We start from the raw sequence: 60,948 nt of genomic DNA, 5'->3' as shown, positions 1-60,948 counted from the left end.
TTTGGACCTAGACAAAAACTGTCCAAGCAAGGTGTCCTTCTTCAACTCAAGGAACAAAGGCACAGCCATCACAGCTATTCAGCACCTCGGGTTGCCTTAGCCCTTCATGTAAAAGGTGGATTTGGCAGCGTTACACAAAAAGTAGTTATGCATAGCCTCAAAAACACCAACTGCGGCCCCTTAGCCTAGAACTATGACAAAGCATTTTCCAGCGAACGCGCAGCCACCATCAAGGTCCTACCAATAACCTGCTCAACTCTAAACTGCCCACCCCAAGCGGCCGCTTCAAAGTTGGGTCATCTCCCCTCTGCTCTTTAATGTCGATCTAATATGTTTATGGGACAAACTAGCAAGGTGCCCGAACTCGGGCACGCATTATATGCACATGAGATAACTTTGGCTCATCTCTGGCTCCAGCAGCTAACAGGACGCTCTCAAAAAACGGCTTAAAGAATCCAGGAATCCATCTAATACCTTTGCCCCAGACGCCTTTCTTGTAAGCCAGCCAAATCCGTCCTACCAATACTCAAAGCATAATCTACGGAATGCAGTCCTCACCCACCTATGACTTACCAGCCACCATCTCATGCCAGAAAATATCCACTGTGCCTACACTTTGAATCCTTGAATTTTCCTTCTATCATGAGGCACCAAAACCCAGACTCTGTACAGAAAAAGTACAGGTTCTTCGTTACTCAGTGGCGACTGGGACTTGCCAGAGTTCAAACGCGCAGTCGCTGCAAAGTAAAATCAGCTATCACCCCAGGATATGCCGCCATTCTTGTACAGTCTTACATCACTACATCACACATGATCCCCCCTAAGTTATTGACCTGTAACCAAAAAGTCGTTGTACTTCTCATACGCCTCCCTACTGGCCGCAGAATTTATCTCGTCTCAGCCTCCTGCAAACCTACCGAGAGTAGCTCACGTCCCACAGTGTTTGCCGGAATCAGGGCTCTCATCACCTCTGAACCAAATACTGCAATAATTATTGGTGTTGACTTCAACGCCCCTCACCTCCAATGGGGTTACAACCGCACATGTCCTCGACGAAGCCCTCTCGTAGACACTACGGATCTCCACAATTTTATTCTTGTCAATGAACCTTTCAAAAGACAAGAATTGGACTTCGTAAAGCTCAGGAAGACACTCCGCCCGACCTCACTTGGGCAATGTCCGGTCTCATCAAGAGCTGCTCTCCCTACCCTAGAACTTGGGGTAGCGATTACTTCCCCCTCCTTATAAAGTTTCATGGCAAGACAACTCGTGCCAAGCAAACCCTATCACGATTTGACTGGGACATTTTCCGCAAACATACTGATCAAAAAAGACCCTTCCGCCTCTTTCGATTGTTTTGCCAATTTCATTTGAACTGGTACCCAAGCAGCCACCGAAGAAATCGAGTGATCTTCAGACACACCGGCTGTTTACGCTCACCTCACAAACCTCTGGAAAAAAGTACACTATGTCATGCTCATGCAACCGTACCGCACTACTGCCAAACGCCATTTAATCCTTGTCCGCATCCACCGCCAATATACACTCATCAAGTCATATCAATTGAAACTTTCCAATAACCACGGGAATAATCTCTGTGCAACACTCGGTGATGAAAAAGGTGTTTGGCGTCTATGAAAGATTCACCAAAATCTTGTCCCTGAGAAAAAACAACGACTTCCGCTCTTTTCTACTCTCCCTCTCACAAAAGACCCTGTCACTGTTGAACACGATACCATGGCTTTCTTCCCCCACGCCCAACTCAATCGTCCTCCTCCTCGTCTTCGATACATACCTATTTTCTCGCTGCAGGACAATCTCGACCTGCCCTTCACCTACAATGAACTACACACGGCCATTGATCAATGTGAACTCAAAGCTGCCCCTGGACATGACGGTGTAACGTGGAAACACCTCCGCAACTTACCGAAACGTTCCCTTGTTGTCTTACTTGACCATGCTAACCGCTCCTGGGAAACTGGTGAAGCGCCTGAGACTCTTAAGGTAACTCTCATCTTCCATATTCTCAAACCCAAGAAGCCTGATACCGGCCTATCTGACCTTACAAACCTCCGCCCAATATCTCTCATTCCTGTCTTCTGGAAACTCATAGAACGGCTCAATAATAACCGTATCCCCCATTACCTGGAATACGTACAACCATCCTTTCACCCTGTCAAGACTGGCTTCTGGCCAAACGTGAGCACTCACGATAGCCTCTGGCTATTACGCCGAGTGATCAATCCCACCCATCATAATCACTCTCCTACCGACCTTATCCTGGCAATGGTTTTACTCAACGGTTTTGATCGCGTCAGCCAATCTGCCATACCAGAGGAACTGGCGCACGCCTACCCAAGTGCCCGGGCTGAAATCTAGATCTGCAATTTTCTGAACCCTCAGCCAATATGTATTCAAGGATCTCACCCAGTAAAGCTGTAGACTGTGCTAGTTGGTAATTAATAGTGATCAAATGTAGAACAGCAGAAACACACGGCATGGAAAGAATACACACGGGCGAGCGCTCGTCCGTTCGTATTCTTTCCTTCCCGTGTGTTTCTGCTGCGCTACATTTGATCAGTATGATCTCACCCTGGCTACACTCCGCACAGACTACCTTGACCACGGGGTACTTCAGGAATCCATACTTTCTCCGATCCTATTTTACCTCGCCATGGTGAGGGTAGCTCGAAATCTCTACGTGACTACATGCTGCACGCTTCACAATATATGCAGATGGCGTAACGATATGGACTGAATCAGCCAACTTTTTATGCCCCGAAGACATGCAAACTCACTCCAAGCCATACAACAAAGCCTTGAATGCTCCTTGGCTACTCTTGGTTTCAAATTAGCCCCTGAAAAAAAAACGAATTCTTACCAGTATTTGGCCTCAAACGCCCTCCGCACTAAAATCTTCCAACTCTTATTCTCGCCGGTACCCCTATAACCGCTAGTTTGCAACCCATACAATTACTTGCAGTCCCAATCGGCCATAAAAATAGCACGTCAATATGGCTACAACTGAAACTTAAACGAAAAACGGTCCAATTTGTCATAAATCGCCTGTCGAACAAATTTAGTGAAGCATGCCAGACGGCGACCCAAACTTTAGCACACGCTGTCGCCATTGGCACCATAACATACGCAGCCAAATCGTACGAACTTAACAAAACGGACATGAGAACACTTTAAAATCGGCATAGAGCAACACTTCGCGCCATCAGTGGACTATCCAAACATATTCGTACGGCGAACCTGCAAGCTGCAGTTCATCTTCCCCCCTTGGAAATATCATTCAAGAACAAGTACATCAATCCCGTCGTAAACGCTCATTAACTCATCAAGGCGTCTCCATCGTCGCCTGGTGGTAACCTCAAGCCCCTACAACCAACCCCATGACATCGCCACCAGACAACATCCCACGACAACCCCAACCTTACGACATCTCACCGTGTTTGGCTCCCTGGAACAGCAATTCTGTCACGGACTCTACGCCCACCCATCGCGTACCGCGTAACACCCACCCCCTCCACGCTGCAAGCATCAATGCTCTCTTGAAAAGTAAACGGCCCCATCGGTATTTACACCGACGAGAGCATAGTTCATCCACTAGTTCGCACCGCATGAGCATCACCAAATATCCCCGCCATCCGAGGCAAACGAACCCTTAATATCCCATGTGACACCACCCCGGAAGCGGAACTCTATGCCTTAATTCAAGCCATAGACTTCCTCATGTACGACATTCACTCCTCCGTCCCTTCACAAATACGTATCCTGACGGGCTCATTCGAAGCCCTAAAAATTCTGCGAAATCCCACGTAAAGCAATACTATCGCCCAAACATTACTTCATCAGATCTCCATCCTAACATCTAGCGGCATTCATCTTCACATCGACTGGTCGCCTGGACACGAGGAGTCATCACGGGGGAACTAGGCAGCCCACTCGGCTGCATGGGAGTGTATAACCTCCAGTCCTCCGCTGCTACCCGAATTGGCATTTCCACCTCCTCAGTCATTACCGCCGGCCATACATATTCTACGGTACAAAGAAAAGAGACCGCCTCAAGGCCCTCACTCCAACCGGCTTTCTATGCCCTCCGCCCCGCTCCCAAGATCAGCCGAAATTTTTATAAACAAATATATTTCCAATGTTAGCGTACATTCCGTAAGCGATACACCCCATCCCTGCCGCCTCTATATCCTTTGTGCCCCTCCCTCACGCCCGCCAATCTCCAGCACCTAGTTTGGCACTGTCCGAATTCTACGCATTACAGAACCATCAACCCTCCTGTAATACTTCCCCCTCATACATCGACCCTCGTACACTGAAACCCTCCACACCGTCTCCACTCTCTAAAAGGCTAGGGCGCGCTGAAAAAACACGAAGGCTTTCATAGAAACAAAGTAATGCAATGTCGCCGACGCCGAGTTTGAAAGTCTTCGTGCCATACGCCGGCGAGCAGAAAGTACAGCACACAAAACTTTGGCACCTGGAGACATTCGAGAATCTAGACGCCTGCAGAATCGCATCCAGTGGCACATGTGTAAATTGGCTAAGCGTGAGTGCACATCCCTCTGCTCAAAGCTGGACCCTAGGAAGTCAATTACTAGAATATGGAGCCTAGTCAGAAGTCTTCGCAATCCACCGACGTGTCTAAACCATTTATTTTGATTTCATTCCGTAACACCATCCCCATCTTAGACGTCTCAGAGATGTTCTGCACAAAAATTGCGGCTGCTTCAACGTCGAATCCGTTACTTACCATACCGGACGTTGGACGCCCATCCGATAAAACGCCCCTTATTGATGGCCCTGTTAGAATGTCAAAACTCGCCATCGGTTACTAAGTCTTTTTCTCTTCTCCTGGCTACAATGGTCCAACCTACACTGCAATCATTCATCTAGGGGATGCGCGGACGAGATTTCTCCTGGACATTTTCAACCAATCCTGGATGACAGCCGTCTTCAGCCCACCTGGAACACTACTCGCATTGTGCCCATAATAAAACCAGGAAATTAAGTCATACCGACCTATTGCATTTTTCAGCTATGTAGTCTAGATCATAGAAAAATGGTGCTGCTTCGCTTAGATTGGGATCACACGACAAGAGATCTTTACCCGCCACATATTCTTTATTTCCGAAAGGTCAGGACCAGTATTGATAATGTTATCGCCTTTGGAAATTGTGGTAAGCGCGAAACAGCACTGTGTACCACCATCATGGCGGTGTTTTTGGATGTGAACGCTGCGCATGACTGTCACGCATGACGCTATTCGCTTTCAAATGAACTTTTAGGTATTGGTCGCCGTATGTACGACTGCCTGTCGAATTATCTCTGCGACAGAACCATCTTGATGACCACCTCTCACGGCGACACAAAGAAGCGCTGCATAACTCGTTCTCGTTCCACAAGGTGGAGTATTGCGTCCAGAACGTTTTATTATTTCCCTCATCACCATTGCAAAAAGTTTGCCACGACCTTTCGCGATTCCCCTATACGCTTATGATATTTGCATATGGTGCTCCGGACGCAATCGGCGGGTGCTCCGTGCGAGGCTTCAGCGCAGAGCAGATTCGATCTCAGCGTCTCTGGCGGTGTGTGGTCGCGAAATCTCCGCTACGAAATCAGCTGCAATCGCTTTCACGAAGCGAGACGGTAAACGGTACGAGCTCACGGTAACGGCGGCGCTGCGGACACCTTGGAAACCTATAAAGCCTGACAGCAGAAACCGACAAGGCATAGGGCATGGCAGCTCACCCGAAATGCGCACCCTGAACTCGTTTGTTTACTTCTTGCAGGTGAGCAAACGTTACGGCAAATGGATCCGATAAAACAACCTTTGTTTAGTTGTGCTGCCGTGTCCTCGGCTACTTTGTCAAATGTTGTGCGAACTGTGTACCTATTTCTAGGAATTACTTATACTAGATGAGGATGTTGAGACGAACCCGTGACCCGATCTCCACGATCTTTTTAAGCAGCTTCAGATAATCACAGTGGACCTAAACGAAATCTAAGAACAGCGATTAACAGCCATCGACAATAATGTGGAATGGTTAACCTCCCTACATTAACTAGTTTCTTCTTGCATGGCTCAGGTAGTCGAGCTACAAAAACCGTATCAGCCTTAGAAATGAAGCTGGACGACTTAGAAAATTTGTCAAGGAGGTCGAACCTGCTAGTGTATGGTGTGCCTGAGGAAGCAGAAGAACATGCTGACACATTAGAAAAAGTTGTAAATCAGAAAATTGTAAAAAAAATCTCAAAAGTTGAGCTGGTTGATGTCGAACGTATCCATAGAATTGGAACACCTGACGGAAAAACAGTGAGACCAGTTATCCTTAAGCTACTGGACTCCCGAGAGAAGAATCTGATCCTAAAGAACTGTCAGAAGCTAAAAGAAACAAATTTGTCGACAGGGGAGGATTTTTCCACTAGGATACGTGATATCCGGAAAAAGTTGTGGACAATTGGCAGACCAAGAAAAGAATGTGGAGATAAAGTATCCTTGCTTTACGATAAACTACAGGTAAATGACGACCTATACCGGTGGGATGAAGAAAGAAATGACGCTGTGCTAGTCAACACGAGCCCCGAGCATCTGAAGAGGAAAAAAACGAGGAAACAGCAACGCGATCGCAACGTCCACGTCGCGAACCACCACGAAAGAAATAACTTGTGTAATGTGAACACCCGTACCATCATCGTTAGAATTGTTGGTGCTAACCATCGAGCACGACATTTTAGCGCTGAGAGAAACTTGGCTTACAAAGGATATCAAAGATTGTGAGATGGCGCTTCCTAACTATGCAATAGTACGCAAAGATAGACCGTCGCGAGGTGGTGGTGCGGTCATTCTAATAAAACGCGATACCCCTTTGTAGCCTTGCCAGAAGTGTTCTGTAAGCTAGTTTATGATCCTCGCCCAGATTTTGTCGGCTCTGTTTATCGCAGCCCTTCATCCGACCGTGATACCCTGCAATCTCTTTATGCCTACATGCACAAGTACGTTCTAGGGGCGAAACGTGTGCTACTTGGTGATTTTATTCTAGCTGATATAAACTGGCAGACCATGCAGCACCACTCCACCTTTTCCGACCTAATTATCGACACGATGTTAACGTTTAATTTTTCCCATATTTTCACTCAACCTACCCGCGTACAAAAAAGCTGTTCAAGCATCCTTGATATGGTATTTTTAAGTGAAAATTTCCCATCTGACAAAGCTAAAGTTGACATTTTGAATGGGATGTCAGATCACAGTATTATTTTGTGCACTGTTCCTGCGTCAGACACCCATACCCAACACAAATCCTTTGTTACTTATCCTGATTTTCACAATGCTGAAGATACCAGTGTAATACACCACCTTTCTTTTCAGCTTGCTTCGTTTGAACACCTAGGCAATGACTTAAACACAGATATAGAAACACTGTGGAAAAAATATAAGCCTATCGTATCACATTTCATTGACAACTATGCGTCAACTAAAAAAAAACTAAAAAGCAGAATTCATGGATAACACGAGACATTATTCATGCGAAACGCAGTCAACAGGCTTAGAAAACAGTTTAAGGCTAAACGTGACCCTGAACTTAGAAACAATCTTAGCTTAGGGCTAACGAGTATTAAAACAAAAATAAAATCAGCCAAATCTATGTATTTTAGCCATACGCTCCCTATGTTTTTGAAAACATCTCAAACACTTTGGTATTACTTTAAACCTAACAAATGTGAATCTAACATTGCTTCCCTTGATGATAATAGCATCAAACCCAACTCGTTTAACGACTATTTTAAGTCAGTCCTTACTGAAGGTAACGGAATCTGTCCCGACATAAGGATTCCTTTAAACCGGCGACTTCACCCACTTAAAGTATGCGATGCCGGTGTTCTCAACCTTTTGTTATTGCTAGATACTAAAAAAGAGGCTGCACCTCACAATTTACCCAATGTATTTCTCAAAGGATACGCTGAATGGATGGCCAAGTATGTGTGCCTAAGTTTTACCAAACCTTTGTCAACTAGCTCGCTACCCGCCGAATGGAAAATGGCAAAAGTGATCCCTGTACACAAAAGCGGCAGCGAAGCAGATGCCTCCAACTATAGACCGATTTCCCTGACAAGCACAGTACACTACTTGAACATGTTATCCTGAAACACATAACTTTTCTTGTCCATAAGCGCGTGTTATCACCATGTAATTACGGTTTTAGTCAAGGTATGTCAACCGTCACCCAACTTCTTGAATTGATACATGACCTCTCCTTAGGCGTTGACCACCAGAAACAAATGGACCTGATAATGCTCAATTTTTCGAAAGCCTTAGACCGCGTACCTCTCACAAAACTATTAACTACACTAGAAGCAACCATAGGAAATGGCCGAGTCAGTTAGTGGATTAAAGACTACTTGTCTAACGGATCGCAATAGGTTCAAATTCATCAAGATCCTACATAGTCAAAGTCACATCGGGTGTTTCCCAAGGTAGTGTTTTGGCACCTCTTTTATTTTTGGTATTCATCAATGACATACCTAAAATATTCGAGTTAACAAAAAATATTTGTGGACGATTGTATTATGTACCAAGAAATCAATTCCCCTCAGGACCATCTATTGCTTAACAGTGCTTTACAATCAGTATCCGACTGGTGCTTAGATTGGGAAACAAAATCAGCTCTTCTAAAAATAACCGAAAAACATCGCATATCAAATTTTTGCTACACCGTTAATACCATTCCCTTGACAGTCGTGAATAAATAGAAATATCTGGTCGTAACTTTAACACATGACCTTAGATTGGACTCGCATGTCGCCAATGTAACATCAGCTGCCTTACGCCGATTCCTTTTTCCGAGAAGACGACTAAAACAGGCCCCACCAGAAACAAAAATACTCGACTATAACAGATTCGTAAAACCAACTTTGGAATATGCAAACGTCACCTGGATTCCTTACACTGACACAGTTATGCAAAGACTTGAAAGGGTGCAGAGGAAAGCTATTAGGTTTACTTATAACAAATACAGGACAACTGATTCACCCACAGAACGTTTAAAAAAATCTGGAATGTTAACTCTTAAACAACGAGCGAAAAATGCTCGGCAGAAAATGTTTTACCAATTGGTAAGCAAGCAGTTAAGCATAGATAGCTCCATGTATTTATCAAAAGCAAAAACCAGATCAGCACGACACACGCATTCACTAACACTTCCAGAATACCAAATCCACACTTACTGTTTAAGTTCTCCTTATTTCCACTCGTCATACATGAATGGAACAACTTGCCTCCCTCCGTAAGAAGCGGTGCTACTTATGAAACTTTTAAAGTGCGAATGCACTTTATAAGCGACCCTGAATTCCGTCGACCCCCGTCCGTCCGCAGCACAGGTGTTATCGCGCGCCTCCTCGCGCCTAGCAACGGCGCGGAGCGGAGGGGAGCGTGTGTAGCAACGGCGCAATGACGTAGTACGCCACGTGACGTCGTGCACTCTCGCCTCCTCTTCCCTTGACTCGCCTGATGTCGCGCGCTCTCGCCTCCTCTCCCCTTCGCTCGCCTTGACGTCGCTCGCATTGACGTCGCTCGCTTTCGCCTCCTCTCCCCTTCACTCGCCTTGACGTCGGGTGCATGCGCCTCCTCGCCCCTAGCAACGGCGCGGAGCGGAGGGGAGCGTGTGTACCAACGGCGCAATGACGTAGTACGCCACTTTACTTGCGTGTTTGTGTGTGTGTGTGTGTGTGTGTGTGTGTGTGTGTGTGTGTGTGCGTGTGTGTGTGTGTGTGTGTGTGTGTGTGTGTGTGTGTGTGTGTGTGTGTGTGTGTGTGTGTGTGTGTGATTTCATTCCCTCTCGAACATACACTTTAATTCACCAAGATTTCCAGAGAGGGACTAACGGGGTGTGTGAATCCCCACTTGATCACGCGGGGTGTTAAATGCAACTAACGGGCGAATGCCAACACAGTTCAACATAACTCCCTCTCATAGCATCACCCGTGCATTCGCACTTCCCCATGCTCCCCTTCGGGGAAATGCGGGTGAATTTTTCGTCTTTACTGGAAAATCACCAGCGCACATTGATGTGATTCAGTCCTAATAGCTGCTACTTATACCACATCACATGGTTCTTGTGTGCTTTTTGTGTTTTTTGTGTTTTCTTTTCTTTTTGGTATTTCAGACACTATTTGCCGCTGCATGATTGTTGTGATATACTAATACTGAACTGTCACACGCATAGGTGTACAAACAGATACGGTCTTTAAATTTTTTAATGTTGTGCGTGTCGCTGCCGTAGTGTTTGCATTATGTTAATTTTATTATTTTGCCCTTCCTCCAAAAATCCCTCATAGGATTGGCAGCAAGAATAAATATATATATATATTTTTTTTTTCGACGTGTGTCTTTCTTTTTTTGCTACGACTTGGCGGTGTCCAAGAAATATTTTCCTGCAATATATATATATATATATATATATAAATAAATAAATATATATATATATATATATATATATATATATATATATATATATATATATATATATATATATATATATATATATATATATATATATATATATATATATATATATATATATATATATATATATATTACAATCTTTTTGGATAATAATGCATGTGGAGGGGTATCATTTCGCCCTCCTATGTTTCTGGTCGCACCGAACTACCCGCAACAACACGCATATATCTCAGTTATATTGGAAAGCGTGGGCAAGGTGAACAGCGTTTTGTTTGTTAACCTATACGAATTTGTGCTGATGAAATTTAAAACCCGCGCTTTGTTATCACAGAGTTGCTTGCGTCGGTTCTTCCCTTGCCTATTTCAGCCTCATATTCTTTTGGTACGTCCCACACCGCCGATGGTTTTTGCTATTGTAATTATAACATACACCAGCTTTGCTCTAACTGCACTTGCTCTCTTCGTCTGGATAATTTACCATTGTTTTTGTTGTTTTGCGGAGAGGCTTAGGAAAGATCATTTTCTATGTTATTATCACTGCCCTTCAGCTTGCTGCAATTCTTAAATACACAAACGTTTCCGTAGAAGTAAAAAAATTACCTAATTACTGGTCGAGTGTTATCATCGCATTGCTTCTAGAATGGGTATTCGTTCAGTTGTTTTAGCCATGACATGTAAACAATTTTAATAATGCCAGCCAAAACTTCCTCACTGGAATCTTCATTCGGTTAACCGAGTTCCTCACAAATTTGAAAAGGATTTGCATTATCTCGACTGTTCTGATCTCCACAATCAACTGCTATCCAACTGCTCATTCAAATAGGCAATCTTCTCATTTTTTCTACATTTTCGAGGCCTGATTAGATGTGAGAAATTTTGATGATGGTTTAATTCAGTTGCTTCATAAAAATGACCAGTTTTACATTATATCTGATAGACATCATAAAATATCGTCTTGTGGACATTGACGAGTTCTTTTAAATTTTTTGCTGTTACCCCGTCCGGGGTTTAGAGCTGTGTCTCTGGGTAACAGCAACAAGACAAACCAACAACCAAACGGGCCCCGAACTCGCGCGGTTAGTTCGCCTCTTCACTTGCGCCTCTTCTAGGGAAAGGGCAAGCTAGGAAACACCCCACACCGAATGACAGTGCTATCTTAGATACATCATTACCTGATAACCGCGACGTAAAAACCGCGCAAGCTCCGATAACAAGCTCCGACATGCACGACGAAGGCCATGTAAGCAACGCTACGAGCGCCATGCTTAGCAGACCGGTGGGGCAAGCCGACCGAACGGGCGCCGTTAATTCGGCTGTTCACTGCTGGCCTCAATCAAATATGCCAAGCCAGGAGCCGCCAACCACCGGATGACAGCGCTATCCTGGTACATCTGCACCTGAGAACAGTGACATGGAAACTGCGCAATCTCCGATACGCACTCTCCGATGACCGGCTGATCAGGTGACTTGCGGGTGACTACCGGCACGGCGGAGACAACATAAGCAACGCTACGAGCGTCAGGCTTCTCAGGCCAGCGGGCAAGCCGACCGAACAGGCGCCGTTAATTCGGCTCTTCACTTTAGCCTCTCGTAGGTGGGTGGGTTGGTTAGCTGCTTCGTGGCCGCTCCAGTACCGTTACTTAGTTGTGCTTGCTTTTGCTGTGCTGCTTTGCGCCGCTGGTCTGCATTGCCTTAATTCCGCAGGTCTGATGATGAAAACGTGTTTTGCCTTGCGTGTCATAGGTGTGTTGCGGAAGAAACTAGTTCGATAAAATGTGGTGAATGTGGCAATGTTTACCAATGTGGGAAGTATTCTAGCGTTACGAAGAATACGCTAAAGGCTATGAGTGCTGAGGACTACCAAGCATGGAGATATATGCGTCTGAGGGGCGACAGTCGCTTCAAGTGAATGATGACAGCTCGACACCTCAGATGGATGCGAACGACACGCTGAACTTGCTCGTCCAATAGGAGCGGAATCTCTTGCGAGTACAACCCGGATGTTGGAGAGCATAGTAGTGATTGAAACGAAGCTCAGCGCTCAAAACACCAAGCAGGAAAATATCTTTCCAGCGAACTCAGGGAGTGCAAAAAAAAAACTCTTGGTGGCTTTGAAGCGTCGGTCAATTTTAGTCAAAAAAATTTTGATGTGGCCCCAATTACACTGGCTGTACAAGAGAAGGCAATCACAGAACTAAGTTCGCAACATGCAGTATTCAGACACTGATGAAAATAAAGACAAAGAGATCAAACCGTTTAGGACAGCTCCCGGTGACAATAAACAGTACTCCAGATGGAAAAACGTTAAGGTGCATAGAGTCGCTGTCACAGACAAGAAAAATCGTATGAGTGTTCTAGAAGAAATTTCTGAAAAACTAGAATGCCCAAACCCACTCTCGACAGCGTTGAAGCTGTGCACAGGTTCAGGTGTAGAGAGGGTAAGACACCGGCTATCCTTGCCAGATTTCGGAGACAGGAAAGTATGCGACACTTGGGCAGCGAAACGAACCAAACTCAGGGAAGAAGGCGTTTTTGTGAATGAAAATCTAACGCTCTGCGTTACACAGTTACTGTGGGCTACGAAAACAAAAGCACGTGAAATATCTTACAAGTTTAAATGGACAAGAAATGGCAAGGTCTTCCTAAAGGAAAAGGAAGGAAAGCCTGCCATTTGAACGAAATTGGATGAAGACCTAATGCAACTGTAATAGCTACACAAACCTTCAAAGTTTGCATAAATGGCGCTGCTTCATTGAAGATATGATGGTACAAGAAAATTGTCGCAAGCACCTTGAATTCCTTCGTGTAAACATTGAGAGGCTTAGAAAACACTGGATAAAATAATCGTTCATCCGGCCAAAAAAGAGCAAAAGCAGGTAGACATCCTTGTATTAACTGAGAGGAAAATTGAGGAAACGTCACGTAAAACATATAGAATACCTGGTTATTACTCATTACAGTTTTTCTGCGATGGTAGAAGGGGTGGAGCAATATTAGTATTTGTGAAAAGAACTAAATTCTGACCAACTGAGTATTCAACTAACAGGAGCAGAAATTGTAGCAATCAAAATATCGTCGACAGAAAGCCCGTTTGTCGTATGCGCGATACACCGACCACCTTTAGGTGAAGCTCGGAAATTTCTAAATGAGGTGGAAGCTATAATGAAAAAGGTGGATTATGCAACAAACCTTTTCATTACTCGAGACATCAACATTGACAACTTAAAGATATCCAAACCAGTTACAAGTAAGTATATCGATATCCTACCGCAGTTCCGATTAGATAACGTAATTTCGGTAGTTACTAGAGAAGATCATTTGAAAGATGCGCTAACACGGTCTCGTATTGATCATATAATATGTAGCACAAATATTCTAACGCTAGTATTTGGCATCACAGCAAAAAAACTGGCTGATCACTTCTATGTTACTCTAGCTTTGCTGGAGGACTGCGGCACAGAAGGCAATAAAAGTGACCCACAGTGCATACACATATTTGATAATAGTTGAAGAAACAAATATGTACAAGAATACGATTGGATAAAGCTGATAACTTCTGGTTATATTAAAACACATGATCTTGTAGTAAACAAGTTTAAAACAATTTATGCAAATTCGTCAAAGAGAGTAAAGAATAAGTGGAGGAAAGCCCAGAATAAATGGATCTATGATAAAATCTTGGGACTTTGTCACCTAAAGGATAATGTCTAAAAAAATGAGACAAAATCCCGACGATTCGCTCCTGAAAGCGGAGTTTTTTACTCTACGTAATCAGGTGCCAGCCAAAATCAAATTAGGGAGATGGAGACATGTTGAAGAACTCTTTGAGCAAGCGAAAGGAAACCCCACAACACTCTAGAATTACCTTAATGACCTGATGGGAAGCAATGTGGCTAAGAAAGCAGACACGATAATAAAACAATGATTTGGTAATATGCCCAACTCAACTCTCTGTGATACGTTCAATTCCTTATTTGTGGAAGCTCCGGCGAAGTTAAGGGCACAAATTACTATATAACAGCTCGGCACAACTAAGCATTCAAGTATTATAGATACCGCTATGTTACCAGAAATAACACCAAACGATCGATTAAGTATTGTGGCGACTACGTCTCCCCATAAGCCCCCAGCTTTTGATGCGTAAGGCCCCGCGATATTATGGGAAAATTTTGATGAATGAAATCTGTAATTACTTTCCTTCCCAATGGAATTTACTGATCAAGTCAAATTCCCGATCTCATGAAAATTGCTGCAGTACGTCCGATACATCATTAAGGTTCTAAAAGCGATCCAGGAATTTGCAGCCCACTTTAAAGTTTGTTCGCTCTATCCCATAAAGTTTGGTGACTTTTTGCACAAAATTCTCAAGTCACTTGAAGACTCAGTTGGGATTTACCTAGAACAAGAGTACATTTCCGTCCTTGAAGAATTTAAAGATGTAGTTACTGCAGCTTTGGACAGTAATAATATACCCTAACTTTTATTTCTAAATTATATTTCTAAGTGATTATACTAAGTGATATTTCAAAAGCATTTGACACAGTTGATCATACAATGCTTATTACCAACCTAAAACTGATACAGTTTAGGGGGGAAGTTTGCGGATGTGTTTTAAAATTGTTTCACTGACAGACAACAAGCGGTAAAAATTGGTAACACTATCGGTAACAAAATGACTGTAAGGTATGGATTTCCTCAAGTCTTAAGTATCGGTACTCTACTTTCCAACATTTAAATAAATGATTTAAATGCACTACCTATCTCGTCCGATTTGTATCAATATGCAGACGACACTGTATTATCTTACGTGCACTGGTCGTACGAACATGCCCTCGAAGTTATGCAAGATGATATAAGCAAGACGTTAACTTGGATGTCGACAAACTATATATTTGTAAACCAAAAAAAACGAAAATCCCGTGTATCAGAAGTCCTTCCAAAGCCCTCAGTCCGAACCTCGATGTTTCCCTACATAAAAAAGACTGCGAAGAGTGTCTGTGCTCACCGTTAACTAAGTTCAGCAAGTAACGTACCTAGGTGTTTACGTGGATTGCCATTTTAATTGGGACGACCAAATTACGCAGATTAGTAAACAACTAATATCTCTGTCAGCATGCATTTCTAAAATATCGGGCGGTTGCAACATGCAAACCCGATACCAAGTATATCAGTCTGTAGATAAAAGTGTCAATCGATATAGAATAAAATCAATGGGGGCTGTACTACAACCAGGCAAATGAAAACAAACATTATCCACTGAATATCCAACAACATAGTGCATTCTACAAGATTGCATGACCTTCAAACTGCCGAGGTAATGAATGAATTACAGATGTAAATTTCCAAGAGCTGTGCAGTGATATTCTTCTGACTACTCGATATTATGCAGCTGAATATAAATCACCCGTGAAAAAGGACAGGTTACTGCCACAAACACAGCGCTACCATAACTTACGTGTTTTTACTAACTATGGAAAAAGAAAATGTCTAAATTTATAGGCCGTCTTTATTGGATTCCCTTGCTTCGGAACTAACTCAAATATCCAGCCATAAATATTTAAGGAAGGATATAAAGAAATAGTGCCCTCTTTCATCATAACGTGCTAGGACACATTTCTCGTAGATTGCTATGAATTATGATTGTTATTGACTGTGATTGTGTGATTGACTGTGTGATTGTGTGATTGTGTGACTGTGTGATTGTGTGATTGACTGTGTGACTTTGATTGTTATTGACTGATTGTTGTATACTGTCTTCAAAATTACGCTTTGTCTTTCCTCTCCGTGTCATGTTTTACTGATTTTTTTCAATTTTTTTTTCAAGCTTACCAGTCCAGTACGATCGTTTATCTTCATGTTACCGCTTGTCCTTTTTTGTCAGATTCTTTTCCTTTTCTTATGTACTTTAATGGCTGCATGTCATCGCGATTCTTTTTTTTACACTTTTGCTTGTACTTTGTTCCCTAACCGCAAAATGACCCCTACTGCCCATCTGGTCGTGTGCTGCTGTTCTGCCTACCTTCCCACAAGCACTGCGTGCTTAGGAAGGCAAGGAAACCCCTGTACCACTATGATGTGCAATATTCTATCTATTTATAAATATCTATCTCGTGCGGTCAAGGTATTCCTAGAGGAGTTGCGAGGTGCCCCGGAAGCAGCATCGAGCAACTCCCAAAACGAACCGGAGAATTCCACAAGGGAATTCCACGCTGCTGGACCAGAGTCCTACTATACGTTCCTAAGGAGAGGTTACCTTACTCTTTCTTAGAATCACAGTATTCATTTGAAACAGCATTGCTGAACCCACTGTAAGAGTTCGGAAGCTGTGCCTTGCCTCCACTGGAAGTACTGCGTTACCCTTCACTAAATGGAACACGTCGGAGACCGCGATGTCTCCAGCGGATAGCGTTGCCGATGCATGCGCTAGGTGTACTATTTTATTAACCGTATAATTACAAACCCAGATAGCTGCTAAGAGCAAACAACGATTAACCGTATAATTGCAAACCGAGATAGCTGCTAAGAGTAAAAAAGACTTCCCCTTCCTTCACGAAAACATAAGCAGCGCTACAAACTTTACCCAGAATCAATGGGGCAATATCTGCATCTGATTTGCAATTGATAACTGCAATGATATATCATTGCACTCCGTCAGTAACCCTCAATTGGCTCGTAAAAGCAAATTTATTCTCCTGGATAAAAAAAATGTTTAATAAAAATGTATATGAAAGGGAGATTATCTCAATATATTCATAGAGCCTAAACACAAGTTGTGAAACATATTGCCGCGAACCATGTAGGGGTTTGTTTATGTATTGTTTGTTTACTGCCCGGCCACGCTCGCTTCTGTTATCTGTGTCCCAAGGGAAGCGGGTCTTCCATTCTTGATTTTTATGCCGCAGGAACTACCTCATTCAGATAAGCAGACTGTTTCGCCCAAACGTCACTATCCCAGAATAATCTTCTTTGATCTACAATGTTTTGGATGTAAATCGACGGTTCCAGAAACACTCGTGCCGAAAGATAAAAGCCTGCAGAGCAGACACCACAGCATTCAAATTGCCGAAGCTCGCCTGCACATGTCACTTTGTTGACTGTTGCTTCGCCGCCTGTGTATTCTTTGAGTTGTTAGGGGAGGACAAGTTCGCTCCAATAAACCTGTTTTCCTTGAACACAACTTCGTCGTCTTTGACTTCGGGACATCTGGTGGAGGTGCTGGGTAAATGTACTCTAAGTTCTCGTCAAGCCCACAAGCAATCCCCACTCGTGTTGATCCGACGACAGCAAGGTCTTCAGCCAGAGTTTGGACTGCTTCCGGATAAAGTCAAGAAAGAAGACGTCGTGACCATTACCATGATAAACGCAGGCACCATGACCAGCTATACCAATTCTGTCCGGGTACTTCAGCAACCCAGGGAGCCCCCATTATTCCATTAGTCACCGTCGGAGGATCCCGAAGACTGGTTGGAGCAAGTCGAATGGGTCAGGCTGTTTAACCGATGGGACGACGCGGAGACACTGATGCAAGTGTTCTTCTACATTGAATATTCAGCACGGATCTGGATCGAGAACAATAAGAGCTCAATAGAATGTTGGAACGAATTAAGAACGCAATTTTTAACGACGTTCACCACCATTGTCCGAAAAGAACGGGCCGAAGTGTTGCTGCAGACGCGGGCACAACACCCTAACGAATGCATGGTTGTGTTCGTCGAAGAGCTGAAGACACTTTTCAGGCCTGCTCACACTTGCATGGTGGAAGAAAAGAAGTTACGCTTCTTATTGCGTGGTGTGAAGGAAGAACTGTTTGCTGGACTTCTCCGCAAATCCGCCCAAAACCGTCGCCTAATTCATGACCGAAGCCAGCACAATTAAAAAGGCCCTCGAAATACGTGCTAAGCAGCACGACCGCAACTTTGTCGGCGCGGCCATTGCGAACTTCGTCGACAGCATGCGGATTCTGGCAGATGGCCTACGCAAGACTATCCGCGCAATAGTGAGGGAGGAGCTTCGGAAATTTCTCCGTACGCCGCCGCAACCACAAGTCAATTCTTTTAAAGACGTCATTAAAGACGAAGTCCAGCAAGCGCTGGGAACTTCAATGACGCCAGAAGCACCCCGCGAGCCGCAACCGAAGACCTACGCGGCTGCTGTCCGTCGCCCTCGCCCACCTGCGCCCTATCGCCACAAGGCTCCGTACCGTTGTTCCCTGTCGCCGGCCCGACCACCTGCGGTGCAACCCCCCGCCCCAAGGAAGACCTACGTGTGGTGATCGGCCGACAATCTTCCGCTGTGATACCACTGTGGAGAGGCCGACCACATCTACCGTCGCTGCCCCTACAAGAGGCTCGGTTTGCGAGGGTTCTCCGTCGACGCACCACGCCCCCGACGAGCCAGCGCCCCTCTGAAATCGAAGAATCCCTCTCCAACACCAGCCGTGGGCCACCCCTCTTCAACCGTTCCCCGTCACCCTACCGATACCAGTCGCCGAACCGCCGTAGCAATGCTCAGTTTGCACGTGGAAGGTCCCACCCCACGCGGGGGAAACTAAAAGCAGCAATTTCTGGCGGTGAAGTTGCACAACGGCGCAAAAATGAAAACCTCCAACGACGCAACGACTCGCCAAACACCATGATTCCCGACTTGCCATCAGCCCAACGACACGATATAACCCGGACGTGACTCCCGAACACGACAACGACACGGCGCGACGCGTACCCGACATGACCAAGCCTGCCGTTGAGAAAACGACGATAACAACGACGCATAGTGCCAAACCGTCAAGACGCACAATCCGAGATACGACGCCACGAGGCACCTGGAACTCGAGCAAGGCGGCGTCTGACGTCCAGTTGTGCATCGACGGCTTTGATGTAGTTGCCCTCATATACACGGGAACTGACTACTCTGTAACGAGCGGATCATTCGCGTCTACGCTGAAGAAAGTTATGACCAGATGGGACGGTCCAAACATACGCACAGCTGGAGGCCATGTTGTAAAGCCCAGTGGAACGCGCACATCACGCGTCACCATAGCTGGCACCACGTACCCTGCTGCGTTCGTCATTTTGCCCAACTGCTCCCGCGACGTATTTCTTGGAATGCACTTTTTGATGGACAATAGTGAAATAATCGTTCTGCAGACCAAGTCAATAACTTTTTCCCCGGATCACTCCATGACTGCGGAACCGAACCCTGAACATCGTGCTGCTGTAAGGGATTCCCGATTATCATGTCACTCTGCAACGCCACGCAAGCTTGATGATCACGATCTACTGTGAATATGCAGCTCCTGACGTCAACGCAATCGTAGAGCGATCAAAGATCGCTTCTCGACCACGCTGTCTATGTCGCAAGAGGCACTGCGCGCTTCAGGGAACACCAATCCTACGTTTTGGTCACTAATTTCACCGAGAAGTACCAGCATCTAAACGAGGGCGCGGCAATTGCATTCCTCGAATAAACGCAACAAGCAAGTGACGTGATCAGACGCTGAATTTCTACGCGCACCCGAAGATACCTTCAAGCTTCCGCATCCCTTCGACGTGAATCCGTCGCTGCCGCAAGAAGAAAGGAACAAGTTGTCGGCTTTGCTGCGTCTCTACAGCGAGTGCTTTTCACACACCTCTGTCGAAGCGCCGGATAATAACCGAAGATGGAGCCAGACCTACCCGACAGTCACCGTACCATGCCTCTTCACACGAGCGCGAAGCCAACCGGACTCAAGTCGACGAAAGCTCAGCGACGACATTGAAAAGCCATCGAAAAGCCCCTGGGCTGCTCCGGTCGTACTCGTAAAGAAAAGGATGGTACAATAAGGTTCTGCGTCGACTCCCGGCGACTGAACAAAATCACGAAGAAGGACGTTTACTTTTTGCAACGAATCGACGACACCCTCGACCACCTCTGCCATGCGAAGTACTTCTCATCGATTGATCTGAAGAGCGGCTACGGGCAAACTGAGGTGTACGAGAGAGACCGAGAGAAGACCGCATTTATAACTCCGGACGGCCTATACGAGTTCAAGGTGATGTTATTTGGGCTGTGCACGGCGCCAGCAACATTTCAGAGTCATGGACACTGTGCTAGCTGGCCTGAAGTGGCCCACTTGCCTCGTATACCTTGACGACGTTGTGGTATTCGCCCGAACTTTCGACGAACACCTCGCAATGTTGGAGTCTGTACTCGAGGCCATTCGTACGTCAGGGTGAACGGTGAAGCCTGAAAAGTGCCGTTTCGCGTACGAGGAACTCAAGTTCTTGGGCCACGTCGTCAACGCCGCGAGAGTCCTACCTAACCCGGCGAAAACTTCAGCCACTCAAACTTCCCAAGGCCGAAAGACAAGAAGGGCGTGCGAAGATTTCTCAGACTGTGCGCATACTACCGGCGCTTCGTCGCAAACTTCGCACGCATTGCAGACCCACTCACACGCTTGACGAAAGATAGCACCTCTTTCAGCTGGGAAGACGACCAAGAAAAGGCATTCTGCGAGCTGCTAAAACGCCTGCAAAGCCCGCCCGCGCTCGCTCATTTCGACGAAAACGACTAAACGTAAATGCACACGGACGCTTTGGGTGCTGTCCTCGTCCAAAAGTTCACCACGGTAGTAATTGCCCCAAAAACCTCGCTTTTGAGTTGAGCCCAGTCGGTCGAAGAGCCCTCATGGTTTACGAACCAAGTTTATGCTGCATCTTCTAAGTAAGAGAAGACATGCCGGAAGGTTTCTTCATCGTCCCACCTGTTGAAGATTCGGACACGCTCCAGCTTCTGCAACCATTCCTAGGGGTCTCTATCGGGGGCTCCCGGGACTGATGGCGGTTCCCGGAACTGCTGCAGGACGATTGGCGACGTTGCTTCTCGCACCATGGTGTTGGTTGGAGTGTTCATTCTCTTGGGTCGTTCTGGCAGAAGACCGAACTCGGGCAGTAAACATTGCAGTCGGCGGCTGGCTCTAGTGGGGCTGGCTTGGCGACTTTCAGAGGTCGTAGGGAGCATAAAGGGTGCGTACACCGCACCTCTACCAGATGCCACGAAGCCAGAGATGACGCAGTTGTCTTGAAGGAAAACACGCTTCTTGGAGAGAGCTTGTGCTCGCCTAACAACTCAAAAGGTAGACAGGCGGTGAAGCAGCAGTCAACAAAGTGACGTGCGTAAGCGAGCGTCGGCGATAACGAATGACGCGGCTCCCAGGCAGCACAGGACTCTTCAGCCTAAATCAGGCCGGTGTACTTTGACCGGTGATTTTCTGTCCGGCCTTTTTCTGGCAACCATGTTCGGCCCGTGTCCAAATGTGGGCCTTTTGGCCGTATACAGCCGTACTCCCATCGCTGTCCAACGGCCAGTGTCCTTCGGTCAGTCAACCGGAATACGCTCGTGTGGCAGATTCCAGTCGTAGGGCTCCGGCCATCCGAAAGCCACCCGTGTGCGGCCGAAGTACCGCCACCGGAGGACAGCCAAGACTCAGTCATCGAACTCCACCCGGTCTAACGCTGCCGGAAATTCACCCGTGATACGGGCATTGGAGTTCAGCCACAGTGCGTCAACTCTACTGAGGCCGGTGGAAGACCACTGCATGCAGCGCAAACAGATGAATCAGTCGCGCTGTACAGCAACACAAACCCAGCAAATTTGGTCCACTGCACTCACATCAAATTGAGCCCGCGCGCAACCACAAGCCGTCCAGCGTTCAGCGCAGCCTTGCTTAATTATCAGCGTCAGTTCACACCAAAATTAATTTATTAAACAGTGCTCACAAATGGTCGGTGCTTTAATTGCTGTGCCACTTTTACGGCCGGATGCAGAAAATGTTCACCGGATGCAGAAAATGCAGAGCTGGACTAGTTGAATTGTCCCAACGCTATATCTTCTGTGGGTCGGCTTATCTGTAATAAACGGGGAAGGAGGGGTGGGGGGCCAAAGGCGCATACTTTAGTGGGTTGAATTTCACAAAGATAAAAGTGCCGCTTTTAGCCATTTTCTTTTAAGACAATCTTCGTGAACACTTTCATGCACTGACTGAAGCAACTATTTTTACAACAGGTGCTTGACCAGTTTTGTTGTATATAAAACCGGCGCGAATACCTTTACGAAGCGTTTTGATACTCCACAAAACAATAAGGAGCATTCAATATAATTTCCTTCACACAAAAAGTATGTCCAATATTTGCTCCTTTTTTGCAGAAATTTTCTACTCTATTAACTTTTCCGATGATCTTTCACAGGGCTGATCCTATGAGAGATGGAAGAAGTACTTTTATTTTCAATCTATTTTCCATGTTGTTTTCATGAGTTACGTGCACACCACTTTATAGTCCAAAAAAACTTAATTTTCCTCTAAAGTGGTACTATGTTAAAAAAATTCTGGACGCATTGCGAATGACGCCCTAGTTCAGGTGGCTGCGGTGTTATCCCTCTGTGTTCACGCAAGGAAAGGCGTTAGAGTAGAGTTTAAAATTTTGTTTCAAACCAATAACATAGCAACGGTAATATTTATACAGCAAACCTTGCATACTGCAAAGAATGAAACAATAAATATTTCATTGGTCAAGTTTGAAAGCGTAAGGTTTTCAACACCTGGGAGGCGAACTTGCGGATTCGCAAGTTTATTTATTTATTTTTTTATTGATTTGGTACCTGCTTGCCTTTGCCTGCATTACAGCAAGGAGATGCATCAGACTAAGTATTAAATATGAGACCAAATCACAAAATACTTAAACAAAGCGCGGTGAAATTCTTCATTATAAACAGTGGATACAACCATACCTGGAATACAATTACACTCTCGTATTGATCTAAGATAAAATGAATCGCGCAAGGCGTCACCTTTAAAGGAAAGTTAATAATTTGCTTCGAGCTGGCGGTCCCACTTTGGCATATGCAAAATGACACTTGGATATATTTCTCCCCTTCTATCACAGTTTCCGAATGATAGAAATTACAAAAAACTTTTAACCTGGGGTTTCGTCGGTGATCTTTCCCGCCTTACCATTTAAGTTTACTTTTAATTTCCTTCAAGCTACGTTGACAGTGCCAATTACCTAATACGAATCGCACTGCCGTATTCTGTATGTTTTCCAGCGTATGAACCAGCTCTTTGGTGTAGGAACCCCAGAAGCTACATGCGTACTTAAACATTGAGCTCACATGAATGACATACGGTTGTTCTTTTAGGTTTAGGGGGGGTTCGCTGAAATTTTATCTCAGAACGGCAAAAACACGTGCAGCCGTAACTTTTATGTTGCGAACGTGCCTCTTCCTCAAACGACTCGTTAACTAAACTCCTAGTTTATATTCCGCGGCCATTCTTACAGCAGTGTAATTTACGGTATAGGTATTCAATAGGAAGGAAGGTTTTCGTGTAAAGGTGACGTTAGCACACTTTTTAACATTCAACGACTTTTCTGAATCAGCACATCAGGAATCACGTATTCGGAATCACGTTTATTCGCTATAGCATGTAAATTACACAGTCATTCGCGAACATTTCGAACAACGATTTGAGGCCAATGGTAATAACATTTATATACAAAAGAAACAAAGGAGGACCAGCAACTGACCCTTGGGGAATTCCTGAGGTCCCGGGAACATATCCGGACGAACAACCATCGAGAGCGACCGACTGCTGTCTTAGAGAGATGTACTCTGCTATACATGCAATAACCGATTCATTCATGTCAAAGCCCGCAATGTACTAACTAGAAGGTGATATGGAACACGGTCAAATGGTTTTTTGCAGTACAAGAAAATACAGTCCACTACTTTAGACTTATCTATTGCTAGAGCCAAATCGTGCGTGAACTCAACAAGCTGCGTTGGGCAAGAAAAACCGAACTAAATCCGTGTTTGCTAGTATGCGGGCGAATATGTTTAACCAACTGAGTCATTTCAGAAGTGTAGCGCAGCTCACCTTCGAACACCGCAACTAATTTAACATCTAGGCTTCGTCATTCACAAGGCTCTGTTGTTATGGCAAATTTAAAATAACACGTGTTTAAAATCCCATGAAGCAGGGCACGAAGTTAACCCTACCAACGCACAAGCTTAGCCTCTTATACGCTTAACACCAACAAAATAGTGCAACATTGTTTTTCGCAGTATTATTGTAAGACGAAGAGCCGCAAACTTGCCCTTTTGCGCGCCCTTGCCTTTCTTTGGTGGGGAGTCCTTGACATGGCGCCGGTTGAGTTCCTGCGTGCGGCCGCTTGCTCGACGCCCTTTAAGGCCACTTAATTTGGTGTACAACCGCCACCTCGGGACGAATATCTCTGCCGGGTCGATGACTCCAATGGTCTCCATTTCTTAAGGGGACGAATAGCCTCAAGCTGATGCGTCGACGAAGCCGGCGGGCGAGGCGTGGTAGCGGCTATGACTGTCGAGGCTTAGCGCACCCGTCGGTGTGGCACATTCATCTTGCGGCAATAAATGGTATTCCGATGGCCTAAAAGGTTCCCTGGTAATGACGAGTGAGAGCTTGCACTTTGCAAGTTCACCTAGAACACTCATTACTGTTTGACAAACGAAGTTCGTTCATTTAAAACGTAGAAACATCGGGCGTATGAAAAACGCGTCTGCGTCATTCTGCTCCCTAACGGCTCTTTCTTCACCCGGGAAAAACTGGTCCTACACAGGCGGGTCTCCTTCCAAACACGTCTGTGCATGAATTCTCGGCGCCCAGACCCGTGCCGTTGTTCGGCTGCGCGCCGCTTACCGAAAGAAGACGCATAACCTGGGATCTTACGTAGGCTGGTCTCCGCTTGAAAGCCGGTTGCCAAAACTTCTGCGGCCGTTCGCTAGCCGTAATTCGGCCGAGGTCCGCGAACCGAATGAAAAATGTACATTTTGGGGCCGTGATTCGGCCGGTCCCCTGTATAACACCGGTTGCCCTTAGAAAATGAATATCCTTCCGCCGGACGCGCGGTTCACCCCTAAAAGAGCGAATGCGGGGGCAGCCGCGCTCCGGCCGGTCTCCTTTCGAACACCAACTGCCACAAGAATACGGATATTCTGTGGGCGGTCGCTTGCCGTGCTACGGCTGAACACCGCTTCCTGAAGGAAAAACGGATGCCCTAAAGCCGTACTTCGGCAGTTCTCTCCCTGAACATGGGCAGCCGAAAGTGAACTAAATATCTGGCAGCCGGGTAGCTTCCGTTGTGCGTCTGAACACGGGCGGCCACAGAAATTCCGAAGCGCTGGTTGCCGAATGTTGGCCGCGCATCGTATGGTCAGTGGCTGCCAGAAGCTAGATGCTGGCCGGACATGCCAGAAAGCGGGCATAGACGGGCCGGTCTTGGGGCACATTTTCTGTGCCGCCTGGGTGGGCGTCTGCACTGCAGCCTTTTATCTTTCGGCGCGAGTGTTTCTCAAACCGCCGATTTACATCTAGAACATTGCAGATCAAAGAAAATTATTCTAGGCAAGTGACGTAAGGGCTCATCTCTCTCCTTATCCCAATGCGATAACCCTTGTGGCATAAAAATAAAGAATGGAACATGCGATTGACTTGGCCGACGGATAACACAGATAACACTGCCTGCCGCAGCTGGTCGGTAAAAACAAAACATAAACAAGCAAACCGAAAACATGGTTCGTGGCAATATTAAAAGGACGAAACAACCATTTTTTCAGGTATATGTTCTTTAGCTCATATGAGAGCCAACGTTTTATATAGCCCGGTAATCACAAGTAATTTGAATGAATTGGCAGAAATATTCTTTATTTGGCACCATACTTTCTGAAATCGGAAGGGGGGCGGCTCTCCTGTCAGAGAGTGCGTTGCAATGGCGATACCCAATTGTGGCATAAACGCACAATGTTCAGCGTGCATACGAGAAAGAGAGAGAGACAAAAATATTCACCGCAGGCTCCATCCTGGCAGCGACTATTATAGCACTGTCTGCGAGGGCAAGTCAGAGCTACCCATTGCGTTTTCACACTTAGAATCGGGGGAAATAATAGTAAAATGGCCATTAGGACAGCCTCACATAGAGCGGGGTTCCGTAGAGCGCATTCCGCACTTCGCACTTCGCACTTCGCACAATTGTGGTGCGTTGGGGGAGCAACGCCAGCGCTGGGACTGATCATGGGGATATACGGTACGCGGCAATAAACAACCCCGGAGAGGGTGCTAGAAAAGCCTGCTGGGGGCCGCAGACCAGAGAGAATGACGCGTGTCATGGAACGAAAAACGCCGCCAACATACTCAACAACAATGGCGCTGGAGCGGAAGACTTGGAAGGATTGTTGGCGAAATTCGATAGCCTTTTTGATTCCATATTTTGGATATAGTTACAGAGTCTGTCACACGTTGTCGCGTTCGCGTCGTGCCCGTGGGTGCTTTCTCCAGGGACACACAACGGAATATACACTACGTCGAAGATATCAGCCGACCTGTCCTTTTTTATTAGAAGCCATTCAAGTTCTTGCGATTAAATGTTCACCATCTTCAACATCTTCTCTTCTAATGCTGCCAGTGCATGCGCTTTGCCAAATAATGGCAGCTTCTCTAACCACACCTCCTTCGCTGCCTTGGATATTTCCGGGTATCTGTGCGTCTGTCTGTCTGTCTGTCTGTCTGTCTGTCTGTCTGTCTGTCTGTCTGTCTGTCTGTCTGTCTGTCTGTCTGTCTGTCTGTCTGTCTGTCTGTCTGTCGGTCTGTCTGTGCAACTCTTCGTTCAGAGCTTCATGCACAATTTCCATTGAGATGCCTGCAAGTCTTGACAGTCTCGTGAATGGTCATTACAACACCAGAGTTTTCCATGATGCCCTCAGTGTATATCTCCGCGTGGTCAGGGCGTGCTTTATTGTGAGTTCATTCCGACTCAGTATTCAATTTCTCACTGCAAAAAAAACCTCTTTGAGCAGTGGTTTCAGTACAGCAGAAGTTCAGCTTAATCAGATTTGGCCTGGGAAAGCCGACACTCCCCCAAGAGTGTTTATCACGTGGCTCAGTTGCTTTCATTCCCTTTTCTTGGCAAGCATTGGCACGCTCACCTCAAACGTTCCTAGGACGTGAATCAACACATAAATTTACATTATGACGGGGCTAAGCATAGTTAAGATTAGTATTGTAGCATTGAAGTTTTCACAATAGCGGCGTCCAAACACGCGATTCGCTAAATTGAACAAACGCCTTCGAGCACCCCTTGTGATGCTGTCAAGAAAAGGCAGCGTCTTTAATCTGCGTGCCGTGAAAGAGTCTAAACCAATGCGTTTAATTGTGGAATACAACTTGTTGCTTCCAACCCTCTGGGCAAGCGTTAACTTCTGCATTTTTTTCAGGGGAATTCCTGATGTGTTTATTGGTCCCGACTATGCACCTCATTACACATGCCTGGCTCAAGTAAGTCTTTATTTTAAAATTTACATGTTTATGTTTTACACTCACAAATCCTAAAGTACAATATGTGAAATTAAAATTGCGAGATGTGTTTGCCTCTCCTGTCACTCTTTGCTTTTCAGCAGAACTTTTGCATACCAAGTTTTAAACATTCCAGGAATAAAACAAGTCAGCGATGCAATATTGCCGCGAACCATGCATTGGCTTGCTTATTTGTGTTTTGCTTTTGTCGCCCGGCTGCGCCGGTCTGTGTAATCGGTGTTCTCTGTGTGCCAAGGGAAGCTTGTGTTCCGTTCTTTCTGTGCCGCTTGTGTTATCTCTTCTGATAGGGACAGCGTTTCGAACTAACGTGAACAGCCTGGAATAATCTTCGTTGATCTACACTGTTCTGAATACAATTCGACGATTCGAGAAACCCTCACGCCGAGTGATAAATTCCCGCAAAGCAGATGCCCCGGCATTTGAATCGTCGACGCTCGCCTTCGCATGTCATTTTATTGACTGCTACTTCGCCGCCTTTATTCTTTGAGTTGTTAGGGGAGCACAAGTTCGCTGCAATATACTTGTTTTCCTCGAAGACAACTGCGTCATCTTTGGCTACGTGACATCTGGTAGAGGTGCCGACAAGCAAGTTCCACCAGCGCCAGCCGCCGACAGCAAGGTCTTCAGCCGGAGTTGGGACTGCTTCCAGATGAAGTGAAGAAAGAAGACGTCGTGACCATCAGCATGATCAACGCAGGCACCATCACAAGTACTACCAATCTTGCCCTCATTCTTCAACAGCCCCGAGATCCACCATCGTTCCGCGGATCCCCCGGAAAAGACCCTGAGGACTGGTTGGAGAATGTGGAGCGCGTGCGCATCTTTAACAGGTGGGATGACAAAGAAAACTTTCCGCCATGTTTTCTTCTATTTAGAAGATACTACCCGAACATGGTTTGAAAACCATGAAACCTCCCTAACCGACTGGACTCTCTGTAGGGGGATTTCCTTAAAACATTCGTCACCATCGTGCGAAAATAAGTAGCCGCACTTTTGCTGGAAACGCTGCACTCAACCCCCCAACGAAGGGGTCGTGATCTTTTTTATATTTGTTGCCAACAAATACTGCTGCCCACTAGCTTTCCCGAATTCCATAAGTTTTTTACGTGAATTGCGCGTCTCTTAACAGAAGTCTTCAGCTACTGTTACTCCAAACTTTTTTTTAATTTCTTTCAAATAGCAAGGATGGAAACTTTCAATTTAGAGGATTGGAACTTGACAATTATTGGCCGACACTTATTCTGAACAAGACTATCTAACCTATGCGCTCTCGCGATTCTATTTTCAGGTACCCCGAGTTCGATAGTTGATGACAGGAATGTAGAAATACTTTGCTCTGTCTGAGCCCATGTTTCTTTTCTTCAATCTGTCACCCCGTATAATCGTAAATTTTTCCTTCTTGATCAGTCTTCAAAGTCATTCAGGTGAGAACTCGATTCAGCATTCTCACGGTGAAGTGCGTCAGCAACGGCTTGCTGCATTTAGGGCCTGGCGATACGCCTAATGAGGCGATCTTGGTTTGAACGGCCACAGGCCTAGCTTTGGTGTCTCGACTGTTCTTTCTAGCGTTTCTTGACTTGATTTGACATCGTCCAGTATACTCTTCAGCTCATCATGATGGGCGTCAACGTGCTGCATGATTGCTTTCACACTAGCCAACAGGTCAACAGGTAGGTCGCTACTATCGCTATTGGGCCCAGGATTTAGTTCAACATCCCCACACAGTAGTAACAACTTCACAACGTTAACGCAGTTCAAAATTAACCATGAAAGAACACTGGGGCTTGGCAAGAGCAGCAGAAAGGGATCGTTTGACTTTTTGCAATGACAAGAGGTAATGTCGCAAACCTGTACAAGAAAAGAAAACGGCTTTACAAGAGACCCCATTCCTGCTGCTCTTCTGTGCCCACTGAAGGTTTCGGCGCCATTCCAGCCTCTTAAGTAGTGTCCATGCACGGAGACGCTGTAGTCGAGGGGTGGCTCGCGTGAACTGGTTCAACACGAGGCATTGATGGTGCAGATGGAATAGCGCACAGCCGTACAACCGATGAGCCCATTGCCACAGAATGTTCCAATGCGATAAGCACTGTTGAAGCGGATGGAAGCACACCGACCGGGAGGCCTGCCAAGGTTTCACGCAGCTGGTGCGGCGTTGTCTCGGTAAAAGCCAGATCGTTTGCTGTCGAAGCTCCGAGATCTTTGACGGCGCATGCTCCAAGCAGCACCTATACAACAAGAGAAAACAGCTTTTGAAGAGACCGCAATGCTGCTGCTCTTCCGCGCCCAATAAAGAAGAAAAATTTAAAACAGTGTTATCTGCATAAGCGCTCTCACCGCTATACACACTGAATACAGAAATGCAGCACAGACTATAGTAGGAGACATAACATACAATTTAGGGACAGACAAATCTGTACGATACCAAACTAAATTCTGCTGGGTTCCTCGCCATGTCGGTATCAATTGAAATGCGCAGGTGCTGCACGTGCCCCAGAGGGCAGCGACGGAATCATAAAGTAATTGATTGATTGTGGGGTTTAACGCGCTGACGCAACGCAGGCGATGAGGCGCGCCGTAGTGGAGGGCTCCGAATTAATTTTGACCACCTGGGGATCTTTATCGTGCGCCGAAATCTCGTACACACGGGCGTTTTTGCTTTTCTCCTCCATCAGAAAAGCGGCCGCCGCGGCCGGGAATCGAACCCGCGACCTCGTGCTCAGCAGCGCAACGCCTTAGCCAGAATCACAAAGCAAGTACACTTTCATGAAAGTGATTGTGTGAAATTTATACTGAATGCAGTCATAGTCAAAGTCAAATGCAGTCTTCGTGTGATAATGGAACTAACAACAAACTTGAAAGTGAACATTTCGACAGACTTCTGTCTGGTTGGGAAGTTACTGAACTGAGATTTAATTAGGCTCCAACCAATACAATGCAAAAAGGCAAAAAACCCGACGTTTCGAAGCCGGCTCGGCTTCTTCTTCAGGGGTGACAGTGGCCACGCTGCAGCTGCGTTTTATAGTCACATTTGCTGGTCTCACACAAAGCTCTAGCTGCGGCACGTAATCCGTGTGTGTACACCGAGGGGAGAGTGCCAAGCGAGCGATTAACATTCCCAGGTGTGCGTTGAATATGCCACGATTCGAGGAAAAGCCGCTTCCTCCAGTTCGTTTCCCTTTCGAGGATGGCCTTTCCGGAGAAGTCAATTTTGTGGTCGGCCACTTCGCAGTGTTCGGCGACTGCGCTGCGGACTCTATTTTGTTTCCGGACGTCGTTCTTGTGTTGTCTAATCCTCTCCGGCAGGTGTTTGGTCTCACCAATGTACGAGGCGTTGCACCCCGAGCACGGGATCCGGTAGACGACCCCGGGTCCCTTCTCTATTGTCAGCCGGTCTTTGGGGCGGGGGATTAAGCGGTCTATAGTTGTCGAAGGCTTGTGGGCTATTTGTACTCCTACCCCTTTGAAAATGCGGGCCAAGGCCTCGCTTGTTCCTGGGATATACGGCACCGGCACGCGTTTCAGGGGTTCGGCGGTTGAAGTTCTTGGAGAGTTTGTCACCCTCTTCTGCTCTTTGCGGCAGGTCACGGAGTGAATGAACTTTTTCGGGTAGCCGTTTTTCTTGAGGTCCGCAAATACAAGGCTTACTTCTTTCTTACGTTCTGATTCGGACGAGCAAACTGCATCAGCTCTGTTAATTAAAGACGACACAACTGAGGCTTTGTGGTTAGCGGGGTGGGCCGAATTAAAATGAAGGTAGCGGCCGGTGTGCGTAGGCTTCCTGTGAACGGAGAACACCAGGCCCCTGCCTCCTCTTGTCACTTGGGCGTCAAGAAAGGGAATGGAGCCGTCTCGTTCAGATTCAACCGTGAACTGGATGGCGGGATGAACTGAATTTAGGCGTTTTTTCAGGCTGTCAACTGCGGAGGTCTTCACTATGCAGAAGCAGTCGTCTACATACCGAAGAAAAAGTTTTGGTTTCGGCCGGAAGGAGCTCAAAGCCTTCCCTTCCACGTGTTCCATCGTCAAGTTCGCCATTGTTACAGAGATGGCGGCCCCCATTGCGGTTCCAGTTTGTTGTTTGAAAATTTGCCCATTATGCGAAAAATATGTGCTGGCCAAGCAGAACTCGAGTAGGCGGCATATCTCGTCGGCAGTGAGCGGCGTCCTTTCTTTTAGGGTTGCGTCATTGTCGAGGGCAGTTCGGGTCGCGGATACAGCCAGCGGTACAGGAACGAGGCCAGCAAATGTGACTATAAGACGCAGCTGCAGCGTGGCCACTGTCACCCCTGAAGAAGAAGCCGAGCCGGCTTCGAAACGTCGGGTTTTTTGCCTTTTTGCATTGTATTGGTTGGAGCCTAATTAAATCCAAGTTCAGTAACTTCCCAACCAGACAGAAGTCTGTCGAAATGTTCACTTTCAAGTCTATCAGCCAAGGCTTTGGCCATGACACCATGCAGCTCGTCAAGCGCTACATACGCATCAAGGAAGGAATCTCCGTCTTCAAAACTCAGCTTGACTTCAACCGCACCTGTAAAGAAAGGAAAGTCGTCCCTGAGAGCCTGCGCATGAAACGGCCCGTGTCGACCCCCGAGGGCCTGAATATCATCACTAAAGCCGAACATCGACTGGTCAATGCCCGCCTCCACGAATGCAACGCCGCCATCAGGAAGAAAGAACTGGTCCTGTTCTTTGCCAAGCGCCAACTGGAGCACCGCATCCCCGGACTGATGGCCTCCGTCGACGAGTTTGCTGACAGCGCGGCGGCATCGACTGCGGACAAGCACCGGATCACGCAAGATAAGAAACTTTCTTGTTTGTCGATAAGGCCCTCGCCCCAAATTGCCCAAGATCAAGGTTTTGTGACCAACCTGTCATCCCGCACTCTCACTCAAGAGCAAACTTCTGTTCTGGCCAAAGGACACAGCTACAATGTGGCTACGAGCCCCCCCCCCCCCCTTGCAAAGGTCGTTGCCGCGGTAGAGGAAGCCGTTCAACAAGTACAGCCGCACGCCCGAGATGAAATAAGACTTAAATCGATTGGCCTCCCATCGAAATGGCCGCTTAAAATGGGAAAAATATTGACCGCAGAGGAAAACCGAGCACTCCAGGAACTTTGAAAAGACGAAAGCATTGTCATCCTACCTGCCGACAAGGGCAACTCGACGGTGGTGTTAGACCGTCAGGACTACGACCGGAAGGTTTCGGCTCTCTTGGACGGAGACGCGTATACGAAGTTAAAGAGGGATCCTACAAACCAAACGCAGACGCAGCTGAACAAGTTACTCGCGGCGATTTTCAAGAACCACCCGGACCAAAAATTCCATACCTTCGCTTGATCTGTCGAAACGGCTCCGCACCTAGTTTCTACGGATTACCGAAGATCCACAAACCTGGCGCGCCCCTTCGCCCGATCGTAGACTTCACATCATCCCCGTGCCGAGCCCTTTCAAATTTCCTGCACCGCATCCGCGCCCCCCTCGCCGGGAAGACCGCGACTCATGTACGCAACTCCAGACACTTCGTGCAACTTGCGTCACATGTGTGCATTGACGAAGACGAGAGCCTGGTCTCGTTCGACGTCGTGTCATTGTTCACTAGTGTTCCTGTACCGCTGGCTGTATCCGCGGCCCGAACTGCCCTCGACAATGGCGCAACCCTAAAAAAAAGGACGCCGCTCACTGCCGACGAGATATGCCGCCTACTCGAGTTCTGCTTGGCCAGCACATATTTTTCGCATAATGGGCAAATTTTCAAACAACAAACTGGAACCGCAATGGGGGCCGCCATCTCTGTAAGAATGGCGAACTTGACGATGGAACACGTGGAAGGGAAGGCTTTGAGCTCCTTCCGGCCGGAACCAAAACTTTTTCTTCGGTATGTAGACGACTGCTTCTGCATAGTGAAGACCTCCGCAGTTGACAGCCTGAAAAAACGCCTAAATTCAGTTCATCCCGCCATCCAGTTCACGGTTGAATCTGAACGAGACGGCTCCATTCCCTTTCTTGACGCCCAAGTGACAAGAGGAGGCAGGGGCCTGGTGTTCTCCGTTCACAGGAAGCCTACGCACACCGGCCGCTACCTTCATTATAATTCGGCCCACCCCGCTAACCACAAAGCCTCAGTTGTGTCGTCTTTAACTAACAGAGCTGATGCAATTTGCTCGTCCGAATAAGAACGTAAGAAAGAAGTAAGCCTTGTATTTGCGGACCTCAAGAAAAACGGCTACCCGAAAAAGTTCATTCACTCCGTGACCCGCCGCAAAGAGCAGAAGAGGGTGACAAACTATCCAAGAACTTCAACCGCCGGACCCCTGAAACGCGTGCCGGTGCCGTATATCCCAGGAACAAGCGAGGCCTTGGCCCGCATTTTCAAAGGGGTAGGAGTACAAATAGCCCACAAGCCTTCGACAACTGTAGGCCGCTTAATCCCCCGCCCCAAAGACCGGCTGACAATAGAGAAGGCACCCGGGGCCGTCCACCGCATCCCGTGCGCGGGGTGCAACGCCTCGTACATCGGTGAGGCCAAAAACCTGCCGGAGAGGATTAGACAACAGAAGAACGACGTCCGGAAACAAAATAGAGTCCGCAGCGCAGTCGCCGAACACTGCGAAGTGGCCGACCACAAAATTGACTTCTCCGGAACGGCCATCCTCGAAAGGGAAACGAACTGGAGGAAGCGGCTTTTCCTCGAATCGTGGCATATTCAACGCACACCTGGGAATGTTAATCGCTCGCTTGGCACTCTCCCCTCGGTGTACACACACGGATTACGTGCCGCAGCGAGGGGCTTTGTGCGAGGCCAGCAAATGTGACTATAAGACGCAGCTGCAGCGTGGCCACTGTCACCCCTGAAGAAGAAGCCGAGCCGGCTTCGAAACGTCGGGTTTTTTGCCTTTTTGCATTGTATTGGTTGAGGCCTAATTAAATCTCAGTTAACAACAAACTTCACATGGTTAAACCCGTTGTAGCAGAATGGGAATCGAGCAGACACGTAGACTGCCTTACAGAAGTCATTTTATGCTGCATCCGCTTAGGAAATACACAGCTGATCTATGGTTTTCTTCTGATAAAAGATAAATCGAGATGCGAATAATGTGATCAAGGCCTAACAGTAAACGAGATCTTGTTCTCGTGTGCCGAGTTTTAAGATCGAAAATAAAATTTCAGACTGTTCTACAACAAAAGCCTTCAATTTCATCCCAGCCGACTCCCAAAAGAAGAGGCTCTTGTTAAATTTTCTTCCATCTTCAGTTTTTAAAGCAGCAACACTCCTAAACTAGCTGCAATGAGTTAGATCAATGAGTCTTTATTCACAAAAGTGAGCACAAATACTTCTGTGTGGTACACGGTAGCCTTAGTTGCAAATGTGCCATAAAACACGACACAACCCGTTCACTGCCTTAAAGAGTGCCCGAGCGAATGCCGCACTCCTGGTACATTCACAGTCGGACGCCCCACTGTCGCTGATGACCGATGCATTTGGTACCACAGCTAGCGCAAGGCATAGCAATGGCACACTAACCGATGGTAGCCCGTCGTTTTTCTTGAAGTGTCTCACTGCTACACAAACATAATACAGTGCGTTTGACCGAGGGCTGACCGCCATCTACCCCGCTGTGCGCCACTTCCACTACTTCGTCGAAGAAAGAGCGTTCGCAATCTTCACAAATCATAAGCACTTAACTTACCTTACGCGCTTGAGCGTATGCATTCTCTTTGTACGCCTGGAGAATTACGACAACTTGCGTTTGTATCCGAGTTTATTCCAAACATTCAGTACATCAACCGGGCCGCTAACATCTCCGCGGGCACTCCTGGTCACATCAACAGAGTCATCTCAGCGCCATCCAATCAGCCACTTATAGGCGCTTGAGGCATTAAGCCGAAGACTTGGAGGTAGTACACTTTCGGGCGCCTCCGACATCTGTTACTTTCGAGGACATGTCTTCATGGAGCGACTGTCGTGTGGGACCTGCCCACTTCAGCACCTCGTCCGTTTGTCCATGCGGGCAAGCTATATCCAATTTTCTACACGCTGGAGAATGTGGCCCACTCCGGCATTAGGGCCATAAAGCGCCTTGTCTTCACATACTTCGTTTGGTCGCGCACGAACACATACATTGGTAGCTCGGTACGTGTATGCTGCCTTCATTAACAAGCCAAAGTTACCATCTATGCAGTTACCCTAGCACAACGCTTCCTCGATTCCGGCGAACGGTTTGCGGTGGTTCACATCGACATTGTTAGACCACTGCCCGCCTGTCAAGGTTGCGTTACTTGGGAACAGGCGTCGACAGGTGCACCCAATGTCTTGAATCATGGCCATCATGGTAGAAGCGGTGTTTTTCTCTACTTGAGTTTCGAGATTCTGTTTTCGCAATACCATCATCACCTATCGTTCGAATACTCCATATTTAAAGAGCGGCTTCTCCTTCTCGGCAAGACTCGCCTCCCCTCTGTCCCGCTTATCACCCCTAGGCCAATAAAATGGTACGAGGTTTTTATCGCCACCACAAAGCAGCGCTTAGTTCTCACGAGACGCCCAAATGGGTGCAACACATTCATCTGACTGCTGGCTATTCGGTGCGCCCTAAAATCCGATTTCTACTGTTTGAGTGAAGAGCTTATTTATGGTTCGAAGCTGTGGATTCCTCGTCTTTTCTCCCATCCACCAGTGCAGTCGTAGCTTGGAAGTGGATATGTGGGGAGACTACGTGTGCTCTTTCGAGAATTTCAGCCTTAACCAAAATGACCTTCGTCACCGAGATACGGTGACATCACGTCGGACTTCCGAATGTTACCAATGTTTACGTGCGCAACAACGCTGTGCACAGGCCCCTACAACGCCACTATGATGGAATATTACCTGCACTAGAGTGGTCCTCATCAACGTACCTCGTGCACACCAACGACCACACTAACACCATCCCAATTGAGGCTGAAGCCTGCTTACAGGGCTAACCCAGCTCTCGAACTTCCATCCGAACCACAAGCTCCAAGCGCACCTCGGTATTCCGGTGTTCCCTCTGTAGCCCGACACGTTATTCGGTGAGCTCCATGCGACAGAACTATCCCGCATCACTGACTACACTGGACCGTCGATCGCATGGCACGTAAGGCCGAACCTGTACCTATTTATTTGGCTGCATTTTCCTTTTTTCTCCTTCCTCCAACGCGTTCTGCGCCAGGGGGGAGCCCGAAACATCATTATCATCATCATCATCACTACCGCAACGCCTATCATAGACAGCGCGTGCCCTCCACCGCTCATTAGACAGCGCGCTGGCATCGCGATAGGCCAGGCCCCACAAAGAGAATAAATTAGGCTTACGTTGCGGCAACACGTCTGGTGCCGTCTCTCTTGGCTGGTTCGCGCTCTACAAGGACGTCATTGTTTATTACACACATCAATGACATCTTTACGGTAGTACATGGTGTTTGCATGCTACTATATATATCAGTACAATAGCGCACTTTTCTCCGCAACAGACAATTTATTGCAAACAAAAAACGTCCTTAAAATGGCATACTTAAGGCCGTTTTTCTCTGCAATAAATTCATTGTGAACAAGGCTCCCGTGCGGGATCCGAAACGTCTTTTAAGTTTTTCTTTTTCATTACTTGGTCGGTGCCCACTTTTTCTCTCATGTACCCTCCCGACCAGACGGGCGTTCGTCAAACCCTTGACTTCATATCGGTGACATGTTCGGCAACTGCAGCACAGTACTGAAAAATATATGTGACTGGTCAAATCATAACAGAAATAGAATAATCGTACAGGTACTAAAGCAAGCATATCTTCAACGAGAAATATGTAAAACATATATTCTGTTTTTCTTGATAAAGCACCAATATAAATGTTTAGTGACCGTAAGGTACTATGCAAAACGTTTCTCATTTGACTTGGAATACAGAAATCAACCACCACACCAAAAAAGTTTTGCGGTTACAGGAGGGGAATCGCCCTGAATAGGTATTCTTCCGCCTGAAGCTAAGCTAGACATTTTTCACCCTTTTTTCTTATTATACTCGACGACGATGCACACTAACACACCTAAGCCTCCGTTTTTTCAAAAGAATATGATGCAGTGTATTGGAAATATTGAACGTACGCAGACTGCACCGCATCTCTTTGCAAAATATAATATCATCAATGTTTACCCTCTTGATGAATTAACTTTGTTTCACAAAACGCTTTTTTCGTCAACATCCTCTAGGTACTTCTGAGCATCACTAGATTGACGATCATTTAACAAGAGTGTACTGAACACACAAAATTCGGTTTTATGGCATATACCTGATTTTCGAACCAATTATGAGTGAAGTCGTTGTCTCACAATCTCGTGTGACTAACTCAATAAATATAGGACAAGAATATCAAAAACAAAACCACCGAGGTACTTCACTCCTACGGAATAGAATTGTGATTGCGTAATTTCAGTCTTCTGCTGTTGATGTTTTTGTCACGATGTACTTTAAATTGTTGCATAATACAATCGATTTCTCTTATCTATATATTCTTACTCACATGTTAGCATTTTTATTTTTGGAAATGCGAGAAAGCACTCGGTAATGTTACTTATACTGTACGTGCACATTTATTATATTTATCAATTCTTATATTATATTATACTATATTATATTATATTATACTATATTATGTTATATTATATTATATTACCATTTTCGAAACTTCTGTAGCTTATGTTTCATTGTCCGTAGTACTTTGCGCAAGTTCGTAGACTGTGCTTTCTGTTTACTTTTTGCGAATAAGTGACTGAAATTTGTTTTAGTTCATATAGTCGCGGCTTTTGTCTTTTATGTGGTCTTTGGGGCTTTGCCAGCTTTTACGCGGGAAACCACACCAATGTCTCTAGAATAAATCTGTTAATGACAATGATCTGCGCGTCTGTCGAGTATGAGGTTGAAGCTCCTTAGTGTAACACTGCCTTGTGGGCAAGAGTGTCATCACAATCCCTTGAAGAAGATCCTATTTCAAACCAAGTAAGCAAACTTACTTGTCCCGAGGAATTTTGCTATTCGCGCCAACTGCCTGCATTTTTGTGCAAGGCACGGTGGGTTTTCGACCTTCCATGCAGTCGTTTTGCTCTCAAGCAGACAAGTAATAGATAAATAAATTTCTTGTAGTATTTGATAATGTGTACAGCTTTTCGCCTTTTTCAGTGTCATCCTGGCGAACCCAATAGCACCGGTTGTAAACCACATTGCATATGTGTCGCTTTCAAGCGCGGAGAGGAATATCCGAATTACGGCGGTGGCCTTTGCGTGAAAGGCGGCCTGAGACTCCCGCCGATACTGGTCCATCAAGGACAGTGAGGTGAAACTGCGGCTGTGGTATATATCTTACCCCGTTGAATCATTATTTCTGTGCCTACAGAAGAAATAAAAAAGCACAAAATACTTTCAGCCTTTTGAAAATTTGTTTACCTTTCATGCTCCCAGAAACAACTAGTAACAACTGAAATTGTCAATCGAACAGTATAAAACAATGTTTAGAACAGCAAAATTTAATATTATCGTCTGCCGAGAGCAGAAATGCTGTTGGGTGGCAAAATAAAATTGAGAGACGACTTTCTTGAGAAACATTCGTCGTTGAAGTTCGTTGAATGGTTCAAGCGCCGGTGTCGTCCTTCTTTCTTATTAGATTCGACGCATCTCTTGCTCTGAGGCATGTCCCTCCTGCGTCGATGTCGGCGGCTTCCGCACGCCAAATGCGCATGCGCGACTCTCCTCCGCTCTTCTCTCCGACAGCTGTGCGCAACACTCTCATTCCGTCTCATTATCATAAACAACAGCTGCGTGCGCGCGCTTCTCTCGCTTCGCTCCGCTCCCGTCGCGCAAGTGTGCGCATGCGCGACTCTCCTCCGCTGTCTCCTTCAGGCGCTGTGAATATAAAGTGGGTAGCGCGCTGCGGCGGTTCAGTCAGCGCTCGCTCTCGTTCGACTTCGCGTCAATTTGCTTGACGACTGCGTGCAACACATGGCAGACAACTACGGCTTGAACTTTGTGTCTACCACCATGCCGACTACCATCCGTGGCACCTGTATCGACTTGGCTTTCGCCAATGTCAACAAGATCCGACCATTGCTACGGCACCCTTTGACGGTTCACTTTACTGCCCATCATTCGTAAATGTAATAAAGAGCTTGGTGGTGGCCAGTGCCGGTAAAACACGTGTACACTTTCATTTTGCTTATGCATGTGCATGAAAAGTAAAATTACGCCCTTCTTCCCGCGTGTGAGAGCACTCGCATGTGATGGGAATGCATCGTGCGTGTTCACAACACGTTTCACGCGATTTAGAGAGTCAACCCAACGGAAACACCAATTGAACCCCCCGATGCGTCGCATCACACCAGGGTTCCGTCGTGGGAAGATGGGCGTAATTTTGGTGTCCATATATCGCGCTTAAGCTTCAGCCTTGTTGGGTGATGACGTTCATGTTAAATTACTTTGTTACGCATTGCGTATGCCTAATACGCAATGCCTAATGACCGCAAGTGTACCGGAATCTTGGAAGAACACGAACATCATCCCAATTCATAAGAAAGGCGACATGAAGCACTTGAAAAATTACAGGCCGATCAGCTTACTGTCAGTCGTCTACAAGGTACGTACCAAGGTAGTCGCTAACAGAATTTCTGCAACCTTAGATATCAGTCAACCTAAAGAACAAGCAGGGTTCCGTAAAGGTTATTCAATAATGGACCATATTCACACGATCAATAAGGTGATAGAGACGTGCACTGAGTATACTGAACCCATATATATAGCCTTCATAGATTATGAGAAAGCATTTGACTCGGTCGAAACCCTAGCAGTCATTCAGGCATTACGGAACCAAGGGGTAGATGAGCATTACGTAAGAATACTAGAGGATTTCTACAATGGGTCCACAGCTACCATCATTCTCCATAAGAAGAGCATTAAAATACCTTACGGAAGGGTGTCAGACAAGGAGACAGAATCTCTCCAATGTTATTCACAGCATGTTTACAAGAAGTATTCAGAACGTTGGATTGGGAACAGGTGGGAGTAAAGGTTAATGGAGAATACCTCAGTAACCTCAGATTTGCTGATGACATTGCCTTGCTAAGTAACTCGGGGGACGAATTGCAAAGCATGCTTTCCGCACTGGGCGAACAAAGTAGAACCGTGGGCCTGAAAATTAATATGCAGAAAACTAAAGTAATGAACAATAACCTCGGGACAGCACAGCGGTTTGAGATAGGTGGCGAGGCAGTGGAAGTGGTAAGCGAATATATCTACTTAGGCCAAGTTGTGACCCCAGATCCCACCCATGAGGCAGAGATAATTAGAAGGATAAGAATGGGGTGGGGTGCATATGGCAGGCATTCTCAGATAATGAATAGCAGCCTGCCATTGTCGCTGAAGAAGAAAGTGTATGATAGCTGCATCCTACCGGTACTTACCTACGGGGCAGAAACCTGGAGGCTCTCTAAGAGGGTTCAACTTAAATTGAGAATGACTCAGCATGCAATGGAGCGGAAAATGATAGGTGTAACATTAAGGGACAAGAAGACAGCGGAGTGGGTCAGGGAACAAACACGTGTTAAGGACATATTAGAAGAGATTAAGAAAAATAAATGGACTTGGGCAGGGCATGTAATGCGAAGTCAAGATAACCGCTGGTCATTAACGGTAACAGAGTGGATCCCTAGAGAAGGCAAGTGTTGCAGGGGGCAGCAGAAAGTTAGATGGGCAGATGAGATCAAGAAGTTTGCGGGGATAAATTGGTCACAGTTGGCACAGGACCGAGGTATTTGGAGAATAGTGGGAGAGGCCTTTGCCCCGCAGTGGGCGTAGATAGGCTGATGATGATGATGATGATAGTGATGATGACTTTGTTACGCAGTGTACGAATTCTGCGTGCATTATATTGTAGGTTAGGTGAACTGGACGCTGAGTTTGAAGGACTAAGATGTCCATTCGTGTGTTACTCACGGCGCATTACGCCCCCCAAAACTTCTGGGGTGATTCTGAAGAAATATTTGGCGCAGCTTGCACTAATGGTTTAAGGCCGGAGAAACAGCGAAGCTGAGGTCGTCCTGGCTCTTCCGGTCTTGCCAAGCTTTGCTCGCCTTTTCTAAGTTTTAAATGGAAACTTTAGTGTCCTCACTCTTGCCGTAGTACGCCAATACGCCCTAGAGGAAAGCCAAATTTTCTGACGATAATGACGAATAATCGTCGGTGAAATCAAAGAAAATCGCAGCATCTCCACTCCGTGGGTCATGACGAGGGTGCGGAGTACCGGGGCACGAAAGGACATCTAAGTTGCCCCCGAGTGACATCCGATTTGCGCCCCATCGTTCATTCGATTTGAGCCGTGAGTTACACCTTGATTATTTCCTAAGTGAAACTGCAACTCACGGCTCAAATCGAATTTCGCTTGATTTTCGCTTGATGCTGGTGTGCGCAGGGATGGACGCGGATGGACATTGGGAGGTCCTAATGTACACCGCTCCGTTACAGGCGAGGGAGTACGCCGTGTGACTCCCGGGTACTAACTCACGGTCGTAGCCCAATGGGTAAGACGACTGACCCCAACTATTTGTGTTCTACCAGACACAGGCTTGAATCCTGCCAGTGCCTGTGTGATTTCTTGCGATTGTAAATGCTATGCGCACGGACGGGGACGGGCATTGTGCGGTCCTTAGGGGCTCGGCACCTAGAAGATTATGCTGAAGTTTGGAAGAGGAAAGACCAATGTTGTCTGAAAAAAGACATTGAAGCGTTAGCCCGTGAAAAATAAGGCGTAAGTATTCAGGTGGAGTGAGAAATATAATCTGCGAATGATTTTATTGCGTTGGTGTGGGTGATAGACTGCGTATGCGGAGAACCTCACGGTGGCCTCCAACAGCACCACACAACCGATAAAAAATGCAGACATCCACCTATCTCCCGGCATTTTAATCAGTGAATATACCACGGGAAAGTATGTTCAGGTTGCTCTAAATATTTTACACAGACACAATAAGGAGCTTCATTCAAAGTCTCCCAACTATACGCAGAAGCAGCATGATATGTGATTAATATCTGTCTCCAAATCTTAAAGGATTTGTATGACAACTGCAATACAGTACCCGCCATCTGACGCTGGTTGTTTGTTACCGCGCGCGACTGCGGTCGCCACCTGCGCGCAATTGCTTCAAAAGTGCCATCCATCGGCTACTCCGGACTGCAGCTTGCAACCTGCTCCTGGTCTAGGCCACGGAGCAAGATATATAGGAGGCGAAACGGCCCATCGCGATAAGCACGGGCGAGCGACCAGATAATTTTAGCTGAACGTTTTAACTGCAGAGCATTTCAGTAACTCACGATGTCACCCGCGTTGGCGTCCGTAGTCCGCGTCCGCATCGCTCCCCCTACACTATATAAAGAAATAATACTGCCGGCGCCAGGTTTCGATCCTACGACTCTGCGGGCGGAACGCAAGGTGCACGGTGCTCTACCAACTGAGCCACAAAGCCGACACAGAACGGAAGGTTACGAACGTGCCTTATATCCTTGACTCATTCAACCGTCGGCCAGAGGTGCACCCTCTCCCCCGCGTCGTCCTCGCCTTCTCTCCGCTCGCAACGCCCTCTCTCGCCGCGTTCGGTTCAGGTGCACAACAGGTGGGGACGTGCGCAACACCCTCTCTCGCCGCGTTAGGTTCGCGCGCAAGAACAGGTGGGGCGCTCGCATCGCGCTCTCTCGCCGCGGTCGGTTCGCGCCTAAACCACATATGTCGTTCGCGCGCGCTGCGGCCGCTAACATCTGTGGCGTGATCGTGACGTCAGCATCACGCGTTCGCGTGGTGGCGATTTCGGCGCTATAACACTCTCTCGCGAGGGGCATTGGATTGGATTCGATTGGATTGGCTTGGATTGGCTTGTATTTGGATTGGATTGGATTAAAGTGGATTGTGTTGGATTGTGTTGCGTCATAGCCGCGCCACGTTGCGTCATAGCCGCTCCACGTTGCGTCATAGCCGCGGCAGGGGGTTCACGGCACGTTTCACCATCGACTTCATCGACAATGTCTACGCTGGAAGACAACAATTACAACAACAACAACCAATACGTAATCCATACGACTTGCAGGCGCGCCCCCCCGCAGAAATGCTCTGCATTTGATCGTGCCCCTCGCGAGGGGGATGTTTTTTTTCTTTTTCACGATCCGCTCCGCTCTGATAGCAAGCGGGACCGTCATTGCGCAGGAGTGGCGCGCTTGGCCGCGAACGGCATTGTTGCTCCGGTTGCGCTGAGCGTACCGCCGATTCTGGAGCGGACCGTCAAGCACGGTTAGCTAAAACTTTCTAATAGAGAGTTTTAGCTAAACATTTCCGACGGTCCGCTCCGGTATAGGCGGCACAGTCAGCGCAACCGGAACCAATGCCATTCGCAGCCAAGCGGGCCAGGCAGGCGCAATGGCGCTCCCGCTTGCTATCGGAGCGGAGCGGACCGTGTAAAACGGTCAGCTAAAACTCGCTAATGTCACAACTAAAACCAAGGCAGACTGCAAAGCTTTGCCACTGCGACGATGAAGAAGAGGGTAGCGGCACCTGATGGACGAAATGATAGCGGCCGAACTTCTTTCCGTGGCTGTGCAGTGCAATGCCGAAAATGGCACCCACGCAGTTTGTTCACCCGTGGCAGATGCCGCTAGCCTAACGTATGACGAGCGCTTGTAACATTATCGGGCCGCGTTAGGAAGCCTCGTTTCGCCTCCTATATTGTTCTTCCTCCGTGGTCTAGGCTGGTGTGATAACCAACACCTGGCGTGGACATTATCGTATTGAATAGTGGCCCTCTGATAAGAACGTGTCTTATCCAGGAAAGGCAGGCTGGTATCTGCCCTTGCTTTCTTTTATTTGATTGTTTTATTTGACAGCTAGGGCGGGCTAACATAACTGAGAATGTTTAACGTTCCGTATTTGCTTACAGGCCTATACGCACACATGTCGTTCATTTCCTTAGCGTTAGTGTCGCGAAGTGAGGTCGACCGTCTGGTTTTTGTCGCGTTACTTTGAAACAGGATTTCTTCTTTGATCGTTTTCGGAACTGCCGTCACGCTGCGATCGACCGTCTAATCTATCATTTTATGATTAGTGGGCTAATACACACCCATAGCAGCAAACTTCAAGTTTTATATTCTGTTCTTTGACATTTTGTTGTTTCTACGACGACCTCTCCAAGCCATGTTTCCAATCACTCCTGTAGACACAAAAATTGTTCCGGGAGCTAAGTACAAATCTTACTTTAAACAAAAACCGTTTCATCAGAAACCTACAGGCTAGCAGCGTAACCTAAAATGATCTCTAAAAGCTTGCAGTGGCTTAACTCCTCACACGTCTTTGAAACGGAATTGTAGCAAAAGAACTTGGAGGAATAGGGACGTCGGAATGCACACGTGCCGGCGAATTTATCACCGTAGTACCGCTAATTAAATCAGCGACGGTTATCGTGGGAGCTCACCACAGCACTACCCCGGGGGGCGGAGTGGGCCTGGCGGATTACAAACCTTGCAGCGAACATCGCTTGGCTCATGAGCGCGGCACCATCGCTGGAATTCGAATGCAGAATCAGTTTTTGTTTATTCGTGCAGGTGAGAAAACGGTACTGAAAACTCATCCGATCAAATAATATGTTCCTGATCATGTTGCCATTCTGATGTCTGATTTGTTCATTATTTTGTGACTTTTCACGAAGAGATTGTTACTTGGACGCGATATGGAGACAAATCCCGGCACTGACTTGGGATCCTTTCAAAACAACTTGAAATAATTGCGTTGACTTAAAAGAGAGTAGGAAGAACGACTAAAGTCTATCGAAACTAAGCTTGAAAGCTTTGCTTTTCTTGACAAAAAATAACTTCATGTGTAGACCAATTGGCTAACCTGCAAACTACTGTGCGTATGTAAAAACTGAAGATTGATGACCTCGCAAATCAGCCAAGAAGGTCAAATCTGCTCGTATTCGGCGCCCTGGAAGGTGAAGAAGAAAACAGGGCCAACCTTCATAAGCTAATAAATGCGACCAGTATTAGAGCTATCCCTAAATGTTCCCTTGTTTCCGTCAAAAGAACCCACACACTAGGGAAGCTTCCACCCAACAGACTAAGGCCGATAATTCTGAAATTAGTTGACTTTCGCAAAAAAAGCACGGTTCTCAAAAGCTGTTCAAAATTGAAACGGACGAATTACTCGATTTGTGGAGATTTCTCAGCCAGAGTACGGGATATCAGAAAGAAGCTTTGTAGTTACGGAAACCCAAAAATGCAACTGGAGATAAAGTGGCGCTGGCTTGTGACAAACTTTGGATGAACGATGAGCCGTTTTTTAGGATGATATGAGCAGTAAAGTCATCCCTTTAAAAGTTAGCCTGATCAATGCGGCGCAATCGAAAAACCAGCGAGAAGATGACTCCCGTGCCACCCCCCTGACACTACGACCAAGACGAGCAAACCAGCTTCCGAAGTAAGCTTCATTAACGTAAATGCCCGCAGCATCCTTAATAAATCAGATCACATGGAATCATTACTGATCTGCCTCAGGCCTGACTTCGTAACCATAACAGAGACATGGCTAACAGCTGATATCGCGGATGACGAGATATCAAGGCCCAAGCACTCCGTCGTAAGAAAAAAATAGACCCACGGGTGGCGGGGGCGGAGCCGGATTAATAAAAAAAACACTATTCCTTTCACTGGGCTCCCAGATGGCGAAAACGTGGAAGCAATCTTTTGCAAACTCAAAATTGACATTCAGAGTTCCGCTTTTGTGGTGCGTTTATCATAGTCTCTCGACCAATCCTGCAGTTGTACGCTCCCTGTATCACTATATCGCTACACACCTAAAAGGCACCAGGCTGATCTTGCTTGGCGGTTTCAGCGTCCCTGATATGGGTTGGCCTACCATGACGTTTCTTTCTACGAACTCCGATATCACCTGCGATATCATGCTAGGTTTTCGCCTGCATCAACAAATCTAGCAGCCACACGCACGCAAGGAACAACGTCAAATGTTCTTCCTCTAATATTTATAAGCGATCACAACTCACTCGAAAACAGTAAAATAGATATATTGAAAGGAATATCGGACCTCCAGCTGACGTATTGCTCCATACCGGAAGACGTATGACTGATTCCCTTGCCACCACCGACAACGCTTTATGCTTTTATGAATGCTGACGATACAAGCATACTTGACCACCTGGTTCACAAATATGATGGCTTCGAACATCTTGTGACTAAACACTCCGCAGATATAGGCACACTGTGGCACAAGTTTAAAAATATCATTTTCTTTTGTGTTAGTAACTACGTGCCAACCAAATTCAAGAATCCTATTGAAGGAAACCCATGGATTCCGACCGATATCATCCACGCTAAACGAAAGGTAAAACGGCTTAGAAAGGCGCAAAAAGCAAACTCTCAACAATCAAGCGTAAACAACTTGCCACTGCCATTACCAGTCTTAAATCTAATATAAATGTTGCGAAGTGTAATTACTTCACTAAGACCCTGCCTAGTTTATGAAGGGCGCTCCTACAAACTTTTGGAGTTATTTGAACCGCATGAAACGTAATGAGAAACCCAAATCACCTGAAGACAACGTCCAAACAGCAAACTTACTTCATAACCACTTTAAATCTGTCTGTACAGTCGGTGATGGTAACTTAGCACCCATAGTCCCGTTTAATCATGGTACTATAGTACCTCTTACGCTAACCGAAGCCGGAGTATTGAATCTTTGATTAACCATAGATGCTAAGAAAACCACCGGACCTAATTACATACCAAATATTTTTCTTAAAAGATACTCTGCATGGATTTTAAAATACTTATGCGTTCGTTTCAATAAGCCATTAATTATGGGTAGACCAACGAAAGAATGGAAGCTGGCAAAAATAATTCCAGTACATCAATCGGGAAAGAAAACTGATGTGTCTAATTTCAGGCTCATTTCTTTACCTTATACGGTGTGTAAGATTCTTGAACAAGTAATCTTTAAACACATAATAACACACCTTGAACGTGAGGACTTTCTGTCCCCTTGCCAACATGGTTTTCGCGAGGGTCTCTCGACGGCTACCCAACTCTTAGAGCTCACCTATGATTTTTCACTAGGCATTGGCGGTCAAAAGAAAATGGATTTATATTTTTTTGATCCTATACAGAGCATTTGATCGTGTACCACACAAAAAAACTATTTAAGAAACTTGAATTTACATTTGGAAATGGGGTCATTGTTAACTGGCTCATTGACTATTTACCCATGGGCAGCAGCTTGTACTAGTCCAAAAAAAAGCATCCAGAACCAAAATCAGGCTCTTTGCAGATAAGTTCATTATTTACCGAGAAAGTGATTAACCAGATAATCAAATCATTATAAATGAGACTTTAGAAATAATTTCCAAGTGGTGTGATGGTTGGCAGGTGAAAATAGACGTACGCAAACCCGCGTTATTGATGGTAACGAGGAGAAATTTTCGTACACAATACACGACACGCCCCTTACCAGGGTTACAGAGTATAAATGCTTAGGGCTCACCATCACCCATGATCTTAGGTCTGATCTTATATCAACAACATTACTCCATCCGCTCTGGAACCGCTATTTTTTCTGAGGCGCCGCCTGCGTCTGCCCACCTGAGACAAAGCTGCCTGCGTACAACAGATTCGTGAGAACAATCCTAGAGTACGCAAACATCGTCTGGTTCTCTTCTGAAATATGCATATTAACAAAGTTGAAGCAATACAACGAAAAGTGGCGTGCCTAATCGCGTTCGTTGCGTAAGCGCGTTAAACACTACAATCAATCTGTCATTTAGCACCACAAACCTTAACTCGGCCGTACAGACACGAACGACGCGTTATAAGCACTCGTTAACACTCACTGAATTTCTTGCCGCACTCACTGTCTCAAGAACTATTTTTCCCTCCAGCGATAATAGAATTGAATAAACTAGTCCCTTACATCACGAGTGATACTTCAAATACCACATTTTTAAAACTTGTAGAAAAACAAACTGTGGGAACTATTTTTATTTTGCTCTAACCATCTGGCGCTACTCGTAATATATACTGTGGACATCGTCTGTTTCTATGTGTTATTGTGAGTCATTAGTCTTGTAGAGTACGATTCCTTTTATACCTGTATGTGTTGCTTAAAGGATCAACCAAATGTAAACCTTTTCAGTCATGAAACTGTGTGACTTCGCTTTCAGTGATGTCAGGGTGTAATAATGCCAGTAATATTCCATGTCACGGTGTAATATGCACAACATGCTTACTCAAATTACTCTGTTATTATGCATTATTATTGTACGCTGTATTGGTATGCTTTTAGAACTATCACTTTCTGTGGTGCTTTTTACACTTCTATGTACTTTTTTCCGACCAGCTATGATCTCTCACAAGACTGGAAGTATTTTTAAATGAAATAAATCGTCTGACAAAAAGGCTTTCACAAAGCAAAGTTAAGGCTATTTGTCCCCATCAGTACCCAAAGGCTTCGACCCTGCACAGCGCGATCATACCGCGATAAAAACGAATTCCCAGGAGCATTAGCGGATAGACGGAAGGCGCTCCAAAAGCCTCGTCTTGGCAGCCACCTAAGACACCGCTGATTGCGTTGTTATGGTGATGTCGAGAGGAAGCAAGGGAAATTCATTTAGGTACCACTATAGAAAAGCACAAATGACACCAGTCAAGGTCCCTTGCATGAATAGAATTGGGTGTCTTCAATGTCCATCCCTACTCTTTTTTCGTACTTTTACCCATAACAACGGTGTGGAACTTCACACGTGCTCATCAGCAAGAACTCTCTCCACTGCGCGTTCAGCATCAGACTTGGACGGCGGAAGAGTGGCGCAGCGTCATTTTCCGGACCAGTCGAAGTTCACAACGCGATTCGACCAACAGCAGCGCGTCTGGAGGACGGAGAACACTAGGTAGGTCGTCCAATTTTCGTTTTGTGCATATTCACGTTGTATATTATAGACGGGCAACCGAATGCGCTGCATGGTTCTTCCTTTTCGTGAGGAAAATTGTTTGTTTGTAACTGCGTTCACTCAGCGTAACCACGATTCGCTACAGAGATGTCGAGGTGCGCCAGCGCATGTTGTACTACGAAGAAACAGAGTATGCCTGATAACGGTTTCCCCTGCGCCGTTTGTCGCTGTCTTGACATTAGCGCAACTGCGATTGAGCGGAAAGAAAAAAAATCGACACGCGTCACCTTCGCCTTTAATAGTAGAACGCGAGTTAAGGGGTCCTTGACTGTCTCTCACACTTTGCGGCAGCTGCAGCTTTTGGAACGGTCTGCACTGTTCCGCAATTCGTGGCGGAGTTCCATAAGGATCTTGCACACTCGGCCAACCTGACACCCTTTAAAACATTTTGTGGGCAGCGGCTCATGCACGCAGTTTGCATAGATTAAAGAACCCGCGCTCCCTACCCCCTGGGCAACACGCAGGCGCGCATCCAACCTTTATCGCGATAATGTAATGCCTTCAGGGGTCGCTGTAATCTAAAATTATATTGTCTTCTGCTGTGCCGGCTTTACCCAGGTTCGACGCCTCCAATATCCAGCATGTTGCCAGCAGCTGCCGGTGTGGAGTGAGCGTGTCGGGAGCCATCTCCAAAGACGGCTTGGGTCCACACGTACGCCTGGACGGCCGGTTCAACGCTGCCACTTATAAAGACCTGCTGGACACCGTCATGTTGCCGTACGCGCTGGACGGTCCGTTTTCCGACGGCGTTTTTTTTTACCAACATGATTGCAGCCCCGTCCACACTGCTGCATGCGTCTCCAATCTCCTGGAGGAGAGGTGTGTGTGATGGTGCTCGACTGGCCGCCGCAAGGTGCGGACATAAACATCATCGAAAACGTTTGGGCGGAAATAAAGAAAGCCCATCGCTGTCCACTGCAATGGTGTTCTGCGGACGACCTATGGGCGGCGGTGCACACGGAATGGCAGAGGCTGGCGGCTTGCTGCAGTTTCGCCACCAGCCTGTACCACAGTCTGCCACGCAGAATGGCTGCCGTCGTGGCCGCGGGAGGAGAGCCGAAGAAATACCAATGCTCCCAACAAATACTACACGCGAACGTGTTTGCAAAAAATGCGTCCTTCTTTTTTTTTTGAGTTTGCATCATCCTTGAATAAAGTTTGCTATTCCTTCGTGCAGACGTTCGTGTTATTCAGATAAGGGTGGCCGTGCCTTAAATGCACATTATCTGTGCCGCATCGGAACGGCACGCGTAACAAGAGCGCGCGAGCAGACTAGATCTCGAAATTGGCTGCGCGCACCGCCGGGCGACTCCCGTCGGCGCACACACGCGATCCAGTCTTGCAGCGCCCCGCTGTCGCTGCGGGGAACCACAGTCCCGCTCATTGGCAACCGGAAGCAGAAAGCCTACGGGCAAACCGCTCTCACCCTCACGGTATACCACAATGCAACACCTCGCTTCCACGGGCGTCCACGGGTGGTGCTGCATGTGCCGGCGGCCACGCGCTCGCAGTGTCGCGTTTCAATCCGTGAGCACTTTACGTTGGAAACATCGTTTTTGCACGGGTAAGTACGCATTTTGTATTATTCTGTATTTGGTTGTTACGAGGTCTGGTATTTATGGGTCAGTCGTTCGTTAGACCCCCATCTCTTTTGCTGTGATAGCCTACGTGATTTAGCATACTTGTTTGGCGCCCAGTCAACCGTTTCCGCAGAAGTCAGCATCAATTTATGCTGAAGCTAGACCTTGGCTACGATGCTCGCGCTGTAGTACACGGCTGCTAATAATTTCACATCACGCAAGGCTCTTTAAAACCGGGGCGTTTGTTTATGTGTCTCTCAAACAGTGCCTTTGCGGCTGCAGATCGCAGTCGCAATTTCGCGTGAGTGGCACGACGCTGTGATTACTTCTCCTTCATGAATACCCGCGGTATACCAAGAAATACCATGAACAGGAGTTTCCCTGGAAGTGCATGCGAAAAAGCATGCACTTGATTCCGTGGCTGGCGTCTCGTAGGTGTTGTGAAGTCTCCCCCCCTACCCGAATTCCGTGCAGTGCGCTTCGCAGCTATTGCGCTCGCTAGACCGGCTGCCGCCGTTGCGACCGTACGTCTCGCACAACACTACACAGGAACGGATCGACGCGCAGCGCTCCTCCCAAATCCTCCGTCTCTCCCGCTCCTCCACTGGACACCATATCCTAGCCTCCCTCAATATCAACCCAATTCAAACTCCCTTCCCCCTCTGCTTCTTCCCCCCACATACGACGCCTACACCTCATCAAACCCCTTCCTCGCAACATGGACCCTCTCCACCATGCAGGCCGCCGCATGGCACGTGCCAAGCGCCACGCCATCTCCCACCCACCCTCTCCCACTACCATCTATGTGGACGCGGCTCAATACCCAAACAATCAGGCTTACGCCACTTCTATGTATGGTCCTCCCCAGCCCCCAACCATGTCTGTCCTCACCCCCTCTCCTACGGTGGCAGAGGAAGTTGCCATTGCTCTCGCCATAGTTGAACAGCCCCAACCCACCACCATCCTCTCCGACTCCCAGCATGCCCTCTCCAACTACCTTAAGAGACGTATCTCGTCACAAGCTCTCCGTGTCATCATCCGACACCCTCCCCAGGATCCTGTGGAGCTACTGTGGACTCCGGCCCACACTGGCTTAGGAGGCAATGAGGCAGCACATTGACATGCTCGAGAACTGATTTCCCGGGCTCCTGCTTCTTTTGCTCCTAACCACAGCATCCCCATCCCCCTGTACACATACACCGACATTACACTGCACCACAGACTGAACCTTCGAACCCTCTCCCCCCCCCCCCCACCCCCCCACACAGCTCCCTATCATTAGAGGAGGCCCGCATGTGGCGCATCATCCAAGCGCACGCGTTCCCTCAACGCACGATCCTACAGCACTCCCACCCCCACCTATTTCCATCACCTCGCTGCCCGCACTGTGGTGCACTGGACACGCACTTTCATTCCCTCTGTCAGTGTGCCAAGAATCCCTACCCACCCCTCCCTACCCCTCAGGCCTGGGAGCAGGCCATGCGGAGCTCTGAGGTTTCGGACCAGGAGGTGCAAGTCACCTCCCGAGGCCTCCAGGTCGCTGCGGCCCAGTGGGCAGCCGCCACCGCCCCATAAGGGGGAGCTCTTTCAATAAATGTTATTTGTCTCTCTCTCTCTCTCGCGCGGTCTTCGGGCCGCGATATGCGTGCCGTTCTCGTGAAGCTCGGCAACAGCGTCGGGAAATTGCCGTAATCGCTCGCCAACGCGCCCCGACAGCGTACGCGTTGACCGGGTGCTGGCGGAGTTGTGCTGGAAGAAAAGCAGGCAAGAGATGAGGACGCAGGAGGTGTAGGTAAACAGATGAGGAATTACAAAGTGCAAGGTGGAGAAAATATTATGCAAGGGCCAGACACGGTGAGAGAGTTCGGGCCGCGTTAAACAGATGAAAATTTACAAAGTGCAAGGGGCTGAAAATAGTATGCAAGGGCAGGAAACGGTTAAAGAGTTCGGGCCGCGCGCCAGCGAGCGTGTACGGAAATTTCATGACGTCTTACGTTGCCGAGCTTCACGCGTCCGGAACGAATATGACGAAGCCCGTCTGAGAGTTTATAGAGGTATAGAATTCACATACGTGCAAACTGAAGGTGAAATGCGCGCATGTGGCCTCGCAGGGAGTTAGAATAGTCTCTGGGTACTGGGGGAGATTTCACAACGCCTACGAGGCGCCTGCCGATTCCGTCAGTGTAGCTCTCGGGAAGTCCGGGGCTTGATATCAGAGGCATATGTATTGTAGAAATTAGTGCCGAAAATTGAGCGAATTCGCAAGTTCTCATTTTCGTAAAATCGCAGGCCATACAGAGACTAACAAAAAACCTGTAGGCACTCACTAAACTCGATTTATATTGGAGAATTCAACGTGCAGATACAAGTCAGACATTGAAATGGAGGAGCCTCAACTATCACACACCAGAACCGATTGAAAGCAAGGGATACAGATGAGCTGCTAGCATGTGTTCCATGCAAATTAGCTCAGCAGTGAGCTTTGCATATATCATGCATACCCCACTCAGTACCTGCAGGTCTAATAAATACATTCTTACTGTGACCTAAATTTCACTTGGGGTGTTCCGGGATTGTTCTTATTAGTGCCTTGGAGGTTATGTCTTTAAGCGATTAAAAATGTACTTGATGTAAGCATTCGTGCTTTGTGTGTGCTCTTCTTGTATTTTAACAAGTGTCAGCAGACTCACAGATTATGCACCTGCAGGTGCTGCTGCTGGCTGTCCTGGGTCGGCTGCCTACCAGTCCCGTTTCAAAGGCTTTGCCAGGGCCTTCCTTGGCCAACCGACACTGCACCTGCTGTACCCAAGTACTGCCTGGCCCTTCGTTGGTACTCCGTACGCTTTGCCGCCAGGAATGGTCATTCCTTCATCTATCATCTGGCCGCTTGGACCACCCGTTCAGAAGCCAGCGCATTTGCTCAACACATCGGTCCAGGCACTGCTGCCATACCGGTGCACCCACCGATGATGTACTTTCAGGTTAGTTATTGCATGTTGTGGAACCTGCCATGATGTATACCTGTTAGCAGTGCTGTGGCATCTGATTATTTGAAACATTTTCATGAAGCAGTGCTGTGCGTTTGGAGCGTGTCAGTGCTTAGCAGAGATATTGAAGAGAATCTGGGGCCGATGACTAAAGGGCAAGAAGAGAACTTGAGCTGACTTTGAAGCAAGTATTCGTATGTAATCAAGCCAAGCAAACATTTAGGATCTTTCGATATGGTTTTGAACTTGCAATAAAAACTGGTGTGGAACTACTTTCCATTTTAAGTAAGCTAACAATTTCATCTACTTCAGATCATACTGGTATTAATCATACTATACCGAAAAGTACATCCCGCAGTCTGTAGAATTCCGACAGCGCTTTTTTCGCAGTCTCTCATGACAGGCACTATTCTCAATGAGGAAGATAGTCGAGGTAGCACCAATCTATAAATCAGGAGGCGGTACTTCACCATTACATTTCCCTAACAAGCACCATATGCAAGGTCGGGGAGCATTTCATCCACTTTCAGGTGGCTAATTATTTACAAAATCACAACATCACATTCGAATATCACCACGGTTATCACAAGGGTTACTTGAGAAACAACTTTCAGGATTTGTTCAGGATCTACATTGATCCATTGACGCAGGCTTACAAACTGCGGTAGTTTTTCTAGATTTTCCTAAACCATTCAATCGCATTGCACACCACAGACTACTTCTAAAACTTCACCCTAATGTCCTCACTTGAGCGAAAGATTTTCATTCTTCTCAAATGCCGTTTACTTCTCCTAATAACTATATACTTCTTTTGCTCGTGCCACTTTGTTGTCCCTCCAGGCAGGTTGCTTGGTCCTCTCTATCTTCCATGTTGCATATCCTCCCATGTGTGTCTATTTGCAGATGATGCTGTAATTTATCACACAATTTCTTTCAACTACTACCGTCAGTGCTTTCAATCTGACCTTCACACAAATAACTCCTGGTGCTGCAAATGGCTAATGTCGCTTATCTCTAAAACCAAGTGCACGACTTTAACGGTGGCAAGTCTCGAATTGTAAATACTTCATTAACAACAGCCTGATTACCTCTTGAGACAAATGTGTTTTGGTAGGCCGGTAGGGGAGGGGGGATTGCATGGCGGATTCCAAAAGGTAGATGAATTGTGAAAATAAGACGTGTGATTATTATTTTCATTTGCACTCCAAAGCTTGCTTTATTTCATTTGTTTACCCGACTGCAGTGGCTAGGGTGGTGTGCTGTGGAGGCGAATGTCGGTTAGCTACCGCTTGGTGTGGCCGCTTTTCAGATGGAGGCAACACGTAAAGACACCCGTGTTTTGAGATTTCGGTGCGCACAAAACTACCCAGGTGGTCAAAATTAATGCGAAGCCTTCCCCTACAGTGCTCCCGATATCCCAAGTGTAGCTTTGGCGTGTTAAACCACAGTTTTTTATTTTATGTTTTTGGAATATTACCTGCTGCTGTAGCAGGTGCAACATAAAAGTGAAATTATACATGTTTCCAAGATCTAAATATAAAGGACATATTGAAGTGCGTTTATGGGTCTATCTCATAGGAGTAGTGAAAGGTTATGTACTCTTGTGCGGGTTAAGAACGGTAATGGCTCATGTCGTGTAGTCCAGTGTTTGACAAAATGCCGTGTAGGCAGGTAAAATCATTATTGCAATGATGAAACGTAGGTCACTGACAAGTCAAACAAGCTGTTTAACGGTATGGTGCTTGTTCACGGGGAGCATGTGTCGTGGAAAACGAAGCTATATACTGGGCATTACGCAGCGCAATGAGTTTGCATAGATATGGTGCAGATTACCATCCATTATGTTGATAACGTTGGGCGTCGTCTGAACGATGAGGGACTCGAGCAGTAATCGAGAAGATAGATTGCATTCAGTTGTCAATAATTTCGCCTTGTTCCAGTCGACCACGTGTCCCGTCCTCTCATAGTGCTCTGCCAGTGCACTTGTTTTTGCATGGCCCTTGTTCACTTCGTTCCAGTGCTGCGTTAATCTTCTGTGCAGATGGCCCATTTCGCCAATGTACACTGATTTGCATTCAGCTCATGGAATCTAATAAACAACACACGGAAGCTTGTAGCGTGACAGGGGAGTCTTTCACGCTGACAATGTGAGAACGCAGCTTGCTAGTGGGAACATGCACGATGTATGCACTGCGTTTCTTGAAGATGCGTGCGAGAGTTTCACTGATGTGTGGGACGTAGGTAATTGCTGCACGTTTTGATGCAGTCCTTGTGGCTGCCTAAAGCATTATATTCAAAAAGAAGCGAAGAGGGCGACTAGCAGGAATCCGCATTGACATTGGCAGGCAGAAGCGCCCACAAGGCCTGTGTCAAAACGTGCCGCAATTCTCGTCCTACACATCAATCAAGCTTTTGCACGCATTTTCAAGAAACACAGTGTGCACATCGTGCACGTGCCCACTAGCAAGCTACGTTCTGAAATTGTCAGCGTGAAAGACCCCCTCTCACGCTTCAAGCTTCCAGGTGTTGCTTATTAGATTCCGTGCGCCGAAGGCAAATCAGTGTACATTGGCGAAACAGGCAATCTGCACAGAAGATTAATGTAGAACCGGAACGACGTGAACAAGGGCCATGCAAAAACGAAGCCCAAACCAGCCCTGACACCAGAGAAGGTCGCATCCCTGAAACGTATTGCATGTAATATCTGGCATCAGAACTCATAGCTAACTCATAATTTAGCAAAAGCAAGCATCCCCTAATATGAAACTTCTGGCACAATAAATGGTCTCACATTAGAGAGTTTTAGCAGTCCGTCCGTTTCATATCACGTACGTAGCTAGCGTTTTACCAGGACCCGTCTGGGTACTTGGGCATTCGTCACGGTAGGGGGATTAGTTCCGCGCGCCTGCCTTCGCCATGTCCGCGCCTTCTCGCCCTTCCGCCCGCGCAGGCGCAGACCGGTCCCGGTAAACCTGGTAACAACGCAACGAACGGAACGGACGGACTGCTAAAACTTTCTATTGTGCCTGAATGCCATTCATGAATAATGGTTTGCTGCGGGCCCAGCATGTGTTAGCTTACAAGAAAAAAAAGCTGCAGGTTATTAGTTTATTCCCCAAAGTGTTCCTTTTTACTGTTTTGAAAATATTTGTTACCCTTTTACCACATGGTCATTTGTGCACAAGGTCATTGAACCCTTAATTATTCTCTCTATCTACAGCTCTTTTTCAGATCTATGTGGCCAGGACTGCGTCTGCGGAGCCCACTGAAGCCAGGCTAAAGGTGGTGCGAAAGCACCTTTCGCAAAAGCATGGCGACATGCAGCGCAAATAAATGAGTGAGCAGCACAAAATGAACTCCTCTATTTTTATTTTGCTAAGAGGCCTACATGCTTTTCAAACTTGTAAACCAGTTCCACACCTCACAGCATGTGTCCTAAGTCAATCTCGTCATTGGACCTATAGCTTCACCAACAGACTGCATTCAGACCAACAGACTGCATTCAGACCAACAAACTGCATTCAGACCAACAGACTGCCATCAGACCAACAGAGTGCCATCAGACCGACAGACTGCCATCAGACCGACAGACTGCCATCAGGCCAACAGGCTGCCATCAGACCAACAGACCGATATGCCGAATTTCCGGATGTGCTGTCGGTCCAACTGCCTGAACGTTGGGATTTTTCTTGGGGTTTAGTATTCATTTTATGTTATACTTTCGCCACGCACAACTGCTGTCCCATCATCAGACACTCTCCCATAAAAGCAAGCCAGTTCTTCCGCACGCAGCGATGCTGTCCATTTTCTGATCAGCGTTTCCAAAGCAATTTCAGTGCCAAAAGAAACAAAGGTGAGCACCCATTCTGACTTTGGGCCTAAATTAGTCTACTCGGTGCTCCCACATCACATAAAAACTTGAGAGTAACTTTTAAACGAACACAATTCTCGAGGGTGGACATGACACATCGGAGAGTTTGTATCTACCAACTAAAGCAACATGGTATAGTCGATCACATATTGTGTTTTTGCGTACTTTTCTTGCCGCATTATCCCTTTGCCTTGCTGAAACCGAGGCTGAATTGTTTGCAAGGAAATGCAATGCAGGCACCATTATAAACGTTACCTGCGGTTTTTACCGAAACTTCCGAGAGGTACATTTTTCAGTGAAAAGCAATTCATGTTGCATGCGGCATTCCAGCTGCCATATCACAAGTTTTCTTTCTGCGCGTTACAGGCCGCGGTGGCTCGGTGGTTAAGGCGTTATGCTGCTGTACACGAGGACGTGGGTTCGATTCCCGGCCGCGGCGGCCGCTTTTCTGATGGAGGCAAAAAGCAAAAACGGCCATGCGTACGAGATTTCGGCGCACGTCAAAGATCCCCAGGTGGTCAAAATTAATCCGGAGCCTTCCACTACGGCGCACCTCATCGCCCTTGTAGCGTCGGCGCGTTAAACCCCACAATCAATCAATCAATCAATCTTTCTGCAGGCTTTTTTCTGTAGGCGTCCAGAAACTGCGTAGGTCAAGTTCTCGAGGTGCGTAAGTCTACACACCTACTCTGAATTTGAAACCGTGGCAATACATACTCAAATCCACCGCCGGCGGAGCGGTTCTTGGTGAAGCTGTACAGTCGGCAAAAGGCTTGTCTATAACACACGAGCGGCGTGCTCCGGAATGCGCAGGAGACACCTAGAGATAACGCCTGGTTTGAGATAGAATGTTAGCATGCGAGGCCGGTATCAGAGCGATGGCTGTATTCCTCCTCACTGTGCCTGTTGCCTTGGCTTCCATACCTTCTTTGACCATAATAAGCGCTGCATGCTTGCGTGGCCGGGCCGGGAAAAGAAAGGGGAGATTACTTGCGCTAGTGCACGCTGCTGCATTAGCTTTGGCACACAGCTGTTCATTACGTCATCGTTCTGCCAATACTCTGCATGAATACCTCGTGCACCACTACATGGTTTCGGCGCTTGGCTTTGCACGTCACTAGTGACGGGCTAACGCCACAAAACTTAATGCACTGTGAAAGCGAGCACGGACCGATAGAACGCCGGTAGCGATGCGTTTTTGCCGATAGTTGTTCGTTTTCTCGCATACAGAAAAAACAATTCCTGTCTAAATTCCGTAGGGCGCTGCGAAAATTATGCGGCGTTGCACGTAAACGCAGCCAACGCTGAACTAACAATCGCTAATCTCCACATTTGTTTCCCGGCCCGGAAGCGCAGACAGCCCTTCTCACGGCGAAAGAAGGTACGGAAGCCAAGGCGGCGGGCACAGCTACAAGAGAAACAGCCATCGCACTGATGCGGGTTGCGCATGCTCACATTCTACTGGTCTCAAACCAGGCGTTATCACTAGATGTCTCTAAAGATGTCTCTAGATCACAAGATCACTAGATGTCTCTAGAAGAAAAATTCTAAATAAAAAAATCCCGCCATCTCCACGAAGTGAATGATGATAGGAGGGGCGAAGCTAAAATGCTTATCGGTAAAACTGTAAAACATTCGCCCACACATCATATCAAGACTCGACACGTTAAGCTTTCCACCGCTCCATTGACAAGCCCGTCGACGACGTCGACGTTTGTGGTGATTATGTAGGGCTTGTTTGGGACGATGAGAATTTCCATGTTTAAGTTGGCGAATTCGGTGTGTGACATTTTAGCCACCTTGGTCGTCACCTCCTGCAGAGCGTCTTGTGTCGCGTACCCCCAGTACGTGTCTTCAGCTCGCACGCGACGAATGACAACCTCTTCTACTTCCTTTCCTCCTTGTTGGGTAGCAACGAACGCGTTGAACGTTTTGACCTCTTCGGCCAATCTTTGGTTGGCGAATCCCTAGGGGGATCGGGCAACAGTCATCATCATTCCGACGTGTATGGCAGAAACAAGGGACGGAACAGGGCCCGATCAAGAGTCTTGAGCTCGCAGGCGACGAACGACAACCTCTTGATCTTCCTCTCCTCCTTGTTGGGTAGCAACGAACAAGTTGAACGTTATGGCGTCTTCGGCCTATATTTGGTTGGACAATCCCTAGGCGGATTCTGCCACAATCATCAGACATGTGCCCTGTACAATGTGCCTTGTACGGCCGGGACAGGGACTGAGCAAGAGGAGCTTCGCCCCTAAAACGAGCGAGTAACAAGCCGGCACTTTTGAGTGAATCAAAATCAGATGTACATCAGTTTTGTGGGCGCAAAAAGCGGGAAGCGCCGGGAGAACGATACCAAAACCAGCCGCTGCTCGCGCGCTAGCGGGTGCGCGCGGTCGGATGCAAGAGCGATCGATGGCGCACCGCTCATAAAATGCAAAAAAAATGAGAAATGTGCCTCATCAGTTTCGCAGGCAACCTTGGTCTGTGGCAGGCGCAAAAAGTGAGAGGCACACGTGCGCCAGATGGGAGATCCCCAGCGCGCCCCCTCGTTCGCGGATGCGCAAATCATAGCCGGCGTGCCGCTGAAGTAAATTATAACAAATTAAAAA

At 47.0% G+C, this 60,948-nt stretch overlaps 1 long non-coding RNA gene across 1 annotated transcript; it reads left to right on the top strand.

The window, feature by feature from the left end:
* Window positions 1-1,825: 1,825 nt before the first annotated feature.
* Window positions 1,826-39,241, top strand: LOC144157926 (uncharacterized). Its single transcript, XR_013319906.1, has 3 exons — window positions 1,826-2,004; window positions 27,761-27,821; window positions 39,043-39,241. It is a non-coding gene; the product is annotated as an uncharacterized LOC144157926 (long non-coding RNA).
* Window positions 39,242-60,948: the final 21,707 nt, after the last annotated feature.

The sequence above is a fragment of the Haemaphysalis longicornis genome, unplaced genomic scaffold (genome assembly GCF_048455015.1).
Source record: "Haemaphysalis longicornis isolate Haplotype H1 unplaced genomic scaffold, Haemaphysalis longicornis Haplotype H1 scaffold_10, whole genome shotgun sequence".
Lineage (NCBI taxonomy): Eukaryota > Metazoa > Arthropoda > Arachnida > Ixodida > Ixodidae > Haemaphysalis > Haemaphysalis longicornis.
The sequence above is the reverse complement of the archived record's forward strand: the minus strand, read 5'-3'. Positions and strand labels throughout refer to the sequence as shown.